The 60,948-nt window shown below is 40.1% G+C and overlaps 3 protein-coding genes across 4 annotated transcripts; all 3 read left to right on the top strand.

The window, feature by feature from the left end:
• The first annotated feature begins 1,403 nt into the window (after positions 1–1,403).
• On the top strand, positions 1,404–24,512 carry SNX6 (sorting nexin 6). Of its 2 annotated transcripts, none has more exons than XM_015864998.2 (14): positions 1,404–1,653; positions 1,827–1,877; positions 7,113–7,217; positions 8,055–8,165; positions 9,684–9,805; positions 11,789–11,912; positions 13,202–13,297; positions 14,151–14,256; positions 16,138–16,213; positions 17,527–17,566; positions 18,626–18,712; positions 19,568–19,727; positions 20,366–20,451; positions 22,684–24,512. In XM_015864998.2, exons 1-14 carry the CDS (start codon positions 1,648–1,650, stop codon positions 22,735–22,737), a joined length of 1,224 nt encoding a protein of 407 aa, XP_015720484.1. In that variant the 5' UTR covers positions 1,404–1,647; the 3' UTR covers positions 22,738–24,512. The 2 variants fall into 2 exon arrangements, with proteins under 2 accessions (XP_015720484.1, XP_015720485.1); XM_015864999.2 differs by having other exon boundaries at positions 1,548–1,653; positions 1,830–1,877.
• Positions 24,513–24,614: 102 nt separating this feature from the next.
• On the top strand, positions 24,615–30,310 carry EAPP (E2F associated phosphoprotein). The gene is made up of 6 exons (XM_015865000.1): positions 24,615–24,748; positions 25,680–25,861; positions 26,671–26,769; positions 27,125–27,248; positions 27,951–28,070; positions 29,676–30,310. Exons 1-6 carry the CDS (start codon positions 24,675–24,677, stop codon positions 29,941–29,943), a joined length of 867 nt encoding a protein of 288 aa, XP_015720486.1. The 5' UTR covers positions 24,615–24,674; the 3' UTR covers positions 29,944–30,310.
• Positions 30,311–32,546: 2,236 nt separating this feature from the next.
• On the top strand, positions 32,547–37,193 carry SPTSSA (serine palmitoyltransferase small subunit A). The gene is made up of 2 exons (XM_015865001.1): positions 32,547–32,873; positions 35,730–37,193. Exons 1-2 carry the CDS (start codon positions 32,771–32,773, stop codon positions 35,831–35,833), a joined length of 207 nt encoding a protein of 68 aa, XP_015720487.1. The 5' UTR covers positions 32,547–32,770; the 3' UTR covers positions 35,834–37,193.
• Positions 37,194–60,948: the final 23,755 nt, after the last annotated feature.

Genomic DNA, 60,948 nt, shown 5'->3' with positions numbered 1-60,948 from the left:
TTCTGCTAAATGGTCCAACATCACTCATTTTTAACAAGAAGCACATTGACCTTTCCAGAATGCACTCACATCTGTCCTGGGAGCCACAGATCTCTGTATACACAGCAACTCTTGTGTGAGAGTGTCAGAGTGAGCAGCAAGCACTGTGGTGTCAGCAGGAGGAGGTTTTTTTGTTTTTGTTTTTCTTCTGGTAAATGCTGCTAAGATGGTCATCCTGCTGAACTCATACCAGCCACTGTGGGCTCTGAGCCCAGACACTGAGCACAGACTGCACAGAACAGGATGTTGTCGTGTGCAGGTAATCCCACACAGATCAACTTTTCTGCATGAGTTTGGCTTTACCCTCTCAGCATGACCAGACATGGTCAAACAGAGATCACATACTGTTTCTCAGTTTCCTGTAAAATGTTTTTAATTCTCCCAACCTAAGTAGTAAGTCGGTACTTTAGGTACCACTGTACATGCTTGTATCAACACAGAAATTGACTGAGCACATGAAAACTGTTTGAAGAATTCTGAATCACACCCAAAAAGCATCATAAAAGCATGGGAAAAGCACAGCAAAAGGCTTTTTCCCACACACTAAGAAAAATTTCCCAAAGAGAATTTTCTTTCTTTTTCCAAATTCCAGGCACATTTCTAAGCACTGTGGAACTCAGAAAGCTTTCTCTTCATTTATCCCATGGCTGCAGGGATAGGATTTCTGCAGGTGAAGTTTCCTGATCGGCTCAGGCCCTCCTGATCCCTCGGTGCTGCTGGAGGTGATGGCTCCATCCCGTTAGTGCTCACGTAGGCGTGGACTTGGCTGCATTGCGGAGTCAGCTAAGATGGAAACCAGCCACTTGCTGCCGGGTTGATTTGCAGCTGGATCAATTCCCTCATCTGCCTGCACGCCCAGGGGTTGCTAATGTCCATGCCATCCCTCAGCAACCGCACGGGCTCGGATCGGTTTATGCTGATCGTAAAGCCCCACCCTGAGGCTGTTTCTTTGCTGTTCTGGCTGATTCACCCACCAAGGCAGCCCGGCCCTGGAGCCTCCACAGTCCTGTTCCTTGCATTGTTTGATGCTGGTGCTTTTCACAGTCATTCAAAGAAGGGGCATTTATCTTCATCTGATAGAAAGGTGGCCGTCAGTCACATAACTGCCAGTAAACCAAAAGGGGATAATGAACCGCTTCATTCCTAGTGCAGCATAATTGCACTGTTATTTTCACATGTGAAGGGCACGATGCTGCGGAAGCCCGATTCCCGTGGAAATGATGGCTACGGATGAAGGTCAGGGACGAGGCAGCCAGAGGTTTTGCTGCCTTGCTCTCTGCGCGTCCTTTTGAATTCTGCACGCGTGAACAAAGCCACGCTGCCCTCGGCGAACCGAGCACAGGAAGCAGCGTGTAGAAGGGAGCTCGGGGAGCGACGCGTCAATCAGAGAGGAGAAAGGCGAACGCACAGCGACAGGACAGCAGCACCCAGCTGCCGCCCCCCCGGCACAGCGGCACAGGGGAGGGGCCGTTGGGGCTCGATCCGCCCGCACCCACCGCTCCCTCGCGAGAGGCGCCGCCGCCCCGCCCCCGCGCTCAGCCCCGCCTCACCGCTGGGCTGCGGGCGGCCTGGCGGGGAGGGCCGGCGGCGGGAGCGCGGCGAGCAGCCATGATGGTGGGTGTCCGGGCGGCCCGGGGCGGGGGTAGGGGCCGGGTGGGCGGGTGCGGTCGGCCGGTCGCTAACCTGTGCGCTTTGTCTCTCCCCCACCCTGCCTTCCTTCCTTCCTCTCGCCCGCCGTGGCCCGCGCCCGTCGGCCCGCGCCGCCTCCTCCTCCTCTTTGCGCCCAGCAGGAAGGCTCTGACGACGGCCCAGATTTCCTCTCGGAGGAGGATCGAGGTGTGAGTAACGCGGGGTGGCACTGGGGGTGCGGGGGCGGGGTCGGCCTCCGCGCCTCGGGGTTGAGGCCTGGCGCTGGGGTGGCCTCCCCCGGGCGGGGTCCCCTTTGCGAGTGTTTTGCTGTGATTTGCCCTTGTTGCGGTCCCGCATTTCCAGGGGCAGCTGCTGGGGGCTTTTGTTGGAGAGCCGGGGCAGATTAATGTGTGCCGCCGGGGCCAATTTCACTGTGCCTCCCCTCCCCCGCGCGGCGTCGGGCAGCGGGTCTGGGGGTGTGCGGCCCTGCGTGGAATCACGGCAGCACCCTCTGCTCTCCTTAGGCCCCAGGGGTTCCCGTGGATAACAAAGAGACGTTTACATTGCAGGCTGGCATTGCTTAATAAGCTTCTTATTGAACAGAAGTTCTGTTGTCGGGAGCGGATACCAGGGTGATGTTCCTTATTGAGAAAATGCTTCTCTGACCCGCTCTTCTGGCCTCTGTTTATCGTCTCATTATATGCATTCATTTTTAACTTCCCTGTCTCAGTTAAGCAGCAAATAAGCTAATCTGGTGAGGTTCATTCAGGTCGACCTATGAGGTAGTATCTTGTGAAGGACTGGGTGAGTTAGGAGAGAAGCTGCTGTACAGAATGGCAGAGATTGGCTTGGTTGATGCTGTTTATTACAGGAGCTGTGTCCCCTCTGTTGCTAAAGACACCAAATCTGAACAACTCCATGTTGGCATACACTTGTATCATACATGGAATACTCAAGCACCAAGTGTAACATTCCGTACCTTGTGATTTTTGACTTGTAAGCATGTGGTATGAATTGAGTGTATTCTGTATATCCTTATATATAGGCAGATAATGTTAGAACAAGGGTGAGATACGTTACACTGAAAAAGGGAAGATTTAGGCCATATGCTAGGAGGACATTTTTCACTCAGAGGATGGTGAGGCACTGGCAGAGGCTGCCCAGAGAAGCTGTGGGTGCCCCATCCCTGGCATTGCTTAAGGCCAGGCTGGCTGGGGCCCTGAGCAGCCTGAGCTGGTGGGGAGCAGCCCTGTCCATGGCAGTGGTTGGGGCTGGGTGGTATTTGAGGTCCCTTCCAACTCAAGCCATTCTGTGTTCCAGTTCTTCAACCCTAGTTCAGAGGAGGTTTGAATAATATATTCCATATGTGTTTTCTTTGTTGTTTAGGAACAGGCACTGAAGTGCGTGATTAGGTTGTTTTTTATCTGGGGATGTAGATAGAATGTGTAAAACTTTCTTGATTGTGTTTTAATTTTCCCTTTGAGGCCTCAAGTAGTCAGAGTTTGCAATGTAATTTAAAAACCATTAGAAATCTTTTAGCAATCGTGTTTGTGCTGTTGGACAACTGACATCATTACAGCTGGCCAAGCACAGTCCTCTTTTTCCTTCTTTCCCTTCCCCTCGCTTCCTCTAGTATCCAATACTGAGGAATTAAGCAATGTCCTCCATTCTTCAGCTTTTGTTTCTTATTTTTAGTTCTTTTTTTCCCCCCCCTTTACACTGCTCTGTAAATCCCCGGGCTTAAAACATTGGCTATTATCTGCATTATTTGGATTGTGATACAGAAAACCTAATCAGAAGCAACACTAGCAGAGTGTTCACCAATAGGTTTGTTGTGCTCTTATCTTCACAACGCTAACGTTTTCCTTAGCAGTAATAAAAATAAACAGCTTTTCTTAGAGCTTTTTCCTGGTTCTGATTTGTTGCCTTCCTCTGTGATTAGAAAATGGTCAGTCAAATCTTTATTTGAAAGCGTGAATTACAATTTCTGGTTAATTAGCTTTTTGTTTTGGAAACGGGTATTATTTCCTCTATAATTCGGAGATTAACAACTGTACTTTTAACTCTTCAGTATGGGGTTGGTCAGCTATAGTTGTGTTCAGTGTGAGGATGATGGGATGAGAGGAAAGCTGGAATTTATGCTGATGCCACATAAAACAAATTCTCTTCACAATTGTGTTAGACCATATGGAATCTTTTCTGGGTGACTGTAAAATAGAGTACTGAGAATTGTCTTTGAGGAAGTAGCAGTGGGTGGTCTGTAGATGGAACTACTTATAAATAGTTCTCATGAAATGAACTTGCAGGAACTGCTTTTCTGAATCTCGCTTAGGAAGATACTATTGAGTGCACTGAGAGTAACTCAGTTCCTGGTTGTGTTTTGTTGTGTGATCTCTCTAATGTAAACAACAAGCGTTTTAAAAGCGTGGTATAGTATTGCTCTACTAGAACTGTTTTGTGTATTTCATATCTGTATATACCTCAGCTTACTTGGATAATGCTCTTGTGTTCTCGTTTAGGGGAAGTGTGCTATGCCTTAGAACAGGTCTGTTAGAAACTTGATGTTGTGGTGAGGCTTGATGTTCCTCTGTTGTAAAGTACTGTTTGTTTCTCTCCCCTTGTGTATTTATCTGCCTGTAAAGAATCAATTGAAGAAAGGATCCTTTCTCTCTAACCCTTTTGAAAGCTAAGGGCGGTGTAGTTAGTTACTGTTGTTAAAGGATGACATTGCCTAGGAATGTAAAGTTTGCTTGTTTTCCTTGTCTTTAGCAGCTTCTTTTCATTATCATATGAATCCTAATTGGTCCTTAAACAAGTACTTAGGTGCCAAATCTTCAATTGCACTGCATTCTCTTAGTACTGTAAGGTTAGCCCTGTGTTTGGCTTCTGGCGTTTTCTAGACTTCAAATAAAAAAGGGACTTCGTTTGTATTGCATAGGAAACTGCAAAGCAGCTGAATTAACTTAGCTTATGTTTTGTGTAAGCATTCAGCATAAGTGTAGGGCATGTATCTAAGCATAGAATGGTTTTGCTGTGCTGTAATGGATCGAGGGACTTGTCCCACCCGTATTTCTTTCCAGAATGTGAAATAGTTTCGTTTTGGTCCAAATCAAACTTTGGAGAACTTTGTAGCATTTTGTTTCTGTTTCCTGCGGTGTTCGTGGCTCAGAAGCTGTCAGTTGGTGGCTGCTTTCTTTTGGAGCAGTGATGAAGAGATCGCTTAAATTTGTTTTGTGACGATGTTGTGATTTTAATTCCCAGTAATACAATATGAACCGTTGTGTCATATGAATAAATTTAAAGTCTTTCAACTTTGTGATTGTCTTCGACACCTTTCATTGAATGCTTCATTACCATTGCAGATGAAAACGTTCCCTGTTGGCAGTCAGGCTGCATAGCATAATTTAACATGTGATTAAACTCTTCAGGATCATTACAAACTTAGTTCAAATCAAACAATTAGTCTTTTAAAAATGTATGCTGTGAGCGGAGTTGTCATGGTTAAGGTTGTTCTTCCTTTTCATTGTTATGACCTGTGGAAAACAACAGAACCCAACATTGGGATAATCCAGATTATTTTCTGGGAGTACTTCGCTGTTCTCATTCTGTTGGGCTGGAGAAGAGCAAGCAGTGCATCAAACAATGTAACCACTAAAAGCTTTGTTACAAGCTGGGAAATTGTGGTGTCCTGACATAAGGCAGAGTTTGGCATGTGAAATTATATTTTTCTTTCCTAAATTAAATCTAAAGGAATTTGGAAGCACAGTAGGGGCTGGGGAGATTCTGCTTCGTAGATGTGATCTGCAGCGGGTCGCTGCATGCTAATGTCACATCTTTGTGTGAGGCAGTAACCTCTGAACTTGAGAAAACAAAACAGAAATCCCTGTGTAGTATGTGGGAATGTGTCACTATGAAACAACTTCCAGCTTTGCTGTGAGGAAGAAATTCTGGTGAACCAGCCTTGCAGGGTACTCCAGGCTGTGTGATTTGGCTTAGTTTAATACAGTAGTTGTAAGCTCGAGTAGTCTGATTGCTGCTGCATAAGGAGCAGAGTTGTCTGTGCACTGAGGGCAGAATGGGAGCAGGCCACTGAAATTAACAAAAGGGTTAAGGTAGCTGCTGAGAAACAAGATGTGGTTGATGCTTCTGTCCTGATGCTTTTCCAGCATGTTGCAGAGTTCCCTTTAAAATGTGCTTGTGTGCAGCCTTTGTGCTGCACTTTTGCATTTTTGTACTTGAGTTGGACTTCAAAATGCATTCCTGAGAAATCTTGTAGGAAAAAAGTCTGCGACTTTGTATGGAAAAGCACTTTTATACCAAAGAACACGGTGTTTCTAGAAATAAATACAACATCAAAGGAAACCATTTGAGTACAAGATGAACATCGCAAGCATGACACTGAAATAATTTTTGGGGGGCAGTTGTAGAAGATTTTGGATTTGGCCTTAATAGTTGTAAAAATGTTGAGAATGTTGGTTGATCATGATTATGAAATGGTTATGGGACAAACTGCTCTAGAACAGAAGCGCGGGTCAGGTGAAGTTAGTTTCACTGAGTAGTGGTGAAGCTTTTGGTCTAGTTACTGCCAGGCGTTGCCTCTTCTAGTCAATGTGCTCACATACTTCTTTTTCTGTATTTCATTGTCTTGCTGTCTTTTTTTTGTGACTTGAAGTATTTTATGGGAGTTCAGATTTCACGTCCCATGGAAAAAAGAAAAGAAAAACCAGGGATTCCTAGTCTGATTCCCATTTCTCATGTTGTTTTTTGAGAATTTATCTTACTTTTTCAGAAAAAAATACGTCCAGAGGGACTTAGCTCTGTGAAGTTCAGAGGATTTGTTTGGTTTTGATTGTTTTTTGTTTAGCACTTTTGATCTATCATGGGGCATTTTAAACAAAAGAACAGTGTAAGACAACATGAACAAACTGGCTCTTTAGTAGCTCTTCCTTCTTTGAAATATAGGACCATTTTTTTTTTCTTAAAGGAGCCTTTATGACTGTTAGTTCTTAATTACCTTTGCATGATGCTGGTTGTCATTTGAGCATGCGTAGGAGAAGTGATAGGGGTGGAGTAGAAAAATGAAGGCAGAAGCTTACTGGAATTGCTGCTGTTTGTATGTGTACTTTGTCTTGACCATCTCAGTTTCTAGCACATGAACAATATGCAGAAATGGTATGCTAACAGGGAATTCAAGCAAGGAAATATATATGGTCATGTGTGCAATAAGGCATACTACAGTTGTGTGGCTTTTTTTTTTTTTTCCTGCTGGAAATGATTATTTAATATTGCTTTTAAAAATGAATTATTTTCAGTCTTCTAAACGTGTTCATCACTTTGGATTATCAAGGGAAGTATGAGGGAAATACAATTAACATATGTCTTTATGTTTAGCTTATATATGTATGTATGTACTTAAGCTAAATAGGTTCTTTCTCTTTGTTTAGCTTAGGGCAATAAATGTCGATCTCCAGACTGATGCTGCTCTGCAAGTGGATATCTCAGATGCACTCAGTGAGAGGGACAAAGTGAAATTCACTGTCCATACAAAGGTAAAAGCCTGGGTTTGTGCACTGAATGTTTTCTTGACTATAAGAAAGCGAGCTTGCTTAAACTGTGATTATGAAGCAGGTGTGAAATGTTCCAAAGGAGATGATGAGAGAACAGTATTATCTCATGTTTAAGTGACCACGTAGCAATGGTGCTCAAGGAAATGATGACAAAAAATAGAAGCTAAAAAAATAAGAAAATCTGGAATAAAGTACCATTCTTGTTTTGCACTGATGTGCTATCATATGATTCCTATGCTTATTAAACAGCCTATTTGTAGGTAGAATCTTTGATACACCTCAGTCTTATCTATCTATCTATCTATCTATCTATCTATTTATTTTCCCGCTTAGGCTGGTTGTGGTTTCAGATTCTAAAAATACATTTCATAATGGAATTATATTCAGGAGTCATTTTTAGTTGCAGCTTGTATCGACTTGGTAAATTTGTTGGTTTACTGAGTGCAGAATCACAGAATCATTGAGGCTGAAGAAGGTCTCTTGAGATCGTTTAGTCCCTTCTCTCCCTGCTTCCACCATCACCTGAGAGTAAAGCAGAGCAGGTTGCTCAAGGTTTGTGCAATTGAGTTTTGAATGTCTTCAAGGGTGAAGACTGCACAGTTTCTTTGGACAAACCATTCCAATTGTTTGATGCACTAATTGAGGTGGGAGTAATTATTGCTGTATGAACTTTAGGTAAAATACTTATCTAGATGCTAGAGTTGTTATTATTATTTTACAGGGAAATACTTTGATATTCCTTCAGGGTTCTTTTAATATACTAATTAAAAACTGTTTATTGTTGTTGTTCCATAACTCTTCTTCCTTTTCCCTTTCCAGAGTTCCTTACCAAATTTCAAACAGAGTGAATTTTCTGTTGTTCGGCAACATGAAGAGTTTATTTGGCTTCATGATTCCTTTGTGGAGAACGAGGACTATGCTGGCTATATTGTAAGTATGGCAGTTCCTTTGTTTTGTGTGTCCTGGTTTCTGTGGACATGAGAAGTACTCAGGGCTGCTTTTACATCTGATGGAAACAGCAGGTGTTCGTTCCTACTAAAATGAGATCAGATGCTTTACTACTTCATTTTATGCAATTACACAAAATTAATGTTTGAAGCAAGCTTGGAGGAAAATCACTGTGGTTGTCGTTTTCTTTTATTACTGAGGAGCAAGCAGCTTAATCTATATCCTAGCATATTTTTATTCTACAGCATTGAAGTGTGGAAGACTATAACTTGGTAATATTGTTTTTGTAAGCTAATGTTTAACTTAGTTGAGAGGTTCATGTTGCCTTTGTTTTATCTGAGATGGTAGAGTGCAGTAACTGAATGCTCTTAATTAGGCTTTTTCAGTTTCTGTTTTGAAGATCAGAATCATTTTACCATAAAACAGTTTGAGGGGGGGAAAGAAAAGCCCACGCTGAAAACCATCTAGAAAGACAGAGCACATTAATATGTAAATTAACAACTTAATGTTTTATTGTTTATTTCATGCATCCAGGGAAGATTTGCCCTCAAAATAGTCACCTTATGATGCAGTGCCTATTAAAAATGGATGCTGCTGTTCATGCTTTAATTATGGATAGAAATACTTACTATCCTGTTGTGAAAGTTAGGTATTCATGTGTGGGTGAGAGGGTCTACTGATTCAGTTGGTAAATGTGTATTTCTAATTGACTAATGGCTACAATTATGATAATCTGTGATGTGTCATACTATTCTTGAGCTAGTCTTTTTTAGTAAGAAGAGCTGTTGGGAGTGACTGGGCTTTGATCTCTAGTAATTAGCTTTCAACAATTGCCTGAGTAAATTCTGGATTTTACTAGTTCTGTAATGCGTTCGTGTAATGGACAAATAGAAGCTTACTTAATTTTCAGCACATTTTAGCTTTATTTGTTCAGTTTCTCTTTATTCATAGCAATTCAGGATCAGTTTGTCTTCAGTGTTTTCTCTTTCAGTACTGTTATGATAGTAACCTACGGATTTGTTTGTTATGTACTTTGTTATTTCAACAGATATATCTTTAACATCAGCAGTGCTACAAGAAAAAACTGGCTCCTGCAGACAATACAGAATGTGGGGTTTTTTGATTTAATAATTTTGAGAGTTATCAGTGGTGTGAAAGAAACTGTACAATTCTTTGTCTTTCAACAAGAAACAATCCATACTATACTTATAAAAGAACAATTCTGAGTTTTAATTCCTTGCATTGGGAAAACTAGGTATTGCTTGAATTCTGTTGTAGGTAAGCTATGGCAGCTCTTGAGTAATCTTCAAGGACATTTGGTGAAAGTTGGCACACTAATTCCAAACACCTAACTCATTCATAAGAGAATTTAAATGTAAATGCTTTCATGAATGACAAAAGAGAGAGCTATATATTAACAAGCTGCAGGCAGACTTTTCAGTCAGAAAATATCTGTTCAGTAAAGGAACAATTTAATTAAAAAAATTTATTTGTTTTTAGATTCCACCAGCGCCACCCAGGCCCGACTTCGATGCCTCAAGGGAGAAATTGCAGAAGCTGGGAGAAGGAGAAGGATCGATGACTAAAGAAGAATTCACCAAGATGAAACAAGAACTGGAGGCGTATGTAGTCTTCATTACTACCTTTTCTTTTTTTCCCTTTAAATTTTAGTGCTGTTCGCTGTCCTGTGTTTCTGATTTCACTGCAGTGGTTCTCTGTGAGATAAAAGCTTGAGAATCAAGTTGCTACATAACCAAGGTTATCTTAGTGATCATGATCAGAGCCATTAGGAAAATTGTAGAAATCATTGCTTAGAAATTACAACTGTTTCACAGATGTGCTTCTGAAACAGGAAGAAAGTCAGCTTGTTCTTGAAAATTCTTTTGTAAGTAAAAGAAAAAATCCAACAACATGGTTAGATCCTTTTCTTTACAGAACACTTGGAAAGGGAGGAGAAGGTAGCCCATGTCTTTTTTATTTCTGGTGTTCCCCATTCTATAAACGTAACAAAAAATAAGTTCTGTGCATAAAGTGATTGAACTAGGGATTTTTGCGTGTGGTTGGTATTGTAAACGTGGTAGATGCCAGCCTTCTGTTCCCTAAGAAATTCAGCAATTGCTAGAAGATCTTTTTTTTTTTTCTTGAAACTTTTTTTTTTTTTTCCACAATGAGAATGTACTTCATGAAAATAGTATCTTCACATACTGTCAATTTAGCGTGTATTGAAACATTAGAACTAAGTCTTCTTGTTCTATGCTGAGTTACACAGTAAAGTTTCTCCTGGCTCCTTTCACTTTCCTTGTCATGCACTCACTTCTTTGATCTTTTTTCCTGTCACTGGTTTCAGTTTTCAAGTGTATATTTACACTGCTTCTAGACTGCTATCAAGAGCTCTGAATTGGCAAGAGAAGCACATAGAACTCTTAGAAACTGATGTTTTGTCTCCAAACGTCAGCAGCTGTGAGCAAATATCTTAAAACTCTGTGTTAGCGTTGCATACAATGTAATTTATTGCAGAGTAGATATACACTTCATATACAGAGAACTGGAAATTAGTAAAACACTACATTTTAAAGAATCTGGTTTTCCAGCGGCCCTGATCATGATTCTCTTGTGGTCTGGTTAGGGGTTGGATAACACAGAAAACTTTGGGTTTCTTCTACTGCCACCTCCATCCTCTGCATCCTCCTTTTTTGTCTTCACTGAGTGACTACTACTCTCACTGAGATCAAACATCTCCCAACACTGGCCCTGCTGGTTTGCTGGTATGTAAATCTTAACCTCCTCGCACATAGTGGAAGCAAAAGTGTTATTTCACTGTTTGACCTCAGAATGGGGAAAAGAGCCCATTCTTGTTTATAGAGAAGTTACATCTTACTGATTGAATTTGGAGAGCAAAAAGAATTGTAGAAAACTTGTATTAATAAGAACGCCATCCTCTTAATTAAATCACAAATGAATATTTCCTTTAAAGTTGAGTTGGTTGATCTGAGCAACTACACAACTGTAAAGGTTAAATTTGATTGTTTTGGTTGTACTTACCAAAGGCAGCACTTAATTTCACTTTTAGAACCACAGTGAAGCAAGACATCCACGTAAACTTCAGCCTAAAAAGGCTAAGTACTTTGTCATGGAATAAGAGGCTACTATTTAAAGAACTATCCAAAAGATATGAATGTTTAAGTAAGGAAGGAGGGTGCAAATAGGCAAGGGGATGGAGATGGGGAGGAAGGAAATTGCGCGTCTGCTGTCTACTAATGTATCTCAATTTCTTGACTTTTGTGAAGGCAGTGAAAGGACACAATTGAAATTACACTTGCAGCAAACCCATCTGTGTTAGTCTTAAAAACTGGATTGTATTTGAATCTTCTTTAAAAATCTATCAGTAATATGTTATGGCTTCAAATTTCCCCCTTGTATTAACATTATACTATTTGTTTTTATATGTGTCTATATATTTATATTAAAGTATCAGAATATTAACCTCTTTGTCAGCTTAAATTGTATGCCTTTACTGAGGATCTCTTAGAGCTTCTCAGTGGGCTTATCTCAGATTTTATTGCTTCAAGTGAAATTCTTAGTCCGTCTTGTTTTTTTATTTTCAGTGAATATTTGGCAATATTCAAGAAGACAGTTGCAATGCATGAAGTGTTCTTGTGTCGTGTGGCAGCACACCCTATTTTGAGAAAGGATTTAAATTTCCATGTCTTCTTGGAATATAATCAGGATGTGAGTATTGAAAGCTAAATTGTTGGCAAGAAAAATCAAGACGTACTTTTATGGTGGTGTGGAAAATTGATTAAGAAAGCATTACCTCCTGGAGCGAATTGCATCAGTTCCTTCATACTGGACGTATTTGTATTTTAAGTTACAAATTCATTTTTGTCCGTAGGAGTTCATTCTGCTTCCGCCTGGGCAACCAAATACTCTAGTGTCAGAATGAAAAATACTAATGGGAATCTATTATGTTTTGGATTAAAAAGATTAGCTTTGGATGGTGATTTCACATGGTGTTATACTTGCCTGTTCCTTGACTAAAACTTGGAGTGGGGTGTGGAGTTGGTGTAACAAAAACAGGTGATAATTTTTTTAGGATTTAGAACAATGGTTTAAATTCTGTTGCTTACAAAACCAGAGGGTTTCTCCTGAAGCATTATGATAAAGAAAGCTCCTCCTCCTCTCTCCTCCCCACCCCCCCTTTTTTTAAAAATAATTTCTATGAGGCTTTACAATTTTTTCTGGATACTTCACTTTTGTGTATCTCCATGTGTTATATACTGAGTTGCCTTCGGATCTTGAGCTGATTGAAAGGAATCTGAGTTCATAGCAGCTGCATGGTGTTAGAGTTGGTTGGTTTCTCATTCTGAAAATGTATTTTAGTTGCTTTTTTAAAACTGCAGAAATCAACATTGAATGTTGAAGCAGAAATCATGACAAAAATTGGTTCAACTGAGTATGTACTTACCTTCAAAATGTGTTAGAGAAGGTCCTCATATTGCTTGACTTGGAAATGCCAGCTTTTTAAGGAACTCAATTTTCTTAAACTTGATCAACTTAGATGGACAGGAGAGAGAAGTGTGAGTGGGCTGAAACCAACATTATCTTCAGTGCAGTGAGGGATAAATGTTTCTCTAGTTTTTCAAAGTGAGGGACTTGTCATTCTACGCTTAGAAGAGCAAAATCAGGTAATAAAAGCTTAACTCAAATTATGCTATTCATGGTAAATACTGTATTATTGATAACTGACATGTATATGTCATTAATTTGTTATCATCTATATTTGCTAGAATATTGCTGAACTGTAATGGAAGAATATTATAAAGGACGGTAGTAAATCAGAGTAGTCTGTTAGTGTGGGCACATGGTGCTTTATTTCCTTTAATGCGGAGCTTGGTCAAGCAGGAAAACTGGTTTAGAAGCAGCAAGCTTTGCTATGTCTTTTTATATTAAAAAAAAAAAAAAAGCTTCTGTTGCCTCCAGCAAATGAAATAATTTGATATATGAATTTGTTCTTTCAGTTGAGTGTTCGTGGGAAAAATAAGAAAGAGAAACTGGAAGACTTCTTTAAAAATATGGTTAAATCAGCAGACGGTGTCATTGTTTCAGGAGTAAAGGTAATTGCCACTTAATGTATCAAGATTAGAAATGTATTAACATTGCCTTTCTCTTTCAGTGTTTCCTAATGTTGAAATAATGTTTTTATAACTAAAATTCTACAGAAGCTCTTGGTCTTTTTTTCTGGTATTAACTTTCCATTTGGAAGCAAATTAAGGCAGCTGAAGTTCCTAGTCATAAAATGTTGAATTTCAAATTTACTGGACAGAGGATATAACCATGGATTAATTATGAGACAGGAAAAAAAGAATATAAGGTTCAAATAATCAGCAGTGGTTACTCAAAAAGCACATTGTTCAAAGCCTGTGTTGTAGTCTATTAGGTGTTATTGAATATCTGTTTTAGAGTCTTAGTTGAAGCTGCATATCTTAAATGGTAATACAATAGCAATTTAAATTTACCTACATTTACGAACTTGAAAGAAATCTGTCATAAAGGTCAGTGCTGTAAGTTTGTATTGTCTGTATTGTGACTATTGCATTTGCACAATTGAGTATTTTACTACCCCATCCTACCTTGTTCTTGGTTAGTGTCCTTGATTAAGTACTTGACATTTACCCTGTATTTCTATCAACAAAGTGGTAGGTAGTAGCAAACTGATTTCCTTTGTTTCAGGTTTAGTTACTTAGACCTTTGAAATATTTGTTGCAAATTTGTAATAAAGCACAAGATCACTATTAAATAAGTAAGGAGGAAAACAGTTTACATAAATGATGTTTTAGATAAAAATAGATTTCATTTCATGTCACAGCACCAGAAGTATATTCACATTTTCTCAGTATAATTTGCACTGTACAGAATGAATGAGATCTGAGGGTTTTTCTAAATTGTCTTTTCTTTTTTTCTTTCCAGGATGTGGATGATTTCTTTGAACACGAAAGGACATTCCTTGTAGAATACCACAACCGAGTCAAAGATGCCTCTGCCAAATCCGATAAAATGACAAGATCACATAAAAGTGAGTTCTTTATTCAGAAGGAGAGCTGTGATAGAGTGCACGGCTGTGATTTGTGAGGAGCGATAGTTTTTACAAGAAAAGGTGAATTTCTCCAAGCATAGTCTTCTGGTAGTGAGAAACAAAGTTTAATATTATTTTCAAAGTTTAGCCTTTGCTGTGACAGTCTGGATGGATTATGAACAGCATGTTTCAGTGCTGAAGATCTCTTCAGTCCCTTTGGAGTGAAATAAAATTTTATATAGTTTTTTTTTCCTTGAAGTCTGATTCCTAGTCTTTAAATTGTGAAGTGGGTAATAGAGCATTACCTGTGACTTTACTCCTAATGAGGTTGCTCTTAATTAAGCTTGTGGTTATCAGAATGCTGTTTCATAGCACACTAGGCATTGCACTGACTTACTGAGTGGCAAACTCCTGTTTGGACTGTTAGTTTTAGCCTGGAAAGTCTGGTTTCCATTTTTTAGCCTTCTAGAGTGGGAATTGGAATTTGTATTCAGTAACTTGGTTTGCAAGATTCCTTTTGTTACTGAGGTTTGATTCTCTGATTAGTTGTTGATTTTTCTTCCGAAGCTGAATGCTAGTTAATGTCTTTTTTTTTCTTTCTTTTTTTTTTTTTTTAAGCTGTAGATAATGTCCTCAATTGCATTATGCCAATTGGGATAAAATAGGAAGCCTTTGGTTTAGGAATGTATAACTGTTTTGAGAATCTATGAAAAACTTGACTTTCATTGCCCTTTATTTCAGTTTTTCAGACTCAAATCCTATATGTTTATTGGCAACTTCTATGAAACAGCACTGCGTACTGTCATAACTTGGGAAGCTTATTTTGGAAATGGGCCTTTTATAGTTCATTGATAACTTGCCCGTGATCTACAGGGAACTTCAGAGCTTTCAGAGTGACTGTCTTTCTACTTCCATCAGAAAATGTATTTGATGTTTAAGTGTGAAATATAGTTGATGTTAATGGTTACCTTATACCCTTTTTCACTGTGACCAGCTACAATAATTAGCTTGGGATGTATGGAGAAATGAATTGAATAGATGGTGACCCACTCAATCTTTTGAACAAAAGTCAAAACTTAATGGTGAGAATTGCTTCTGAAGAATCAAAAAATAATTGATTTAAACTTTGTTTTATGTTTTGGGGTAGTTCATCCAGGAACTTCACAAATGTAAGCATTTCTGTTAACAGCAATAACAAGAAACAAATGTATTTCATTGCTTGGATCTTGAGTTCATACTAAAAGTTTTGAAAGAAGCAATCTGTGTAGCAATATCTCACTAGTCAGATTAGGCAGCCTTCTTTACAAACTCTGCTTCTGATCTTCTTGTTTAAAGTGCTTTAAATCCAGTTCCTCTTCAACTGGTAACCAATTGTTGATGGGGAAGGGTTTCCTGAAAATTAAACATATGCGAAAAAAGATGTGTATACAGTACAGTATTTTGGTAGTTCAGAGTTGATATTTGGTGTAATGCCATAAAGCACACGGATTTTTCTTTCTTTTTTTTTTTTTTTCTTTCAAATAGCTCTGGAGTTCAGATTTGAATTTAAATTTGAACATCAACTATTGAATCTGTAAATTTAAAAGATAAAACGATAAAACCTAACATTGTTGCACAATAAACATACTCGGCATGTGCTACTTGTATTGAATATCCCTAGATAAATTACAGTCTTTGCAATTTGGTAAGAGAGCCACGTTTGTTGTGTGAAGTTCTTAATACATGACATAAATTTTATTCCTGTTTTTGTATTAAGGCGTGCTCCTTGTAGGAGGAAAAACAAAACAAACAAACCCAGAACACTCTTGAAGAAATAAAGGAACTTGATTTCCAGAAAGGAGAGAAATTAAATAGTAAAACTAGTGCTTGCTTTTTTCCTAGATGTGGCGGATGACTATAATAGAATTGGTTCTTCATTATATGCATTAGGAACACAGGACTCCACAGATATATGCAAGTAAGATTTTGTTAATAGCTTATGGGGGAATTTGCTAAGTAGCAGTCTTAATGATGACCTGCTGAGTTGGTAGCACTCTTGCTGTGAGAAGAACAGAATTTATTGCAGATATATCCTGTTAAGAGATTTTCTTGACTAGCATTTCTGTTCTGTAACATGAGACTGCACTAATATTATTGCTTTAATAATTTCCTGGGAAAGATGCTATTGTTTTCTGTAGTTTGTAGACAATGATACCAAGAGGAAGAGCCCTCACAGAACAGGCAAAGCCTCAACTCTCACTTTTTTGATTATTTTTTTTTAAAATAAATGTATGAAGTGCTTCAGTGTATGCAACAAGGGCATATCACAGGTCTGAACGTACAGGTTTTTTGGATGTTCCTGTAACAGCATCTTGAAAGACACCCTTGCTGTTCTGGATACTTATTTACTGCCTTCAGGAAAGTAAAGGAATGGAAATTCCAAAACCTTAGAAAATAGCAGGAAGTTTCTCTGTATGGATATTTGTCTTTCACTCTTTCAGTGGTTTGCTTGAATGTGAACTGTTTGGTGTATCTGAAAGTAAAAATTAACTAGCTAAAGATGTTAGTTAATGCTTGTGAACATTTACTAGTGTTCAGTAGATGAATGTATAGGAAAGGTGACTTATTTTTTTGTCAATTTACCTGATTTATAATTATATACATCCACATGTTGTGGTACCTTACAGATTACTGTAATGATTATAAACAACTACTTAGTTTATAATAATGAGATCTGATGTAGTCTGTCACAGTCTGTCAGGAATTATATCTGTCTCCTTTCAAAATGAAACAGCTATAATTCAGTCTGCTGTTACACACTGCTGTTACCGGCTGCTGATAGACACTAAATGTGTGTATCATCTCCTGTGATGAAGGTGTGCCATGCTTTTCAAGCTTACTGAATTACAAGTAGGGCATGCATCATGTTTATTGTTTAGAGAAAAGTAATGAAGGAGAGCTGGTAACTGTGTAGGACTGTTAACCAGGATGGTGGTATTTCAGGTTTAATTTGTGGAAGTTAAAGGATCTCTGAGGAACTGTTTAATTATTCTCTAGTAAAATCCATCCCTACATTACACTTAATCTCTTACCTTTTCAAAAATTGTACAATTCCCAGATGTTTGAAGTACTGCAGTTTGAAACTCTTAATGTTCTTTGGATTCTGTAAATGACAATTATAGGCACCACATTTAAAGTCTACATTGCCATGTGCATGTATATTTTGATTTATAGAAAGCTGATTAGACTGTTCAAGTTAATATTGTAATGTGAGCTCTTTCCTTCCTACAGGTTCTTCCTGAAAGTATCAGAATTATTTGATAAAACAAGGGTATGTATCTCAAAACCCTTTTAGATATATTCTTTGTACCTATCTTTGCAGCAAAATTAGGATATTTTGTATCAATTATGCATTAGGATGGGGTTGTTTTATGGTTATTGTGATATTGAATATGTAAGCAGCGTGCAATAGGGAATGAAAAGACATACATTTTCAGTCATCTGTTTGGAGAATGATTGGTCTTTAGTAGTACTCGGTCTACTACATTTTTGGTAGTCTTCCTGTCTTCTGCGTAATAAGCTAGTAAAGGTGCTGTGCCTCTGAAATGCTTAGACTGCTTTTCATACTTGGTATTGGTTATCACAGAACTTATTAAGGAAAAAAAGAAATGTAATCCTTAATTAAAAAAGAAAAAAGTGTTCATGTTGCTTGTTTCTGATCTTAAGACCTGTTTATGCAAGTGCATGTTGCAGACTAGGAAATGTTTCTAGTGAAAAGTGTTACACTTTAAAAAAACAGTTGTATCCACATCAATAGGTACTTAGAAGGAAATCCTGAAATTACTTGCTTTGACCTCAAATGTTACCTTTGAGAATTCTTTAATTTAAAAATAAGATTTAAAAAATGCATTTACACACTTGAAATTCACAGACATGTCTGTTTTAAGTGCAGTCATGCAACATATACCTTTTACAAAGTAGTATTTTGAACTGTTTAGTGCAGTTCAGTTACGTAGCTGATCTACTAAAGGGCCTTAAAATTTGTTTTCATTTGATTTTGAAAACTACACTTCTTGTACAACTCTTTATAACACATAAGTCTTTGTTTCTCTTCTATATTTTTTCCTAGTGTATAATAATAAAAATAGGAATTGGGAATAATGCTTTTTTTGTTCAGAATGGAAAGCCAGTTGTCACATCTTAATATCAAAGACTAATACAATTTCTCTTTATGCACATTTAAGTATTGTATCACAAATGCATGATTAACTTTTGAAGAAGACAATGCCTTGCACTGCTGCATAGTTCATATTGTATTTACATCATACAAATATATATTCCTGATATCTAGATGTTTAAATCAGTGTTTTTACTTACTGTTTTTTTCCAGAAAATAGAGGCCCGGGTATCTGCTGATGAAGATCTTAAACTTTCTGATCTTCTGAAATACTACTTAAGGGAATCTCAAGCTGCTAAGGTAAACTTATGTTTTCTGTTTGGTGGACTGGTGTCCCTTTTTTAAGAAAGGGTGGATGGGGGGAGAAATACGCTGATTTTCTTAAACTGAGAGGTTGAAATAATACTACCTCTAGCCTGTTATTTTTCCTTCAACTGTGAAAGTTTTTTTTCTGTTTTTTATAAGGAATAGAAGTGCAGTTGTTTGGGCTGTGTGAACCACTTGTCAAGGCTAAAACATGCAGTATAACTGAAAACAGTAGAAGAGCGTTTGATAAATTTTTCAAGCTGTAGACTGCAAGCAGATTTGTTTTGTTCATTTTAATATTGAAGATGAATACTCCAGGTTCTCTGCAAGCGCTGATACAAAAATGTGGGCAGATTGGATATTTTGTACCTGGAGACTCATTCTTAATGTGGCTTGATATAAGATGATTAAGTAGTAGAATATGGAAGCATTTGACAGAAAGTGTCTGTATTTAGATCACAGCAATAACTGTTGCACAAAAAAAGAATACTGCTCTTTCTTAAGCCCTGTTTGTATTTCTGATCTGTAATCTAAATATAGTTTGTTTCTAATCTAAAAAGCTGTTAAATTTCCCGTGATTGCCTTCTCTTAGACTTTTTGCAGTATCATCTAAGCCATCTGGTGCTGGCTTCTGTCAGACAAGATGCAGACCAAACAGTATTAAATTGGATGTCTGATCCAGTATGGATGTTCCCATGACTTGCAGGATGAAATACAGTGAAGGAAAATAATTTAGTTAAATATACAGAAAGAAAGGTTAATTTTAATCTAATTTTCTTTATTACTTTGCATATGCTAAAATGTTTGAGTACGTTAGTGTAAACTCTGTATGGCCTTTATACTTCATAGGATCTCCTGTATAGAAGATCTAGGTCACTAGTGGATTATGAAAATGCTAATAAGGCATTGGATAAAGCAAGAGCGAAAAACAAAGATGTGCTGCAAGCTGAAACTACTCAGCAGATATGCTGTCAGAAATTTGAGAAAATATCTGAATCGGCAAAACAAGGTATTTGGGTAGCTTTTCATCCTGTGTTACTACTTGAAAATAATGGATTTCAAGTTTCTATTAATGAGAATAAGTTTTTGTTCTGCATTTCCTAAACAAGGGCGTTATTTTTTTAATTAGCATTTATTTATTTTGAGCAGTTCAAATGATATTTTCCTTTGGTTCTGATAGCTTCATCAGTCAATAATATCAATGTCGTAATTGCTTGGCAGAGCAAAGTCTAAGTGCAGATTATTTTTTACCCCTCTTATATGCTGCATAGGCGAGGATATAAAAGGATAATTGCAACAGTGATTCTAAAAAAGGAGGGGTTATGAAATGAGGTTTTACTAAGGATGTGGGGTTACAGTAACTGTGAAGGAAAGCAGTATTATTTACATATTGGCCTCTTTCCTGGAACCGTACTCCTTTTTAGGCTAAGATTGTTGGGGGTAAGTAGTCATCTGACTCATTTGGGACAGATTCGTACAAGGCTTGTCTGTCTTTATCAGTTAAAGGAATTGTTTGACCCTGTAAATCTGGCTCATTATTCTTCTAGATGAGACATCACCGACCTCTTTCTTCTTGACGGAAAATCAGTTAACAGTTGGGGGTGCTTGCAATAATACTATTAATGAATCTAATCTTATTTTATATAGAATTGATAGACTTCAAGACAAGAAGAGTTGCAGCATTCAGAAAAAATTTAGTGGAACTAGCAGAACTGGAATTAAAGCATGCTAAGGTAATTATGGTCCATTTTTTGGCCTTTATTTCAACTGGTTTTAAGCATTTAAATGCTTGAATAACCAAAATGTCTGTGTTAGTTTTGTGTGATACACACTCTTACATTCAGGGAGGGGAGTTTGATGATGAGCATCTTCCAGACAGGTAGACTTTCTATAGGTTTCTTAAATAATGAGAATAATATAGGTAAAATATATGTGAGGGTTTGGGAGGAACTGTCTTTGGAAAACTGGTCTGCTTGAAGACCATGATGTAAAAAAATACCAAAAAAAAGCTTGTTGCCTTTCTACAACAGATGTTTGTTCGGAATTGTCAGAAGAAGGAAGTGAAATCCACAGCTAAGGGATTTGGTTAAATGCTTTGTCAGAAGTCCTTTATAACCTGCTTCTGTCACCACAGTCTACCGATAACTGTAATTCTTAGTGCTCAGGAATCTGAGTTGGCAAGAAATACTTTCCTGATTGTAAAACTGGAGGACTTTTGAGCTATGCTGCCACAAGTATATAAAATGTTGCAGCTAGGAAGAGCAATGGTGTCTCTGTTGTCCTTCATTTACCACAATTTAAATAAGGTTATTGTTACGAACTTTGTAAACTTAATGAAAACGAATGGTGTGCCTGCATGTCAGTAGGCTATCATAGTGAAACTGGAAGTGACTGAGAACCTTTTTGTGCTACGTAATGACCTGTGAGCTGCAAATTATTTCATGCTCCTGCTGAACTGTAAAGAGATAGGCAAAAGATTACTTGTCACACTTTTGCTATCGATGACAGGCATGCAGTGCAGAAGTACTTCAACCTGAAAAAGAAATCCATTCCATTAATGACTTCGTTACTAGCTAATAATCAACTGTTACAATTACAATAGAGCCCTTAGATTTATGAACTCTATATGCCTCAAGGATAGGCCACCAGGTCTCCATACATCTCCTGTATATCAAGTTCAGTAGACCTAAGTAGAAGTCTGCTGTTTTAATGTTGTTAGTTGCTTACTATAGATTATAAAAACCTTATTAGAGGAGAGAGCTATGATTTCTGACCTTTTCAGACAGAGAAACAAGTGTCCTTTTGCATATCTACCACTGGCCACTTGGTAGACTTTCAACTGTGAAAAAGTATGAATTACAGATTCTTCCGTAGTTGTGTGGACAATTTATCAAGGATGTGCAAATTACAGCTTCTGATACTGATTAATTACAGGTTTGTGTGGTTTTGTTTTTTTTTGGAGACTTGCTTTTAGGTTGTTTTTTGGAGGATTTTGTTTTAAAAGGTAGCAGTTTCTCCGATGTTTAGAGCTGGGCAGTCAGAGAGGTTTGTCCTCATGTTTTGCCTGAATCTGATAGGAATTACACTTTAACAGTTAATAATCTAATATTATTTCTTACAGAGAAGTTTCACATTGGGGAACAAATCTAGTTACAGCTATTTAAGAGTGAACAGACAGTTACGTAAAGTAATCTGAGTATTAATGAATGCACAAAACAATGTGAGCGCTGCTATTTTTCTCCTGGCTTCCCAGCAGTTCACCACTTGGCAGTGGTAGCTTTTTAACTGCTAGCTCTGTAAATTCAATTATAAATCTGACAGTCAACTTGGTAGAGTCAGAACGCTTTAAATATGATATAAAAACTGACATACAAAACCTCTATATTTGGAAAGAAGAGCAGAACTTGCCTGTAGAGGTAAAACCTAATGTTCTGATAATGAATTTAGTCTCAGCTTAGAAACTTCTGTGGCTAAATCATGCAGCTAAGCATATAAATCTGGGGGGAGAAGTCTTTTACACAACGCCCATCCTTGAGCACTTGTTAACACTTATCAATAAAGTCAGTGTTCTTCATATATATGAATGCTTCTGTTGTGGGAATAGTACTGTAGTAACAGAGCAGTAACAACGCTGTGTAAAGAATGAAAACTTTACAGCTTTGAACTTTTTTGCTGAGACTGCTCTATATAGAACAGTTTTTATGGCCAAAGGAGATCTTTTGTGAGAACACTGTGAAAAAGACCTGGGAATGATAGTAATGCTTATTGTTGAATTTCAAGTTTAGTTCCACGGCACAGCATTCTTAAAGTCAACAAAAATAGTTTCCTTGAATATCTTCACGTATACTTAATTATATCTGTTTTTGCTTAATGATGACTGTTGTTGCTGTTTAAAAAACAAAACATTTTTTTTTGTACCATGAATGTACCAGGAAATGTGGTCATATTTTTCTGTGTCTTTACAGGGTAACTTACAGCTGCTGCAGAGCTGCCTGGCAGTGTTAAATGGTGACACATAAGCTACGCTCTGTCCTCCCGCTAACAAGGGCTGCCCTCCTGGATTTTGTTTTTGTGACTTTCAATAGGCATTTACAGTTCCCTGGGGAAATTGTTTGACAAAGTGCACATAAGCGAGCTCCTCCTTTCAAAAAGAGTTAAAACGAAGACCTGAAAGTAGCTCAAGACTATACAAAGCAACAGCTTACTTGTTATTCATGCATATTCATGTTTATTTAATCATTATATGCTTTCATTGTTCAGAAACCAAATGCTCTGTTTTTGTGAAACTAGCCAATATAATTACGTTCATGTTATGAATACTACGATACAGCTGCCAATCATTTACCTTCGTAAGTAATTTCTGAAGTTCACCATTTGAAGTACATCGTTCAAATGGCTTAACTATTACCATTAGATATTTGAATATTGTTACTATAATGCATTGTATACACACTGTCTTAGTTTTTTTCCATTTACTGATATCAAGAAACTTAATCTTTTTTTTTCAATTGTGAACATTTCTTAGAAGTTTTGAAGAACTTTGTGTAACCTTTATAACTATGATTTAAAAGGAAAAGCAAATACATTAGTATGTTTGCCTTAACTTGTAGACTAATCCAATTATTGTAAAATAAACCATGAAATCAATGATTTTTCTAAAATTATGCAGACATTGTATCATCTATAAGCTTAATATTTTCTAGTAAATCAGATAAAGTAGATTTTTCTCTGTTCATCCTGTAAAACAGGTACCAGATTGGTTTAACATGAAGTACTAGCCTGGTAATTTTTCACTTGCATTCTCAGGTTTATCCATTTGCCTCTGTTTGTGACTTTCCTATCCAGCATAGTTTTCACCTTAGTGGCTGACTTGTCATTTTCTTTGGTGGAAATGTTTTTTAAGGGAAGTAGCTGGTTTCTTTCCAGAAGGGGAAAGTAAACTGGCAGAAGGGTGTTCAGTAGAAAAAGGTAATACTGCCCCACTTCTATACAAAAGAGAAGCTTTGCTTCAGAAAACAAGTAGTAAAGGCATACCCAGTAAAGGAATGCCTGAACTGTGTCTCCTTCTGCTAACTGGATTTAGAGCTCAGGACACCTTTTGTTGTTTGAATCCACAGTCTCTTGTTTGTTGAATGCTTTCTGTCTCTCCCTTGAACCGCACGTCCTTTCCAAGAGCTGCTGTTCTCTTGTATAATCTCAGAATGTTGTAAAACTAGGCTTTACTTGATTAATCATTCATCACAGGGGGATTGCTGCTTTGTATGGGTTTGTAGCCCTTCAGCAGAGCAGCAGAATTCCAGTGAATGGCATTTTTTGATTGGAGATGCTGACCAATGTCAGTGTCAGTCTCTGTAATTACACTCTCCAGTACTGCTGCATGGAGGGCTAGGTTTATTTTCCAATAGGGTGAATTGCACAGTGTAGTAAAGCACAGCACTGCACATGGAATGCTTCTAAGACAGGGGTTCCTCAGCTTCACATGCTCTTTGCATTGAGTTGCATAGGCACAGCCTCAGACTTCTGGTTATTGGTGCCCAGTGGCTATTAGCAACTCACATCGTGTATATACTATTTTCTATTAATGGCAACCACACTAATACTGTGCTGTTCATCTTCCAAATACAAAGGTGTAATTCCTAAGGAACTCATCTATAAATAGACTATAAGGGACAAAGACTACAATGTATATACAGTTACCACAATTGTAAATATTTTAAGTAGGACTGTGGGAAACAGTTTTTAGACTAGTCCTCGTTGTTCAGTGTTAGTAGCTCATTAAATTTTTTCAATCCTCTTGGTATTGGGTCTGTCTCTTCAACCTTCAGCCCGATCCCTGCTCGGGGCATCACAGCGGGGCGGTGCTCGGTCGGGGGGGGAACGTGTCCCCTTCCGGGGGGCGGAGTTGGGCCTGCGCCGTGCTGCTTCCGCCGGAAGAAGTGCCGGGAGCTGAGCGGCCATGAGCCGCCTGCGGGAGGAGGATGATCCGTACGTGGTGGAGGAGCCCAGCGACGAGGAGCGAGCGCTCAGCAGGTGCCGGCCGGCTCCCGGGGCGGGCTGGGGGCCGCCGCTTCCCTCTGCTGCAGGGTTTGGTCTGCCTCGTGCTGCCGGTCACGGAGGAGGCCGCTGATGGTGGGAAGGGTCTGTCTGCTACGAGTGCGCTCTGGCAGCCCGGAAGGCAAATGGGATCCTGGGCTCCATCAGGAGAGGGGTGGTCAGCAGGGATAGGGAGGTGATTGTCCCTCTCTACTCTGCTCTTGTGAGGCCCCATCTGGAGTACTGTGTCCAGGTGTGGAGCCCTCAGTACAAAAAAGATTGGAGATTTTGGAAAGGGTCCAGAGGAGGAACAGGAAGATGATCAGGGGGCTGGAGCACCTCCCCTATGAGGACAGGCTGAGGGAGCTGGGCTTGTTCAGCCTGGAGAAGAGAAGGTTGTGGGGTGACCTCATTGCAGCCTTTCAATACCTGAAGGGAACTTACTCCCAGGAGGGGAGTAAACTCTTCTAAAGGGCTGATAATAGCAGGACTAGGGGAAATGGTTTTAAGTTAAAAGAGGGAAGATTTAAGTTGGATGTTAGGGGGAAGTTCTTCACTAGGAGAGTGGTTAGGCCCTGGAACAGGCTGCCCAGGGAGGTTGTTGATGCCCTGTCCTTGGAGGTGTTCAAGACCAGGTTGGACGGGGCCCTGGGCAACCTGATCTAGTAAAGGTGTGTGTTTGGTGGCCCTGCCAGGCAGGGGGGTTGGAACTACATGATCCTTGAGGTCCCTTCCAACCCGGGTCATTCTGTGTGATTGTGTGTGTGTGTGTGTGCGCTGCTCCTTTGCATTAAAACCAGTGGGTTTCACATAAGTACACAGATAAGTGCTTCTCGGTATTTCCACACAGCTCAGGTGGTGATTGTTGATTAGCTTGTGTAGCGAGCTGTTGGTAATAATTAGGCGTGTGATGTTTCAATGTTTGTAGCTCTGAAGATGAGGTGGATGTGCTCTTACACGGCACTCCTGACCAGAAGCGGAAGCTGTTACGGGAGTGCCTGACTGGGGAGAGTGAATCTTCCAGCGATGATGAGTTCCAGAAGGAGATGGAGGCAGAGCTCGACACCACCGTGAGGAACATAGAAGGCACGTGGAAATCACCAGAAATGGGTAAATCATTCTTAACACCTGCTTGCCTGTTAAACTGAGGGTTAAGCGGTGTCCAATTAAGGAGTTGAAGTGTTCTTACAACTGAGGGGGGATTTGTGGTAGCAGTGAGGTGCTGAGACCTGTGGAGAAGTCTTAAAATGGCTCTTCCGTCCTGCAGAAATGGGTACTTGGGTACCTTGAGAGCACTTGTTTCATCCATTCTAAGTTTTTTGGTTATGTTGTTTCTGAACCTCTAATTTCCTGTTTCTCTTTGATTTCTTGTTGAATGATCAGCCCTCTTTTTTCCCCGGTGTCTCTGTAACTTATGTTGTAAGTGATTTTCACGTGTGTATTTGGAAGCCATTCACGCAGTTTGCAGTCTCTTTGTCCAATGGCTCAGGACACTATCAACATTTGGAGCACGTTCTTGCTGAAAGTAATGGCATGTGGTGGGTTAAGATTGCAAATCAGGCGGGGAAAAGAGTCAAGAAAAATATTAATCCCCTAAGTGCTCATAACTATAAGTTACATGAAGTAGTGAAACTGTGTAAAGGATTTATCCATTCTGGACTTCGTATGCTGTTTTGGGTGCTGTAGATTGCTCTGGCATTTGAAGAACTTGTATTTCTTTTACCTGTAAATGAAATCACACAAGTAACATAGTTGATTGGGACATGGGAACAAACTGGGAGAGCTGCAGCTTAATACACACAGATGTACTGGGGGGCTCTTGAGTAGGGCAGCTTGGAAATGATGGTTTGTACTGGGCTATATGCATGTTATCCTTTTGGTGAGATGTTCTTACCACTTCCCTCTTCAATTTAATGCAGGTACTTCTTCAAGCGCTGGAGAGGCTGGATCTGCCACCACTTCAAAATACTATGATGACATTTACTTTGATTCTGATTCAGAAGATGAAGACAAAACTGGTAAGGGTCTGAGGGAGAAGGCAGCATCTTCATATTAGTGCTGTATCTCAGATACAGTAGAATCCTCTCAGGGCATCAGAGGCTATTGCTGAAGAGGGACTTTTGGGGGCAGTTACCAGCCTGTATCATTTCAGCAAAGTTCTAGCAACTTTGTGATGTATCCTAATGTATGTAAGGTGTTTTAAAACTTTGGGGTGGTCTATACAGAGGAGAGAAAAGCTAGATATTTATGAATTAATTTACATTTATTGCAGGTATTGAAAATGAAAATTGGAAAGATTATTTTTTGATTAGTTGAGTAGAGAATCATTGTATGTCTGTCTGATGGAACCTGTGCATGCCCAAATCTCTACAGTTATGCAAGATGTCCTGAAAAAAAGAAAGCATCAGCAACGTCGGATTCCTACCAATGATGAGCTGCTGTATGACCCGGAAGAAGACAGTCGAGACCAAGAGTGGGTAGACTCACAGAGGAGGAGGTAAGAGACTGTAAATAATAGGAGGTAGGATGCTTACGATAAACTGCAAAATTCCTGTGAACATGGTGAATATATAGAAAAACCCTTTGCTGTTGTGTTCACTTAGTGCCTTAGAATTTACAGCACAGGGAATTTAAAAACTTGTAAAATTGTTGCATATATGGAATGGAAATAGACTCTTTAAAGTGACAAAATGCTAAAATATGCAGTTTTTCAAAATCAAAACTTCCTAGTTCACTAAGTTTGTTTTGTCTATAGATCTTATCAAAATAACTGTGATGTTGATGAAATACTTGTAATAGGAATAGCTCAAAACTGCTTTACTTTAGGTTTCTTTGAAGGGTGAAAAATGGTTGCTGCAGCAGAAGAGAGACATAAATCTGTTGAAAAGCACATCAATGTATGTTACTTAGAGAGACTGTTCTTGAAATACTTGTCTTCTCCAGGAAAATGATTGTTGGGCACAAATCCACATACTTATCTCAGGATGAAAATCCTCCATACAAATGAAATGGAAAAATTCATGTGTGTGTTTTTTTCCCATAGTGCTTATATTTAGGTAGATTTAGTTAGAGAAGAGTTGTTGTGAAGGAGACAGATATTTACCAATGTATTTTAATTTAAAAAATATTTGAAGGTTAAATTGATGAGCAAGGATGTGTAATTTCACTTTTTTTATCCTCCATATCCTTCATTTGGTAGGTACCGTAATCAAAGAAGAATGTTGCAGCCTCAACAGACAAAACCTTCATCAGTTCCAAACAGTGATGCTGTTTTGAATTGTCCTGCTTGCATGACAACTTTATGCCTGGACTGTCAGAGGTAATTAATGAACAATAAGGTCTTTCTGTAGTGTCTCTCTTTCAGTCATTTGCAGTTTTAGCATGTTCAACAATTTGATTAATTCTGTCTTGCACGGTGGAGCTTACAAAGGGAAGGTGGCTATATGTGAATCAGGTGTGTATGTGAATGCCAGTTTAAAAGAATGGTGATGATCATTTTAACCTGCGCCATGGAGATGAAGAACAAGGAAGAACTTCAGCATAGTGGATAAAGGAATATGTTTAAAAAATGAGACTAAACTAGAAGTTCATTTTGGATGTTGTGGATGCCTCATCTCTGGAGGCATTCAGGGCCAGGCTGGATGTGGCTCTGGGCAGCCTGGTCTAGTGGTTGGTGACCCTGCATATTGCAGAGGGGTTGAAACTACATGATCATTATGGTCCCTTTCAGCCCAGGCCATTGTATGATTCTATGATGTATACTTTTTTCTAATTACGTTGGCTTCATGGTTAGAGGAAGAGTTATTTCAGTGTAGTTATTATTTTCATGTTAATGTGTCTTTTAGGAGAGGGTTAAGCAAAGTCAAGACAGTACATCATTTCTTGGTTTGAGTATTAGCAGTTGTGTTTTTGAATATAATTATGTTAAGTAGAACCTGGAAAGCATTTAGGTGTGAATTCATAGCATGTTTTGCTATTCTCCAGAGTTTCACTGCACTACAACCCTAATTACTACTGCTAGCGTGGGCAGAAGATGAGCCTTTGTATTTTGAATAAAGGAGAAAGAAATTCTGTGAAGTGAGGAATAAACTGCTTCTAATTTATTGAGTACTTTTGCTGATTGAAAATGAAATTCCCCAGCAGCCTGAAGTCATCTCAGTGTTGGGTGCTGTTTCCCACTCTCTTTCCTTAGCTGGTTCTGGAATTCCTTGACTCTTTTCTATAGTTAAGTATTTCACTTTGCTGAGCTGACAGAAAACTGTCCATTTTTATTGTCAGACTGATCCTATGTGGGTTCAAAAAACTAACATAGCTCAGTTTGCCATTAGACAAGCCTTGAAAGTCAAGATAGGTCTTCTGCAGCCAATGATGCTGGTTTAGGCTGCTCTGAAACTGCAGCTGTAGAGGTGTGTTAATGCAGACCTGAAATGTGCTAATTACTCCAGCTGTGCAGTTGATACACAGATGACTGCTGAAAAACATACTTTATTATAGACTGGATTTTCAAAATGTGACGTGTCATTGTTTATTATACAGAGTTTCAAGCTTGAAATGTTTTAGGTTATAAATACCCATATTTGAGTCACTTGCATTCACAACTTCAAGTTCTTTGCCTACCAATCATTAGCTCTGAACAGCCATGCATCATTTTGTAGTACCAAGATGCACTCCAGGGGTGCTTATTTCAGTGAGAACCAGTGTGTTTTTAAACATGTTCCTCAAGACCAAGACAGCTTCAATTCTTTCTGTGATGTTTTATAGTTGGGCCTGTTGTTCTGTTTCTAAAACTTGATATTTCTATAGCTTTCAGCCATTTGCAATGGCACTTCCTATCTCTAATCCGATTTCCAGAGATGATAACTTATTTTGTGGAAGCAGAGTTTTTACCAGTGGCATGACTTGCATTTTCTCCTCTTCTCCCTAGACACGAATCTTACAAAACACAATACAGGGCGATGTTTGTGATGAACTGCTTTGTTAACAAAGAGGAAATCCTGAAATACAGAAAGAAGGAAAAGAAAAGAAACAAGAAGAGGAAACACAGTGAAGAAACTACTACTCCTGTACAGTCAAATCAAGAAGAGGAGGAAGTGTATCATCCAGTATTATGTACTGAGTGCTCAACTGAAGTGGCAGTGATGGATAAAGATGAAGTGTTTCACTTCTTCAATGTTCTAGCCAGCCACAGCTAATATGCAAAAGCAGGAAAAAAAAGGGCTCTGTTTAAGACTGTGTGAAGTATCAGAAGTGCAGGCACATCCATCTTTTTAAAATATGTTCTCTTAAATGTACATTTCTATCAGATAGCTTTATAGTGGTTGGATTTCTGACACTATTCCTGTATTCCTTTTTTATGAAGGGAATCCTGTTAACTGCTTGCATTTGAGAGCGATATTCTTCTACACTGTCAGGTGGTCGCGTTGTCAAGGATTTAATGTTTTGTAAATACAGTGTAAAATCTGTGTATTATGATCATTCCCTGTGTATGTACTGTCCAGTACCTCAGTGTGTATTAAAACTACTGCTTAGAATAAATACTGTATCAGCTGGTTCCCCTTAGCTGCATTGGTTGTTTCTATGGAATGGAAACTATTCTATTCAATGGAACTGTTAAACTTGGTAGCTCTCAGTGAGGATTTTGGGCTTAAGACAAGATTTCTATATCATTTTTACTACCTATGGTCTGACTGGCACATTGGCAGAAATGATGCCATCTGAAGTGGGATAGACTATTACTACATGCTTTAAGCCTGGAGGCATATAGGGAAAATTTTGCTTAGTAACACTGTGGAGGAGCAGATGTAATGGAGGCTGTACTCTGCTGTAGGGCATACTGGCCTCAGTGCAAACTGTCTTCACAGTCCAGGTGATGCATGAAAGCTATTTAGTGTCAGGGTAAGATTGTTGCACTGAGCTGCTGAAAACAGGAGAATGAGGATGTTGTTCAGGGGCTCAAAAGTCAGTGCAGGTGGTAGCAGGAGGAGCAATTGTTGATGGCAATTCTTAAGCAGGAGTAAGATGAAGATAGTGAAGAATGAGACACTCACTATACGGAGGAATAGTGTCCATTTATTAAGGGGCTAACTAGCAAAAGCTGCCTTCTGAGTATGCACCAAATTGAAACGGTGTAAGGACCTGGACAAACAGCTGGTGGATGTGGCAGGAAATGGTGAAGCTGGCATGCTTCCACATTACCTTTCTTCTTATCTCAAGTGCTTGCTGCTGCTTCTTGCTCGCCCGAATTGCAGTTCCTGTTTTCATGAGACATGGGAGCAGGAGAGACTGGGAGATGTTTGCTTCATATCGATACTGCTCTTGCAGCTGTGCAAGGCTGTAGTGCTTTAGATGTGCTAAAAACCCCACCTGTCCTTGGACTTCATGTGCTTATTTAGAAAAGTAGTTTTCATCATGGCTGCAGATCTTTCAAGCAGTGTCAACAACACAAGACTCCTCCAGTGTCAATTACAACAAGCAACAGCTGTCTTGGGTAGGGGCAACAGCTGCTGTAGCCAGCTATGTGGGGGTATTGAATCGTATAAATACGCTCGTTTCTTCTTGTGCTGAAATAAATTGATCTAGATATATTATGTCTGAATGTATTCTAGCTGGATTAAAACCCGTATCAGATCTTTCCACATAAATTACGACAGTGTTTGGTTGTCTCTGCCAGCTAGTTTTCTTTTGCACAGTTATCTCCTGGTGCTGTAGGTGCAATTCACAGCTCTGTAAATAATTAATATGAGCACCCTGCTGTGACTGTATTTCCTTGCTTTCCACTGTGCTAACAGCACTGGTTAAATTAGGTGTGGGGCAGCTGCAAGACTAGGGTTGCACTAGAACTGACATAACGTAAAGCTGTTTTACTGAGCAGGATGATGGCAGAGGGCTGACAGCAGTTTCTCATCTGTGGTGCACACCTAGCATGTGCATGAGGCCTTTCCTGGTGGCCTGGCTCCAGCACACAGGGGTTGGTTGTACCTTGTACTTAATCGCGATGCTTGACTTCCCCACGTGTTGCTTTTCACTGGGTTTGTGTTCTAACTACTGCATTTGAAACTCAGTTGTCCACGTAAGCTGCCAAAAGTCAAAATAGCAGTTACAAGTTTCTAACACTGAAGCATCTGGCCCCAAACACCTCTCAGAAGGGCAAAGTTAGCAGCCATTATGGTAAAAAGTTGATCTTTTTGCCTCTTCCGCTGTTCCTGTGGGACTGATCTAGTCAGTCCATGTTGAAAGACTGCACATTTACCTGAGCAGTGGTTTTGGGTGGGCTTTGCCCTGAATACTAAAGGTACTGAAGCCGCCTGCAGAACCCTTTAACACATATGATGAATCACGTTGAACGCAATCTTCAGGTGATCTCTAATACCCAGTATGTCCATTTAAATGAAACAGGATGGGAGAAAATTGGGTGCAGCAGTCTTCCAGATATGACTCAGATCTGCTCACATGGTGACGGACAATCGTGTGATGTGATGTGATCTAAGCAGGATCAGGCTCGCGCATACAGCTGATTTATTCTGTAGGGGAAAATCAACGCGTTCTGCTACGGGGACTGAGAGTGGCTGGGTTTTGTAGTATGTGAAGCGAGCTTCTTCTGCGATCCGCAGAGACTGTTTTGTACGGGAATACAGGCAGCCTCACGGCCATTGTAACCGACTCCAGGACTGACTGTCAGTACCGTACACGCGCTGTGAGGACGGAGAGGAGACGGAGCCGAGTGTCCGCTCCCTCCGCCCCGCTTCCAGGGGCCGTGCGGGGCAGCCTCGGCGTTCAGTGTCCGCTCCCAACTCCGTCCGCTCCGGGGCGCTGCCGACCCGACCCGCGCCCCGCCCGCCTCGCAGCGCCTCCATTTCGGGAGGCCGCAGCCCGGGGCCGGGCCTCGCGCGGTGGGGCCAGTCGGCAGCGACGGCGGAGGGAGGCGGGTCCCGGGCAGCCACCGCCCCCGTCTCCGCTCGGCCTGGGCCCGGCGCAGGCGGCTCGGGGCCGGCGGCGGGTGGGGAGAGCGCGGTGCGCGCCATGGCGCTGGGCTCGGCCTGGAAGCAGATGTCGTGGCTGTACTACCAGTACTTGCTGATCACCTGTAGCTACGTGCTGGAGCCCTGGGAGCGCACCGTCTTCAGTATCCTTCTGCCGGCGGCGCGTGGCCTGTCGGGCGGGTAGCTCTGGGGCCGGGTGGGATGTGGACGGTGTCCCGGGGCTGTACCGAGGGCGGCGGGGAGCTGGGAGCGGTGTGCGGGGCTGGCGGGGCTGCAGCCGGTACGGGCGGAGCGGGGCCGGAGTCAGGGAGAGCCTTAGTGCCGGCGCGTGCCTTCTGTCACGGGCATCTGCACGGTCCGACCGCCTCTGCCCGGGGCCAAGTTTACATCCTGCCGTGCTTTCTCCTCAGCCTTTCTTTTATCATTATTATCTTTTTCTTATTCTTTTCTCTCCCGTAGAATTGCGGTAGTTATTTTTCCCCCCTGACTCTTCAGCTGGAGCACCATGGTTTCTGCTCAGCACAGCTCTTGAGTTAATTCTGTTTTGTCGTCTCGTGGAAAGTAAATGTGTGTGCTGGGGAGCTTTGGTTTGGGCTGCGCTGTGTCACACGCTGTTTGTTAGAAGAGCATTTAATCCTTGAGCCGGTGAATTTGTTTGTCTCTTCTGGAGTGGAAGAACTGGATAGATGCTAATGTGAGGCTTCTGTATGCAGACTACTTGTAGGCAAGCTTCCTCAACCAGCTCTGTCAGACTGGCACTGCGGTGTCCTAAGGGCTGTTATTTATTACCAGTGGTGTTCTTTGCGAGCGTGGCTGGTTTGATCTTGAGTTAAAATGATGTCTCATGAACGACCCTGAGCCATCTCCAGTTTATGCTGAGAGGCACAGAGACAAACCAGCCAAAACATTAACACTGCTTGCACCCATCAAGAAGGGTTTAATGGTGAAAAGCTGCTTTTCCTGGTTAGTTGTAAAGGAACTCATTATATAAGAGTGGTTTCCCAGGTTGTAGCTGGTTACAGGTTGCAGAGAGTTTTCTAATGTACACTTGGTAAAAGTGGAGTCATTACTATTTTTTGGCTTTCTCATTCTTACAGATGCACAGTGCTCAGCTATTGAGGCAGCGGTTTTTAGTTTCAGAGTACTCTGTTTCTGATTAGAACACCCAAATCTGTTTATGCTGTGTCTGTATCACTGAAAACACTCCATTTTTGCTTTCCTTACAACTAGATCAGTTATAAACAAATATATGTATTTTCCTTTCATATTAACTGGACAGCTTCTTAACTTGGACAAGGCATTTAAGTAGTTGACAGATGTGTGTGCATGTTTATAAAGTGCTTGTTTTGCAGTGAAGTGATCGTTGCTCCACTTAAAATAGTGTCCTGAGTATCCCAATATATTGTTTGCAGCATCAGATGAGCAGAACTGTCCCTGTCCTCAGAGGGAATGCTGTCACTGCTGGTGGGCCAAGTCTGCCAGGCACTGTGGTGCCTGGACCACACTGGACCACACAGGCACATGGCCTTGGAGCTGGCAGTCCAGAGACTTGCTGTGTGTATTTCCAGCTTATTGTATTCAAGAAGTGTAGGGAACACTGATACTGGAACGTAGATGTAGCATTGACCTTCATTTTAGTGTCTTGCATTGTGCAATCTTCTGGGACTAAAAATACACCCAGAAGCTGGCATGCTCTAATAAGCACCACATCTACCTCTTGGGGAAGTCAGTTACAGAGCCCTTGTTGCACACATGCTCTGGTTACTTTTCTCTAAGTTACAGAGCATGCACGGCTCCTCTGATTTCACCTGTGGAAACCTGAGTACTGTTATCAGTGTTATCGTGCTTGTTAATCTTCAGAGCTCTATATAGTGTTTCTGAATCTCTGCAGGTTATTGTTGAGAGTACAGCTCTTGAATTTCTAAAGTCTTAAACTTTGAGTGGCCTAATCTTTGAGTAGTCTGATGTTATAGTTTCTGTTAGATAAAGCCTTGAGAATCCTGGAGTATGACAAAGGTCTAGTTGTATGTTTACATTGTAAGCCATCTGACTTCTCTGACTTTCCATTTGGAGTTCAGCTGAATGAAGGGGTCATTGCTTAGCAGATGGCTTCATGTGAGATTTGTTTTGCAGCTCTGCCATAGTAAAATACCAGCAAGCATATATTTATTTACACGCACAGATTTATTCCAATCATGCTGATCCTATGAGGCATTGGGACTGAAATGTCTGGAAAGCTGTGTGTCACAATGTTGCCCATATTTTTCATTACCCTTGCAGCCTATTTTTTTTCCTAAGTGCTGTCAACACTTTAATGTAGCTCCTTGCCTGTGATAAAAGGTCTGAGCTGATAGAGCAGCAAACCAAATAATGTAGTGACTTAAAGCCTAGAGAACACTGTTTTCCTGGCTTTATGTTTGCAGTACAACTTTCATGCCAGATGTTTTGTGAACGATACATTAAATGTATTATGTCATTCTGTTCTGGTAAGTTGATACCAACATTTAATGCTTTCTGCTTAATAGTGAGTAAGCTGTGCACAAATATCAGCTCTTACTCAGTACAGGTACTCATATAATCCTTCTGTTTTTGCCTCTCCTTTTTTTTTTTCCTGATGGTTGACTTTTCTGCCTGACTGATTGTGCTGGCTACTGCAGGTATTGCTTAAGACCTTGGAGGATGTATGCGTAATTCATATATCCCCAGTGCCCATTTTCAGTCCCTTCTTCCTTCCCACGCTTCCGTCTGTACTGTTGTGTCTATGACAAGGCAGTGGATATCTTACAAAGCATCCTGCTGTAATTCACTTTATCACCCCTACCCATGCTCTGTTTTTCAGTGTTCTGTTGCTTCTTCCTACAGCTGTAACTGTTGAATACAGTTAGTACTTAAGATTTACAAATATAATGTTATGAGATAGGAAAAATGGTAGTGCTGTGCTTATATGACTTGTAATGTACTTCTGGTTTCAAATGCTTTCTTCCTTACCTGTCGTTCAGATTCAATGCTAGTTTCCATTGTTGGAATGGCACTGTACACGGGCTATGTGTTCATGCCTCAGCACATCATGGCGATATTGCACTACTTTGAGATTGTGCAGTGATGAAGAGTGTATGTTCAAGAAGTTATCGTGCTCTGAAATCTGGTCGACAAAGAAGAACGAACCTCTTAGTTTTAACAAGACTTCTACCGCTGTCCAAAAAGGAAAGACACAATGATGATTCTGAAGACTAGGAAACGAGATGTGTAGAGCAGGGGCATGAGATGTCCCCTATGTTGTGTTAATTCCTTTTGATTTTACAAGATATGCCCTTGTATAGTAGTTTTGTCTACCTTAACATTGTGATTGTACTTTGATATCAGTATTTTCTTAACTTTGTGACAGTTTCGATATTGCACTGTGAAAGCTTTTCTTAATTGTAATTTTGAGTAAATCTTAATTGCCTTCTATTTTTAATCAGAAAATCGTCTAATTAAATGGGGCTTAAAGCTTTTGCTATTGTATGGTATGTATTTGCCTGGGTATTTCTATCGATGCATTTTTGTAAGAAAATACATCTAGATTCATATTAGAGACATGGATATATTCGTCTAACACTATTTACACAGATTAGTTTGTACGACTGAACTCAGGTGTACCGTTTTCTTGTCCAAACTTTGTTCAACAGTATATTTGTGCGTATCACCTGAATTTGGAATTAGCAATGCTTTTGAGTTTCTGCGCTCCATGTGTTGGAGGAGAGTGAGAGAGGGAGAGAGAGCACTGTAGCAATGGAGGCTGCATTCTTTCTGCTTGAAGAAGTGCTGTGGTTGTGGTGTTTTCATAGTGGGAACAGAAGCACTTTGCTGACATAGGCCCACATAAAGCTTTGGGATAGTACTTTAAATCAACACTTTTTCTAACAACCAATTAAATTGTAATTTTACATAGTGCTTTGTTATGTTCTGTTGGTGATGGTTTTCTGCTAATATTCACTCAACAGTGTAACAGCCTATGTTTTAAAGGGGTTTTCTATCGCCGCTAGCGTTCCAAATGCGTTCTCTCTACAAATGACCAAAAGGGTTTTAAATGGACTCGAGTTACAACTACAGCAATAAGTAGCTGAAAACTTGACTGAAGTCCTGTCTTTTTTTTGTTTTAATTTTAATTTTTTTTAATAGGGGTTTTCTTCAGTTTTGTATACTGAAATGTAAGATGGTGCCAACCTGACTTTCTGAAGTTTTTTTCTTTTTGCTTGTTTGTTTAAAAAATAAAACTTTAAAAGCAGAGCTTTGCTGCAAAACTTTCTTTGAGCAGTTAGTTTGTTTCTGAATGTTGCTTGCTTTTCTCAGACCTGTAAAAAAATGAAGACTAGTACTTGACCAAAAATTGCAATTTAATGGCCTGGTAATAACGTGTACTGTTACATTTTTATGTGATTTTAATATTCTTTTAATGAGGAATTAAATAACAAGGAATTTTACCTAAGTTGTACAACTAAATTGTTCTATAAATACATTTTTAGGTTTATATGGCTAATGCACACAGATGGAACAAAAAAACCAACCTTTTTTCATTTAAGTACTTTATGCATCTCTGATGGAAACTCTGTCTTGGAGCTATAAATGGTGGGCCTTCTTAGGTGAACCAGAGCCTTACTGCCATTGGTAGAGGTCTCTCAGTAAATCAGTGCCTTGTTTAGGGTGGAATTTCTTGTGAAGATTACTTAAACTTTTAATTGCCATCTTTCACTTACCCCATGTCTGCATGAGAGGCCCAAGCAGCAGTGTTAATGATTTGGTAAATGTAATCCCGCCTTTCCTTATTTAAAGTCGGTGGAGCAAACATAGGCAGTTTTAAAGTGCATGCACACAGGTGCATAAGTATTTTAAAAATGGAGATAGTGATTAGTTAACGTTCTCTTTTTGAAGGGGTGTATTGTAAATTCATGCTGCCAGTGGGTTAAATTGGTACTGTGATGTTTCTTTGTGAACTACCATTGTGTTTCAGGCACATTACTGCTGAGATAGGGTTTTAGTTGCATGGGGGAAGGGAAGATGAGGCAAGAAAACAAACAAATAAATAAATAGCTCTGTGTTGTAGCATTTTAAAGGTTAAACATGATTTTTAATTGTGAAAGGTTTTATAAAAGGGCTTTGGTGTACTGACTTTTATTAGCTTTTTATTAGCTTTTATCTGCTTTTTGTTGAGAAAAATGGCTACCATCACCTTTAAACATTTGCATTATGTTAGACAGGGCTCCAGTGATATCATACTTGGATTCAATTTGCTAACTTGAGGAATCCTTTTTTTAGCAGTGTTTTTTAAATTATAAACCAAGAATTTCTTAGGAGCTTTGCACTGTTCACTTTGTCTCCTGATGCTTTGCTAAAGATGAAATTATTTCATTTACAAAATACTGTGTGTTTCTAGAGGTGTTTCTATAAGGAAGTATCTGCAGGGTGATTTTTGTAAAGGTGATCTAGTGAAGAGATGGATCAAGTACAATAATTATGAAGGAAAATGAGCGTTTCTTCTTCTTTTTAAGTAAAAATGCTGGTAGGAATTTAATCCATCATTAAATTTGAATAATAAATGAATCCTAAGGCTATGAAGTTGTTTCCCCACTGCAGTCTGCTTTAATGTCATGTTAACTGGGGAATCAATTCCTTCATGTTCCATACTTTGAGCTTCCTCTTTGCAAGCTGAGGCACCTTTAATTCCATTTGGAGGAAGCAGGTCAATTATACTTTTGTTTAAAAACGAATGCTGTTAACCAAGCCATCAGTATTTTATATACAGATAGAAAAAATAATCATGGGAAGTATCTGAGGGGTGTGTGTGGAAATCTGAGTCCTTGAAGTAGCTTTTTGTTAGTCTTTTAACGACAATAGCTCCTGGGATTTAGCTGGAGTCACTCAAAATGTGTTTAGAAATGTGTTAACTCTTACAGCACAGCTGATAACGCCACTCCATCAGACAGCCCTTAGCAGAGGCTGGCACCCTGCCTACGGTGGTACCTGCTGTGCCTGGGGCTCAGCTGCCGTCCTGCAGGCCTGCTCAAGAGTTAGCTACACACAGCCCTGGGTGGCACGATGTCTGGGTGCTGCAAGGATTGTCATTAAAAATTCATGGTAGGAATTGCTGTAGCTATAAGAGGGAACTTAGGCATGAAAACTAGCTGGAAACTGTTCTGGGACCTGTGTGTGTATGCATTTGTATGTGTATGCATGTCCCAAATCAGTCAGTTTTATAAAAACACGTACCCTTCTCATTAGATCATTCCTTCTTTCTATTTCTTCCTCAAGGATACTTTTCTGAAGTGGGATCAGGCTAAGACTAGCCAGACCTAGTTGTAATGTGTCTGGAGGCTGTGATAACTTTGTTTCTTTTGGGTTATTGTGTTGCACTTAATTTGGAGATTGGTTGTGGTGGGTTTTTTTTGTTATTTTTTGTTTTTGGTGGTTTTTAACTACTTTATGATGGAAGACACTCAAGAATCCTAAAGCAAGACTTTATCACTGAAATTTAGAGAAAAAAAAAAGTCATTTGTTTGTGCATTCATTTAAACATTAAAAAAGTGGGTGTGAAAGGACTATAGTGCTATAGTAAGGTTAGAATCACAAAATAGCCTGGGTTGGAAAGGGCCTAGAGGGATCACCGAGTCCAACTCCTGCTTCCATGCAGCACCACCCAAATGCAATATCAGAGCGGTGTCCAAATGCTCCTTGATTTCCAGCAGCTTAGGGCCGTGTCCACTGCCCTGGGCAGCCTGTTCCATGTGCTCCTCCCTCTGGTGAAGGACCTTTTCCTAACCTCCAGCCTTACCCTTCCATAACAGCTCCATGCCGTTCCCTCAGGCCCTGCTGATGTAACCAGGGAGCAGAACTCAGCGCTGCCCTCTGCTCCCTGTAAAGAGCTGCAGCCACAAGGCTTCCAGTCAGCTCTTCTGCTCCGGGCTGAACAAACCACAGGACCTCAGGTGCTCCTCGTGTGTCTTCCCCTGTAGACCTTCCACCATCTTCACAGCCCTCCTTTGGACACTCAAATAGTTTCATATCCTTCTTACACTGGCATCCAAACCTGCATACAATGCTTGATGTGAGGCTGCACCATGCAGAGCAGAGTGGGACGGCCCTTTCCCTCACCCAGTGGCCTTGCTGGCCCTGTTTCACCTTGTGGTAGAGCTGGCTTTGGGCTGCCTGGGCATGCTGCTGGCTCAGATTCAGCTTGCTGTCAGCCAGAGCTCCCTGATCTATTTCCTCATGGGTGCTCTCCAATGTCTTGTCCCTCAGATTGAACATAGTTCTGGGGTTGCCTCATGCCAGGTGCAGAATCCACCCGGATGAATCTGAGTTGAATCTTAATTGTGGGCATAGTATTACTGCAGATTGGTGCAATTAGTTTGATAGGACATGATATACTGTTTCACTTGGGTGCAGTAGAGAAGGATGTGTTATAAACGCGGAACAGGGGATACCTGCTACTGGCTAACAAAAAAAGATTGTACTGAAAGTAACAAGCACAGCATGAAGAGATTTGACCATGTGGTATTACTGGACTGTGAGCAAAGTTCTTAGGAGAAAAAAGGCATCCTCTAAAACACCAAAGCAGCACGTTCTGAGACTGGGACACCAATAAAGCTCTTTAGTGTCAGAAGTTCCTTTTCATCAGGTGATTTGCCCATGTTTTCTACAACTGCTGTTGTGGGACAATAATTTCTTCCACTCTTGCCCATCCTAGCACCAGGGCTGTTTTTTCTTTGTCACTGAAGTCAAGCTTTTTCTTTGCAGTATTTTTGCAATGTCAGTAGGTGTATCTCAAATGTTATGAGTACTTACAGTAAAGTAGAATGGCTAATTGCATTGTACAATAGCTTTCACTAAATGCTTAACATGATGTAAAATGCTATGAGGCAATTTTGGCTGGAATCCAAGGTGGCAACTTGGCAGGAATCCTGAGGTGGCGTTGCTGGTGAAACTCTCAGCTGTGCTTTGTGAATTCTGTGAGCCTATAAACTTCAGTAAGCTGTGCTTGTTCACAAGGGGAGTGCTTGTATTTAAAACAAACAGAAGTATTTAGACCTTATAATAAACCATATTTTTGAAAGAGGCCTTTCAAATATCCAGGACTCTGTTTTATATGTACAACAGTTCTTTACATTCTGTTGTTGCTCATTTAGTACTATGTGACTCCAAATACCTGTAGGTCTTTGGCATTTTGAAGTCTGTTAGTGGCTTTTAATTTAAAGACATTCTACTTTCCTTTGCAGAGAGGGTTAATGTTAAATGCATTCTTTATTCCGGAGGAATTTTTAAATGTGTTACAGTGATTCTAATCTAAACGTGGCTCATTATGTGAAATCAAAGGGAAGGTACATATGGTGGAGCTGATATCAAAGGAAAGAGGCTGAAAATGGAAACTTTGTTTGCCCTTGGACAAGCGTAAGGATGAATCGAGAGATGAGAATTATTTTAAAAGGTTTTTTGTTTCTGTGGAGCTCCAACTCTGGCAGAATGGGTGTTTCTAGTATTTTGACCAGTGTTAGAGTTATTTCTCTCAGCATAAAGCATAACCTTGTTTTCAGATGGCTGTGTTGAAATTTGACACAATCCATTGCCGATCCTCGTGTTAAACTCCAACATTTACCATATGAGAATTTGGATTTTTCACATAAATATGACAGTTACTGAATTAGGAACTTTAAGCTGCAGAAGCATTGGTTTGAGGTAGCAGTTTGGAGTGAAGGCCCAGTGTATTGCACTCTACTGTGTTTAATCATACTTTTCAGATATTTTCCAAACTCAGGATTGAATTAGTGGATGACTGAATGAAAATACTGGCCATCAATCTTGTAAAATAAAATAATAATAATATAATAATAATAATAATAAAAACTCCTTATCTGTACCTCCTCTGTATTTGTAGAGTATTCCAATAGGCGTGACATAAAATTAGCACTCAGCTCAAACTGACAGGGTGTAAGATGCACAGTCTATCTGTCTTAGACCACAGAAGAAGGGACCATACTTTGATGATCTGCTGAATTCCTGCTGTCTACTCAAATGGAATGTTAGTCTCCACTGAAAGATGAATATCTACACTCAGAAGGGAGGAAGTGTCTGTGGAAGTGAGGCTTTCCAGGTTTGAATGTGGCTGTAGGATATGCGTGCCATGTGATGTTACCTTGTGCTGAGATCCAGAAGTACCTTGCAGGAGAGTTTGTGCAGCACTGCATTTCCTTGGGAAGAAAACTGTATAAAGTCATCTTTATGCTGAAAAGAAGGGAAGTGTGTGAGAGAAATCCTGATCAAGCTGAAGCACAGAGATGCTGTCTCTCCTCTCTGCACAGTGCAGCATTGCCTGAAAGCATCTGCATGGCATATTGGTTTTCAGTACTGCTTCTGCTAAATATGATGTGCACATGTGCTCAGAGTCATTCTGTCTTGTATCTCTGGGAAATCATAAGGCTTGCTCAGATGGATGGGTGGGCATAGTTCAAGGGTTTCATTCCTTGTCTCTTTTGGCTGGTAACTGCCATCTGGGGAGCAAATGCTATACTGGTTGTTGGTCTGTAAGTTGATTGATGATGGCAGTATTCCTTTTAAAGCCAACATCTATGCCTCCCATGGTTATATCAGCTTGTGAATGTCTTTACCTGCTGCAAGAAGCAGTTGAGTTGGGAAAACCTCTTTTGTCTGGTATTTCAGCAACATCTGGACTCTTTATTCAACTAAAGATAAACCCTTTGAATTGTGCATGAGAGTGGTTTATACCACTGTGTACTTTCTCAGGTAATTTCAGGCCTATATTTGGACAGCAGACCTCAGATGGACATATTGCAAGACTTAAGATCACAGGCCTATTTCTGCATGGAAAGAAAGCATATAAAGAGGATATACAAGTGACCCAGAAAGTGCCTAGCTTTGCTTTAATGAGGTTACATAGGCTGACCACATATAATGGTATGTGTTTATGCCTACTCACAAACAGGAAAGGGCTGGTGGCAATTGGGGTTGCAGATGATGTCAGGGGCTTGAGTGTCCAGAGACAAATCAATATTAGATCCAGAAGAAAGGTGAGAGAGAAAGTAGCAAAATAACTTCTGAGTTTGGGCATATGGAAAGCAGAATTCAGTTTGTTTAGGGAGCTGCTAGGCAGAATTACCTGAGAAGCTGAGGATATATTGTATGTATTCATTCGTTTATGTCAACTAAGTTAACTCATAGGGTGACAGATTGAAAATACAGTGAAAGTGCTGAGATAGCAGTGTTGATATGGTCCCAAGGTAATCTTTACATTTTATTTCTCTCAATGATGTTGTAAGTCAATAAAAAGGTATGGTTAGGAAGACCAATAAAAACAGAATAGAAAGCACTATTATCTGAGCTTGAAATGAGAAAAAAGGTCAGGAGAAGCAATGACTGCATTATCTTACAGTCTGTTTCCTGTAAAAACTGAACAGCCCATCAGTTGAGCAGAATTTCTTTCCTTCTCAATTAGCTCTTTTCTGAATTGGTGTCTTATGGTCTTGTCTCTGATTTTGTTGATGATGGTCCAAAATCAGTGTGACTTTTTTTCCTCAGAATGCATGTGCTGGGGTTCCTGGGTTATCTGCTGGGCTCAAAAGTTGATTCATACTTGTCTACAGCCAGACTTTGGTAGATACTCAGTGTCATTGTTATGAATGACTCTGCTATTAAGAAAACAGAATGTCTCATCTCCTTTTTCAGTGAAGTATTGGTTCCAGAAGAGAATGAAAAGAAGAATCTGTTTTCTACTAATTCAATTTGAAGCTGTTCCCTGTGGAACTTGAAAATAGCTTACTTATGAGAGCTGATTGTTCTCACGAAAGGCCTGAAAGAGCAAACAGAAGAAAGAGAGCCTGTTATTGCAGACACTTTCTTTCCTTGTCATTACTACAGAATTTCTGTTGATGTTCTTTTTTGAATTCTTGAGAGGAATTACTAAAATTGAATACTTTGTTGTCTCAGAGTCTGGGATTTTCATCAACAAAAAACCCCACATCATAAAAACTTTTATTTTTTTAAGTGTAAAAACACTTCCGTCAGAGATCAAAAGTATATCTTTTTTTGTTTGTTTGTTTGTTTTTGTCCTTTTGCAGTAGGCAAAAGGAGCAGCAAGGTGCTTCTGCTGCTGCTGGAGACAAATTATTTAGCAGATAAGATCATTTTTACACCTGGTCTTTTTATTTAGAAGACAGAATAAAAATGGGCAGCATATATTGGCTACATGGTGTTCTACTACTTCTTGCGTGTGTGATATAAAAATGGCTTGTTTTTTTATTCAAAATGGAGCTTTTCTTCCTGAGAACTTTCCACTCTGCTAGAACTTTTCCTTCAGGATTTGATATAGAAGTAGTGCCTTTGCTGAGGACACCTAAAAAAACAAAACAAAACAAAACAAAAACCAAATACAAAAACAAACCAAAAAACAAACATCAAACAGTTATGATTATACATATATATATAAATGTATATAACAAGTGATGTACTAGTAATTGCTCACCACTCCCTGACCAATGCCCAGCCAGCTGCCCGAGCAGCGGAAGAGAGCGAGATAAACTCCCACCCCCTTCAAAACTCTTTCTGCATGATGTCACATGGTATGGAATATTCCTTTGGCCAGTTTAAACCAGCTGTCCTAATTCTGTTCCCTCCCAGCTCCTTAGGCCCTTTGATGTGAATGACCTTGGCTCTATACAACAATACTTAGTGGCAACTGTAAACATCAGTGTGTTTTCAACATTGTTTTTCTCTAGAACCAAAACATAGCATCCATCATACAAAACACTCTGAAGAAAACAATTCTGTCTCAGCTGAAAGTAAGACAGTCTCAATGCCAATAGCATAGCAACAACATAGCTGTGAGTCGAGGACAGTCTTAGCCTTGAGATAGCACTCTTAATCCCTTTTCTGCTAAATTACCTAGCTCTGTTCAATTTGTGCACAGATTAAGTAAGGTACTAGCAGTAGTAGCTATCCCTGTAGATATTCCTGCTATTTCATAGTGAGCATATCTCTGACAAACTGCCTTGGCAGCTTCTCACAGCTTAGACTGCACTTTAGGCTACATTCAGAGAGCTGGGTGGAAAAAGCCCTCTGCATTCTCTGAGAGATGTTCCAGTAGGACTTGCTTCCAAGTAGCCCTTGTTTCCATTAGCTTTCAGATGAAGTTTCACTCCTCTCAAAGCCATAGGAAGCTCCATCCTGTACTGAATCAGCTTGGGCTCTCATTGTGTAAGCCACCTGGTGCTCCTCCAGATGCAACCCTATTTTCTGCTGACTCTTTTCTTGTAGTTACATAATTGGCACTGTGGAACACAACCAAAAAGTGAAGGGTTCAACTGTAGCATGCCCTAGAAATGTAGGGAGCAAAGTTTCAAGTGCTTAACATTCTCTGCAGGTCTGTTCCCACTAATTTACTGGGGAAACTGGAAACAGCTGAGGAACCAGGTGGTAACCAGGAGTAACTGAGAAGGAAAATACTAACTCTTCCAGGTTTGATAAAAACAACATTTTAATCTGGGTATTCAAAACTTTCCTCCAAGGAACAAAGGCATTTCTAAAGGATGGAATAAATATTTGATGATTTATGTCTGTCTTTCCAGTGGGCTTCTTGGCTTTCATTAGCCTCTAGAAATCCTAGAATTAATTAAGAATTAGAAATTTCTTAAAATAATGCATTTTCCTAATGTTAGTTTTGAAACCTTAGTTTTTATCGCCAAAAGATAAGACCTTTTACCATACTCAGCTATACAGCTAGTATAGTGTTTATCTGGAGTCTCCAGTGCCTCATTTTAGGTCCAAACAGACGTTAATTAAAGACATTATGCTCTCTACTGCTCCTAGATTTTTCATGCATCGCAGCTGGATTTTGTTTATATTACAAGCCAGTGCCAAGCAAGGCACACCCAGATTAGTCTCTACAAATAATCAAAATCTTTAATAAACAAAATGAGGTTAAACCCATTCTTTATTTAAGGGGAAAAAGAAAGAAGTCCTTTCAGTCTTGAACGCCTGCAGTTTTTATTTTCTTTATTTTCTTCTAATTATTTCACAACGTTTTGGAGACATAATCCATGTTTTTGTGAAGCTGAAGGTTGACAAGACTGCTCTTTTCCATTATCCTTCCACTTGTGATCTATGAGTGTCCCTCTTTCCCCTCTTTGCTTGCTCTTTTCCCTTTCAGTTCCCTCCCATACTATTAGATTTGTGCCCTTCCTGGTGATGCTGAAAATCTATTTTCTGGTACAGCTCATTTTTCTAAACCTTTGGTTGTTTTCACTTTTCCTTTTTTTAAGGAAGGTTTCTGAGGCAAGTACATCAGTATTTTAGCTTATGTATAATATTCCTTCTATATTCCAGATTCATTTCAACATACCCTATAGGATAACAACTTTTTCTCCTTTCCCTGTGTGCTTACCCAGCTCCCTTCTAGCTTTCTCAGTATCATCTGAGGATGTTGAGAAATGGTGAACTCAACACACTAGTGTTGTATTTATTTGGCAAGGATGTTTCCATACTACATATGTAAGGTATGTTGCTTGTTGCTCAGCTGGCATGCAAAGCAGACTTCAGCATGTTGGCCTGCCTTGATCTGCTGTGATGTTACTCCTCATTACTTACTACCTATTCCAGTCCATGGATTTTGGATGATGAAGGAGGTTTCCCCTCAATATCAGAGAAGGCCTGGACAACTGGGTTGCTGACTCTTGTTGCTGAAAATATTTGGTATGAGGAGAGAGCAAATATCTACTCTTGTAGCTCTGTACAAGCCCATATAAATCTACTTCATGGCCTCCACAGCTGCAGTCCAGCCCCTGTGCAGTCCCAGGAGGTGGTGGAGACGAAGGAGGACACTACCTGCAGAGCAGCTGAGAGCAGCTTGGATTTTTTGAGAGCAGCCAGTTGGAGGAAGATGCAGCTGTGATCAGTTTTTAATGGGGAAGCTGGACAGAGCTTACAAGGGAGGATCCCTCAGCTTTTTGTCAAGCAACATACCGTGATGTTGACAATCCAGTAATTTCAACAAAACGTGCTTTTGTATTGCTGTGCAGATGTGGGTTGGTTGTTTGTGCACCTGGACCACAGTGCACCTCTGCAGTCACAGCTGTGACTGGCCAGAGCCAGCACAAGTCAGGTTTGTGTCTAGTTACCATGCTCCAGTTACATGGTGGCTTCATGCCTAGTTTAGGAGGTGTTTTATCTCACTGTTCCATCTTCGGCGTTCCAGCTACTCTCAGGCAATCCACACACTTATCTGCACAGAGATCATCAGCATGTGATGTAGTGCGAAGAGAGGATTGCATCTAAGCTGGCCAGAGCCCATGATTTTAGATGCTCACTTTTCCTTTTGTTTTTCTCATTACAGCAAAACTGAATGCTTTTTTGGGATAGCAGAATTGGTGCTGGGCAGTTGCTCACATTGAGTGTGATACTGTGCTAATGATATTCCCTTGCTCAAATCCTGCAGGTCTTTGTGGTTTTCCCCCTTCTCTCTGAAAAAGTAAAAGCATTTGTTCTGACCTTAAGTTTCTGCTCACTGTGGCCTTCAAAATGGCCATCTCTTTGCTTAAGGACCTAAATTCATCACAAATATCTGCAGTTTTAACGCTATAGCAGTAGCATTTCTGGCGTTGTTATAGCAACTGTGCATCCTGTCTATCTTAGAATATCCAGCGCTATATCCCTGAAGCAAAATATTTTGTAACCTAGCAAGTACATAATGTTTGCACTGTTTTAAAGGATCTAGAAATGCCCTTGCCTTCTTTCTTAGGTAAAAGCCCCATCTCGCTGTATAACTTGCTCTGTGCTTCCTGGGTTTCTAACCGTCTGTGACATTTGTCCAGAAATGCTCCTGGTGGTGATACATCCTTTCTGTAATGGAGCAAGGAGAACTACATGTACTTCCCAGTATAGAGCAAGTAATTGATTTATACAGTGGCAGTAAAGAGCATGGCCTCTCTTCTGGGATAAATGAGTGTAGCAAAATTACTGATGTTCCTAATTAAAGTTGGGCAAGGCCAAAGGAGAGGTAAGCATGTTCAGAGAGAAGAGGGTTTACATAACCAAATGCTCCTGTTTTACTGCAAGTTACTGGGGTGGAGCAGAAGTGACCAAAGTATCTGTGCTCTGAGGAGGGGAGACCAGGAGGTTGTATACTCCTTCCTTTTTTTTCCCCTTCATACAGCAGCCTGGGGAATAATGCTGTCTGCTCAGGGCCTCTGCTTTTCCTGCTGCTCTGAAGAAGCTTCCCAGCTGTTAGCTCTGGCTTTTCTAAGCACAACACAGCCCTCTGCTGTGTGCAGGTGGGAAGGCTTACAATTTGGCTATGCTGATTTCATTAGCCAATTTTTCAGGCACAGCTTAAATTGACATTTTCTTTCTACTCCTTTCATACCTGGTATAGCATTTGCATGTGATATAAAGCTGGCAAATGTTCTGTTTGGCTTTCTTAAGGTAACATGTAAAAATCAATAAATCTCCTAGATTTTGCAGATGAGAGCTCTTCATCTACCAAGTTCCTCTACAAGGGCAAGTCCACACCTGTGTGAGCACGGGAGTGCCTGCACACCTGTATTCACCCAGGAGGGAGGGGTGGGCCTTGGGTGTGTAGGACAGCACACTTACTGCAGCACTTTGGTCAGGAACTCTAGCTCTGACTTTCATCACAGGCTGTCCTATATGTATAAGGTATCTTTTATATGAAAGCCGTTTTTTTTTTGTTTTTTTTTTTCCCCCCAATTTGTATCAAAGTTTACCAAGTGAAGGCAGCTGCAAAATCTGCTGATTTCCATGTACAAAAGTTACCTCAGATGTTGTTTCTGGGAGAAGACATCCAGTGTAAGTACAACTTATGCAGTATTACCATTAATGTTGCCATTAGTATTATTGCTGTGCTAACAGATACGTGCATTTATAAATGCTTCATTTGTGTCTGCTTCTTAATCTTTAAAACAAAAGTAGCTCTCAAAGGCACTGCATGTTTATCATAGAAGCTCCTGAGTGTTTCTTGTCCTTATAGGGCTGTATGAGGATGCCTTTTTTTTTGTCTGGTGGGAAGAAAAAGGACAGAGCATATGGAAAAATTAGTAGGATCCTAAAACTCTTGAGTCCTTTGAAAAGTGCAATGGTGGAGTTTCTCCTGACTGTGTTCTGTTTTATCTACCTATAACAGAGTTTAGAAATCTGCATGAAAGCAGGGGTTGGGCTAGATGACCTGCAAAGGGTCCCTGTTAACTTCAGCATCTGTTTGATTAAGGGGTATCCACTCTAAAATCGATTTAAGGCAATAGTGAAAAAAAATCTCTCTACACCCCTCCCAGGGAAATGAGCTGAAAAAGGGCAAAACCAAAGGAGAGAAAGCTCCTTGTTATTTGTTTGTTTCTTATAATGAAGTTATCAAACAAAGCACTGTGTACAACTTGCAGAACCAAACATAGAATAGGAGACGCTGTTGTTAGAGAGAAATGAAGGGCTGGTTTCCAGCAAAGGAGATATATAATAACACTTTGCTCCTTCCTGAACAACACACACAACTGTGCTTTCTTCCTAGTGTATGTTTGAGGCATACTGAACTTTTAAAATTTGCTCTAACTGTAGCATCTCTGAAAGGTCACATCAGTAGCAGGAAGTTGTATGAAGCTGACAGCTTTTGCATAGGTCCAGCAGGGATATTTTGGGCTGGGATGAAGGCTGCTTAGAAGCTTGTGTGGATCTTGCTTGTGTCACTCCAGTGTCTGCAATTTTACTTCCACAAACATTCCTGTTTGGAAATTGAATATGTAAAAGATACTGATGCAAAAACAAGAAAACCTTCCCAAAATAGGATAAATCAGACCCTCAATTTGTTTACTAATTGGGTAGGAAGCATGAGTAACTATTTACTTGTTCTTTCAACACTATGTGCTTTGCTACATAAAAGGATTTAATAGCATGCAGTGTCTTCTCTCTGAATTATGCATGACTGTGGACTGAGTGGCAATCTACAGACTGCATGTGGTCCACACATGCTTCTGTTTCTTCAATTGCTCAAGCACTGTCCCAAAAGCCAGACTCCTCCTCTGGCGCACATCCAGGCTAGAGCTTGATCTGACATCTCTCCCAGTATGGATGGGCAGGAGGTAGGTGCTTCCAGGTCATCTGCAAACCTGCTGTTACTGGTTTTCCTGATGGCAGGGTGAGCATCAGATCATCTCAACAGGTGCTGTGCAAGCTGTGTCTGAGGGAGGGAGAAAGATGAAGTGGCAGTACTTGTGGCTGTAGGCGTGTTTAAATCATGAATGTACCACAATAGGTGTGTGTGAAGGGAGAAGGATGGCTACATGACCTTTGCAGTAGTAGTAGCCTGAAGCCTCTGCAGTGAGTGGAGTCCCAGGAGAGGTCAGCCCCTGAGTGTCTCCAGCAGTGTAACACAACTCTGGCTAGAAAGACCTTGTTAGTGACAGGGTTGCAAAGGCAAGCCATCAAGCTCAAGTTTTCCTGGGATCAACTGATCAGCTCTAAAATATAACTGGTAGCACCTCTGAATTTACACTGCAAAGGTCATGCTGGACTTAAGTCCTGATAGGCACTCAAGTCCCCTTTCAGCCTGGCCTCTACTTGGGCCCTAGTTTGCTTGCAAGGACTGGAACAGCTCTGTAAGGTCTTCAGGTCTGCTTACTGCTTTCAGTGATATAAGTGAGTGGCTATGTACTGTTGTAATGTAGATGCCATCAGAATAACTCATCAGCATACTTTGCTGATCCTTGAGATATTTACTAAATCTTAATTCCAGCCAAAGATGGACCTAAATTAGAATGCTGGCTCCCAGATCCTCCAGATCTAGGGAAAGTTTGAAGTTGGGTCTGAATTCTGGTGGTACAGTCTCGTTTCTAGTGCTGTAACTTAGTAGACCCAGAATACGACTTCTGTATCTCTCAAAATATGTATTTTCTTCTGTGTACTTGGAATACAGCAGTCAGACTGTCATTAGATCCATTTGTTTCTATGTCACTCGAGGTGTCCAGGAACAGATGCTTTGGAACAGATACAAAAAACTGCACTGGAATGGCTGGCTGAGGCCCTGTTTGATCTTTACTTTAAAAATTTGGATGTTGAAAGCACACGGGCTCCCTGCATGATCTTTACCACCAGAGCCCTTACTTCTCATCCATTTCTTCATTGGTTTCAGTAGGACTAATTCGGTTAATTGTTCAGTGAACAATTCACCATCATGATGTTCCATCTTGTTCTATGCCTATGTTTAATTTCTGTAGCTTGCTGTTAAATATACAGAGTCTGTTTGCTTTGGCAGTAATACAGAGAATATGTCTGAAAGGGAGTTAGAGAGAATGAATCTCAGGCGTCAGTGCTTTTATAGCACCTCTCTGCTATGCTTCTGACTTTAAGCATGTTTAGCAGCTTTCTATGTGCAGTAAGTCTCTGTGCATAACCCCAGGGGCTGTTGCCCATATAATTGGACAGAATCTTCTCCAGCATAACAAGCAAACTAAAGAGAGTGGTGATTTAGCTGTTGTCCTGACACAAATTCATTTTAGTGTAATGATGATGGAAAATGTCCTGATTTTCCTACAATTAAAAGAAAACTGAGATCAGTTTAAGACTGTATCAGACAGATCTAATTGCTACTGCTTCAAAAAACAAACAAAAAAAGTGCAATTCAATGTCATGCACACACTGAGAAAGGACAATTTCTTCCATAAAAAAGAGGATCTTAACAGCTGAGCAATCTCTGTAAAGATGAGGCAAATAACATTGGCACAAACCACTGCTATTAACTCTCTAAGTAACCTTATCCTAAGATCTGAGTTACCTGCATTGTTGCCTTGTTATTTTACTTAGCTGCTATCCACTTTTAATGCATTAGTTATAGAGTATCGTGTCAGAAATCCTGCTTACTCTTAATAAAAACATGAAAAGAAATCATTTTCAACAACAACATCATCAACAACAAAAAAACCAGATTAAGCCGAATTTCATGGAAAATGCTATTAACTCTTGTCAACAACTGCTGGCTGTTCATGCAAGATAATAGATACCCTCCCTGGATTGTTTTTAACTTGCTTTGGATATATATTTTGTAAAATATAACGGAGTTTCAGCTTGTGGTCTTTTTCAGTTTCTGTTTGCATCAGTTACAGTAATTCCCGTTGCCTTTATTAGAAGAAGGATCAGACCCTTGGTTAAACCTAGACATGTGTTCCTGAATACCTGCTCACAGCTTGAAGGGAACCTAGCAGTGGTTTTGACAAGAAAAACCATTATTCATCATGCCTCATTTAGCAGGCATCAAATTTTACATTTTCCCTCTGCCAGCTATTCACTTTCCCGCCCCTTCTCATCAGTCAAATACAATTAATATCACCTTAGCTGACTGTTCACTTTGATCATACAGTCTAGTACTATTACTGGTTTCCTTTCTTGACATTAGCAAACCATGAACAATGATTTATAACCAAGTTAAAATGATGTTGTTGGCATGTCCATGTACCTGATCTTCTCTTTCTTACTCCAAATATCTTCCAGACTAACTAAATGTCCCTATGTTGTTTCCTTACATTTTGGCTCCTCAGCAGCCTTAGTATTCCTGACCACCTTTTACTGTGAATTCCTTTCTGCTGTCAGCTCTTCTGTATGACCCCTTATTGACTGCCATTCAGGGAAGAGTCTGCTTTTTTAAGGTTTCTTTGTCCTCCCTTCCTTGTAAGTTCATGATGTGGTCTCTGACCTCTGAAATAACATCTTCTGTGACATTTTGTCAACACTGCGTACAGTATTAGTTCAATAGAGTCCTTCAGCTCATGTTCCCCACTGCTCAAACAATAACAAAAGGAAAATTGAGAGTCTGGAGCAGATAGTTGCTGGTATTAAATGAACCAATTTGCTGGGCTACCTGCTGGTAACTATCTCATTGCTTCTTCAAATACGCATTTTACCTGAACACTGCAAGTGCTTCTAACGTATTTGGATAGCCACTCAGCGTGAATCAGTGCTGGGAGGTCATTTCTGGGATCACAGAAATCAGAGGTGGGAAAGGTCTGAAGGAGTCTGGGTGGGATGTCTCTCGGCCAGAGGGAGGTTAGTCAGGGCTCTGTGCTCCCTCAGGCTCTGTCCCAACCTGCTCTCAGTGTCCTGCCACACGCTCCTTTCTGTGAGTTACTTGGGTTTTTAGAAGCAATGATTCTTGCTTAGAAATGTATATAATGTGTATCCAAACCTTTTATTGAAAGTCTCGGAAGAACGTTGCGCTATCTCTGTTAGTGTAGGATGTTGGTGCTAAAGCCTGTCCTGAGGAACTGGTCATACTGCGCTCTTGGACAGAGTTTTGTGTAGTTGTTGTGAAGGCCTGTCTGGCAGTTGGGAGCATTAGAGCCATGTATCAGTTTCTGACGGATTACTTCTGAATCCAGCATCTGCATTGTGTTCTGGCAGCTGGCATGCTGTGGGTTAGCTGGGTTTCACATTGCACTGTGGCACTAGTGGCAGTGCAACAGATAGGAGCTCTCCATGAGCAGTCTCCATGGACCCGTGTCCTTCTATCTTCCAGAACTTTTGCTGCAGAAGTCATCTCATTCCACTGTCATTAATTTGTTTATTAAAATGCAGTCAATTTGCTCTTGTAACTGTATACCAGCTGGTGAAAATGACAAATTTCAATTGCTGCAAGAAATCATTGTGTTCTCTAACTGTATACGCTGCTGCAGTTATCAAATGCAGAAGGGGTGATGTCTTGACCTATAGTAATGGTAACGTATACTAGAAACTTTAAATCAAGCTTTGCTTCTGTGCCTGGTCTGAATTGATTTTAAACTTTATTTCTAATGCAACTTGTGCCATATGACTATTCTGCCCTTCTCCACTCAAAGTGTCTCAAGCTATTAACTGTTTAAAAAGTCAAATTATTTTGTGGACATCTTTTTTTTTTTTTTATTTCCATTGCATCCATCCTTTCAATTGCTACTACATTACCACTGTTTTGTCAGTAGACTATTACTTAAATAGGAGCTTTAGTGATCTTGTAGTTGGCATTAAATGCAATGTATCTAATCTATCTAATATATTGCATTTAATATAATATTAAACTAATATATCATATATTACAAGAAGAATTTGTTCTCATCTTTTGAGTTGAATAGCTGGTGTTTTCCCCTCTTTTGACCCAAGGAACTTTAAAGTATTGCTTGAAAAACTGACCAGCTCTAATAGTAACTGGTAACATTTTAACTCTGAATACTGCATATCTATGATGTGAGACGTATGAGTCTGAACTCTCAGAGGAAGTGTGGGAAGCTATACTGGAATCCCTCATGCTGTAGGTGAGAATGGTGGCTACAGGGGTCCTTCAGGGAGGACTTAGTTGGCTACTTCTTTCCGGAGAGACCAGAAGGTTGTGAATCTAGACCAGAAGGGAGAGTCCCACTGCACACAGCATGTTACCATCTTCATGGATCTCTGGCTTCGTTGTCGATCTCTGCTTTGCATTTTCTGTTACTATCTTGAGATGTCAACCTGAAGACTTGCAGGTCTATGTATACTCTGAGGAAGGCAGAAGCAGTGGGCCATGGAATAAATTGCATAAATATAGCATCCTGGTCTCAAATCATAGACCCAGTCTGACAGTAAGTGATGGTACAGGAGCCAACATGAAACATCAGGTAAATTTGCAACTTCCTGCAAAGCAGAGATGCTTTAGGATAATGCTCACATCTCTGTTAAGTTTATAATCAGACTCCTGAAGTAGCTGCGGATGCTCCACAGAGGTGAAATCTGCAGGGTCCCATTCATGCTTCTTCACTAACACCTGCATGCCTTGTAAGGAAGTAGCACTAGTCTATGTCCCACGCTGACTGCTTTTGTCTGTGCCAGCTCTTCCACTGTGTTACTAGGAAAGCTGGGGTCTAAATTCTGCAAGCATGCAAAGTACCTGGGAGTGCTGAGAAACTAAATAACGTGTTGCCCAAGTTCTTTGGTTAGTCTATCACTGAGACCCTTATCATTTGATTATTTTAATTTTATGAATTCCTGGAGGCCAGAGGGAGGGCTGGGAAATCAATGTGCTACATGCTACACAGACATGAAAAAAGAGACTTGCCCTGCAGGTCTTTCAATCTGCATGCAAGAAGATTAAAGATAAGAGAAAAAGAAATATGCAGATATAATAATCAGATGATAAGCAGTAAATGTCACATTAGTTCCACATTAGACTCTTTCGCTTGTTTTCCTGTTGTATCCCTTTATTCCTATCACCAAAGATAAGAGGTAAAGAAAGAAGAACTCCTGTTAATACATCTTACCTATAGCTAAAGAGCAACTACTGATATCCTGTAGGTCTCTAGTTATTACAACTTTTTTTTTTTCCTTAACATTTTTTATTATTAGAAGTGTTTTCATAACTTTCATTATTTGGTACACCTGTAAATTTGGTAAAGAACAGTATATAAAATGTACCCAAGGCCTCCTGTTGTGTCAGCATCTGGCACTTGCCATAATAGGAAGTGTAGGAAGTACAAGTAGGAAGAAAGGAAGAATTCATCCATTGGAATCAATGGAAAAACTCACCACACTCCAGAGAAAGGGGGTTTCAAGATATTTATACTATGATGTGAGTGCCACTGGCTGCTCTTAAATGGTACCACCTGCAGAAATTTTTCCTTACATCCTATGTGAAGAAGGTCTTAAATGTGATTTAGGTTTATTGCTGAGTGAAATGTCAGTCCTAGAAGCAAATCTAACAGCAGGGTTCCAAATTCTAATGATGATCAGAGCACTGTCTCTGAAATAAGGAAGGAAAGGAAATATTCCTCTCAAAAGCTGTCTAAGAGGTGCTGTGATACAAAACCTTCTCCTGAGACAGAGTCCATACAGCCTCATCAGTAGTAGAACCACAGCCTTTACCCTTTGCTTTTTCAGAGTTTGAAGCTGTAAGTAGTCTCACATTTTCTTCCTTTTCTTGTTGCAGCTCCATTTCTGAGTTCCTCAGCTGGAGCTTTCCACGACCCCTATTGCTATCACCAAGTTGCATGTTTAAAATGATCTAAAGACTTATTCTTCAGCAGGGTCTGATTTTAGGAAACCATTATCTCAAGGTGTTCTCAGGAATTGCTACCGTTTTCCCTTTTCTCATTTCAGCTTTTCACAACAGGCACTAGATGGTGCTATGTTGCTGAGTTTGAACTCAGAAAACACTTCTAGTCTGCTTTTTAGCACATGGAGAAGAATAGGGCCTCTCTCATTCGAAACGTGTGTATTAAAAAGACCTCTTTCTAACACTGAACTTGAGATTTTGTCAATGCAGGGCCAGCTCCAAATCTAGCCTAATCCTAGCCCAATCTGTTTCTTTTCTTTTAGAAACTGAGCTACCATAGCTGTATTTCCTTGGTCCACGTGTAGTATGTTTCTCTCATCAGAGACCTAAGGTTGCTCACAACCACAGTAATATAATATATAATTATTTAATCTCTTTCTGTAATTCTCCATCTTTCCCCCCTCATTACGCTCTCTCATTTCTCTTAATTCTTCGAATATTAGTTAAGAATATGAAGAAGAAAAACAACAGCTCTGTTTAAAACTATTTGTTGTATTTTTCAGCAGTAAAAATATGAATGAAAATGGAATTAATCATTTCTAAAGAGAGAAATCAATACTGTCTGCTGCAAAAGACAGTACAGGCAGCCTTTTCAGTATAATGCATAGAATGCCATGCCAGGGCAGTACCGACAGGCTTTTCAACCATCTCCCAACTCCCCTCCCCACCTCCTACCCCATCCATTTTGCTGCATAGGTAACTGAGCTTTGTCTTGAAATGTGTCTGCATTTCTCCTCCTGAGCTTTCCCAGTGTGATTATTGCTGATTGTATCACTGAGAGTAGAAGGCTTAAATTGACCCAGCCTATTCCCAGCCTTCCTTTTAGTTTTAGGCTAAAATACTGTGCTTTGCTGTTGTGTTGAGGTGCCACTGTAGTAGGACAGATACTGGTTTGTTTTCAGCTCCGACCAGTCTGGGGGAGAGGCTGTACTTGCGTGTGGAGATGTGGCCCTGTGCCAGCTGATGAAGAAGAGGGGGAGATGAAGGGTTTTACCTGTCACTCTCCCAGGTCTCCAACCATGTGTCTTCTCACCAGTGGCTGGCTCTGTGCTCCAGCTGCAGGGACGGGCCAATGGGGCAGCATGGGGAGCCCTTCAGTTCTCCAGGAATTATCTGGAACTGTCCAGGTGGGGGATCTGAGGGGTGCATGCAGAGCCAGGTGCAGAGCAGAGTTTACCATCTGAGTGGAAATGGCTGGTGGAATCTTTACAACCTGTTCCTCAAATAGACTTTCTGACGTTTTAAAAGACATAAAGGATGATGTTGTGGAACAGAAATAGGGAAGTCCGCTCTCTGATCCTATTCAATCTGAAGATGAGATTGTACTTTGAAAAATGGTCCTTTCACAATAAATAAATACAGAAATAACCCCCAAAGTTACAGATGAAAGTACTTGTCTTCAGGGTTTGTTCAAAGATTTGCTTTTGTGTATGCAACCCAAAGCTGGGTGTATCTCAAGTGAACAAGCAAACAAAATGAAATGTAGAGTTTGCAGGGTCTGAGTCTGCCTCTGCTCCAAATCCAGAGAAAATGTGATAACTCACTTTGAGAGGTGAGAGGTTTCAGGGTCAGATTTCATCCTTCCAGATTTTCTCCCCCAGCTGTTCTTTACATTCTTATTTCTACTTAGGATGAATGTTTGCAAAACAACATGTAATCTGCTGCTGCTGAAGTTACACGGAAGATCTAAAATATCAATCAAAAATAATATTTTCTTGTGACTACTGACTAAGGTTACATGCCGTGTTTTGTTAGAATGGATGGAAAAAAGCTATTGGAATGGTCTCATCATAGAAGTTTGGTAAAAACATATTGCAATATGACCGCTGTATTAGGGATGGAAAAGACAGGGAATTTTCTGTGACTGAGACTGTGTGTGAGCTCGAGGTGCCCTCAGAATTACCCAGGCAAAACTGAACTGTATATTTCAAAAACTGAGATGGGAAAAAGAGCAGCACATATTAGTCTCTCATCTGTAGGAAAATAGTTAAAATGACAACAAAGACAAGAAAACCTACATTTCAATTTCAATACATCTATTTGAATTATGGCTATTTGGTACTTTTGAGAATAAATTGCATTTGAAATGGAATCTTTCTAATGACTTATCTTTCAGGCAGGTATTGTGCACACCTTTTTAATGCATTTTACATGTTTGGAGGGGGGAAGAAAAAAGATGAATTATGAAGAAGTTAAGAGGAAAATAATTTCAGGAGGTAATGGATGAGCTCTGTCTGGAAGATTAATCAAGGCAGTTGCAAGAGAGTGCCAAAAGCATAACTGAAGTAGAACTAAATATCTGATTGTAATTAAAACTTTAGCCTTCTAATGGCTCCATGAAAGATATTTTAATAAACGTGAAATGCACTTTCTAAATGGCACGCTAACTTTTAATGACTTGGGTGTTTTGTTTGATTAGTAACCTGGACTGTTAAATTAAAGCCAACTGCAAATGCATGATAAAATATTGATGGTTTCAGGCAAATGAATTGGGGGAGTTATGCTTGACAGATTTTTGGTATCATTAAGGATTTTAACTGGTGGAAAATATATATTGCTGGTGCTTAAAGATAGTTAAAGAGGATCTCGTCATTTGTATGCCCTAGTTTTAATTTTACAGTAATAATGGGAAAAAAAAATCTGAATTATTCACAGATGGTTGGTCAAGAGAGGTCACTTAATTTAAAAAGTGTTATTTTAATTACACCTGTTTCTCGTTTCCGGCATAGAAAATTAAATATTTGGTAGTATTTGGTTATTTCTTTTCTTAGAATGCCTGGAGCCTTCTTGAGGCTTCTGTGTGTGCTCTGTGTGTGTTAAAGAAGGAAGACTGACATGGTAGAAAAATTTTTATTTTTTCTAGTATAAGAAGCTTTACTGGAAGTTAATTAAATTAAGAAAAAACATAATGGTGTCTGCAGGTAGAGGAAATAACATGTGGGATTTCCAAAGGAAGGGGGGGTGGTCCCAGAACTCAGGCTCTTTCAAAAACAGGTTATTGTATTATCAAAATTGGTCGGTATTTCCAGTGTTTCCACATTACTGAAAAAGAAAGATTCAAAGGGCTGTGGTAAAACTGGTAGATGTTCATGTGGTTTCTGTTAGTTCACATTATCTTATAAGGGTTTCTGATTTTATTGTGTGTTAGACTTTGCAAGTGCCAAAGCAATAATCAGAGTAAAATCATACTTCCACTGAACTTGTCAGGGATGCTCCCAGGGGCTGTTTTCTCCTAAGGCTGCCACTGGCTTCATTAAATCTTTATCTCCTCTCTTTTTGGTTCCTGCTCCCTGTGCCCAGGCAACTTCTGACCATCTTGCTGCTCTCCAGGGCAGCCCCCTTTTTCTCCCAAGTTCTGAAGCAGCAGCTCTGCTTCATTCTTTCTCTCTCATTTTCCTCCTAGGTAAGGTGGTCAGCTCACAGCAAAACAGTAGGAGGTAAAAAGACTTGTTGTTTGGCTGAAGCCACATGAGGATATTGTGGTGGGTTCTCATGGACGTGCTAAAATGGGCTCCCCAGCAGTTCATAGCTGTGTTCAGAACAAATTAGTTGGTGACAAGGTAATCTGAGAACACAGCCTTTCCTGATACTTTCTGACCATGTCTGAGGCAGAAGTTGGGGTAGAAAGGCCAAGGAGAAACAGCGTAAATATCTGATCTATCTTTTAATGCCACCTGGAAGTAATGGTAAAACACTGACAGTACTTAGAGGGAAGCTCCAGGTCAATGATCACTTTGAGCAGAATGCAGAAATCTCCTGCAACCATTAGATGATGTCAAATGGCTTCATAGTCTTAGGCAGAAGTTAGCATGGCTCAGTAGACACTGAACTGGTTTGCAATGTCTTTTGACTAATATAAATCATCCTTAGAAGAGTGGACTTCTGATGCACAGTGGAAGATGAAACCCAGAGAAAGCCAGTACAGCTGTGCGTCTGTTTCCAACAAGTTTAACTGGTGCAGGGATCCTTTGCCATCAGAGAGATCTCCAAACTCTGAAAGTATGATGGTTGCTCTTCTGTATTTCATGTTATGTTCCATTTCTTTTGTTTCTCCTTGTACAGTAGATGCCACCTAATCCATTACGCATCTCAGGTTAATTTTTTGCATGCAAATATTTCAACTAGAGCATTTTCAAAATCAGTACCTTGGAGTGCAAATGCTTCAGAGCCATCTTCTCCCTGAGTCATGCGCAATACTGAGCACACTGCTGGCGCACAACCAATAAATTAACTCCCTAGAGACACCCATTTGTCAGAGAAAAAAGCATCCATGTTCAATAAAAGATTCTGTCACTCTGTTGCTGTCTGCAGCTCTTTCGGATTTATATATTCAGCTGATGATGAGCCATTCAGTATGATGGGTGTGATGTGTCTTTCCAGTTGGACAGGATGACCACAAATGTTATTAAATTCCACCAGTCTGCTGATGGAAGACAAAATCTGTTCCCGCACTGTATCAGTACTGGCATAGGAGATAATGCAATATTTATTTATGTACAGGAGGCCGTAGATAAAGTTCCCATATTGTGAGCCTTGTGGAATGCTGAACACTCATAAATGATGTACCAACTTTATTCTGGCAGGACTGGCAGATATAAACACCATGATATTCCTGACTGGCTCAGTTTTACTGTCATCCAAATGGCTTAGTATATAATGCAAAAACACATTTGAGTCAGTGAATGCCCATTTTTGAGTGTAGTCAGATGGATTTCTACTGTGGAGGCCCCTGTTTGATGTCTAAATTTGCCTCCCACACTCTCTTGATATCAGCATGCTTGGAAGAAAACCTTGATTTAAGCTGTTTATGGAGGTTCCATGCTCGCTTGCGCAAATCTTCTGACACTCAGCCAAGAAGCTGGCTTTATTCCTCACTAGGCTGGGAGAAAAAACACTTTAAAAATGATTTCCATTAAAACCCACAGAGCAAGTGGGAAGTGGAGTTCCTAATTGTTGATTTCAGCTGGTGGAACATAGGCAGTGTGGCCTTCCCATATTTCTTCAGCTGAGGAGGTGGATTTCTAAACTCTTCTCTTTGAATAGCTCATCTGGATTTTTTTAGAACAGCCTGTGCAACTTCTCAAAACTAGATAGGTACCCTAGCAAGAATGGGAGAGACCCATAGGGCC

The sequence above is a fragment of the Coturnix japonica genome, chromosome 5 (genome assembly GCF_001577835.2).
Source record: "Coturnix japonica isolate 7356 chromosome 5, Coturnix japonica 2.1, whole genome shotgun sequence".
Taxonomy (NCBI): domain Eukaryota; kingdom Metazoa; phylum Chordata; class Aves; order Galliformes; family Phasianidae; genus Coturnix; species Coturnix japonica.
The sequence above is the reverse complement of the archived record's forward strand: the minus strand, read 5'-3'. Positions and strand labels throughout refer to the sequence as shown.

Bases quoted from the DNA above. Each gene is read 5' to 3' on its own strand.
- SPTSSA (XM_015865001.1), top strand. From the start codon at position 32,771: ATGGCGCTGGGCTCGGCCTGGAAGCAGATGTCGTGGCTGTACTACCAG. The intron at 32,874-35,729 runs GTATCCTTCTGC...CCTGTCGTTCAG, and splicing joins CTGGGAGCGCACCGTCTTCA to ATTCAATGCTAGTTTCCATT.
- EAPP (XM_015865000.1), top strand. From the start codon at position 24,675: ATGAGCCGCCTGCGGGAGGAGGATGATCCGTACGTGGTGGAGGAGCCC. The intron at 26,770-27,124 runs GTAAGGGTCTGA...AAATCTCTACAG, and splicing joins AGAAGATGAAGACAAAACTG to TTATGCAAGATGTCCTGAAA. The intron at 28,071-29,675 runs GTAATTAATGAA...TCTTCTCCCTAG, and splicing joins TTATGCCTGGACTGTCAGAG to ACACGAATCTTACAAAACAC.
- SNX6 (XM_015864998.2), top strand. The intron at 8,166-9,683 runs GTAAGTATGGCA...ATTTGTTTTTAG, and splicing joins AGGACTATGCTGGCTATATT to ATTCCACCAGCGCCACCCAG. The intron at 20,452-22,683 runs GTAATTATGGTC...GTGTCTTTACAG, and splicing joins TGGAATTAAAGCATGCTAAG to GGTAACTTACAGCTGCTGCA.